The sequence below is a fragment of the Grus americana genome, chromosome 27 (genome assembly GCF_028858705.1).
Source record: "Grus americana isolate bGruAme1 chromosome 27, bGruAme1.mat, whole genome shotgun sequence".
Taxonomy (NCBI): domain Eukaryota; kingdom Metazoa; phylum Chordata; class Aves; order Gruiformes; family Gruidae; genus Grus; species Grus americana.
In genome coordinates this window covers 1,026,043-1,091,540 of record NC_072878.1, presented here as the reverse complement: position 1 = coordinate 1,091,540, position 65,498 = coordinate 1,026,043, and the positions used below count along the sequence as shown (strand labels likewise).

At 54.9% G+C, this 65,498-nt stretch overlaps 5 protein-coding genes across 5 annotated transcripts; 4 read left to right on the top strand and 1 right to left on the bottom strand.

Annotated features, from left to right (window-relative positions):
• The first annotated feature begins 632 nt into the window (after positions 1–632).
• Positions 633–1,585, top strand: LOC129196863 (olfactory receptor 6P1-like). Its single transcript, XM_054804831.1, is given in 3 exon segments — positions 633–718; positions 720–783; positions 785–1,585. Coding segments are annotated over 3 exon segments (951 nt in total).
• Positions 1,586–7,658: 6,073 nt separating this feature from the next.
• LOC129196862 (olfactory receptor 14A16-like) lies at positions 7,659–8,255 on the top strand (the record flags this gene model as incomplete). Its single annotated transcript, XM_054804830.1, has 2 exons — positions 7,659–8,120; positions 8,235–8,255. Coding segments are annotated over 2 exons (483 nt in total), but the record flags the coding sequence as incomplete, so codon positions are not given.
• Positions 8,256–17,056: 8,801 nt separating this feature from the next.
• On the top strand, positions 17,057–23,629 carry LOC129196861 (scavenger receptor cysteine-rich domain-containing protein SCART1-like). The gene is made up of 10 exons (XM_054804829.1): positions 17,057–17,423; positions 17,651–17,965; positions 18,853–19,179; positions 19,265–19,579; positions 19,938–20,252; positions 20,864–21,178; positions 21,923–22,060; positions 22,781–22,876; positions 23,312–23,384; positions 23,605–23,629. Exons 1-10 carry the CDS (start codon positions 17,057–17,059, stop codon positions 23,627–23,629), a joined length of 2,286 nt encoding a protein of 761 aa, XP_054660804.1.
• A 10,023-nt stretch (positions 23,630–33,652) lies between these two features.
• LOC129196859 (olfactory receptor 14J1-like) lies at positions 33,653–34,147 on the bottom strand (the record flags this gene model as incomplete). Its single annotated transcript, XM_054804828.1, has 1 exon — positions 33,653–34,147. A coding segment is annotated over exon 1 (495 nt), but the record flags the coding sequence as incomplete, so codon positions are not given.
• A 12,273-nt stretch (positions 34,148–46,420) lies between these two features.
• Positions 46,421–50,295, top strand: LOC129196858 (olfactory receptor 14J1-like; the record flags this gene model as incomplete). The annotated part of the gene is made up of 2 exons (XM_054804827.1): positions 46,421–46,882; positions 50,098–50,295. Coding segments are annotated over 2 exons (660 nt in total), but the record flags the coding sequence as incomplete, so codon positions are not given.
• Positions 50,296–65,498: the final 15,203 nt, after the last annotated feature.

The window sequence follows — 65,498 nt, the reverse complement described above, 5'->3', positions numbered from 1 at the left end:
AACGCCTGATGTGCCCTTTCTCAATTGGAAGAAATTGGCCTGTTGGGTGGATGGGAAGGAGTGGGGCGGGAATCCCTTCCTCCTCATGTGAGTGCTTCAAAGAGCTGTGGCACTCACCCTGCGATGTGCCCATCCCTTGCTTTGGAGGAAGGGTGGTGTCTGGCGTGACGTTTCACACAGTGGGCTTTTTTGGAGAGAGGGGTTCCTTTTCTCTGGCACACTTTCTCTTTCCTGAGAGCAGAAGGATGTCGATCCTCAACAACTATAACATGTTTTCCAGGGCACACCCAGCGGCATATGAACGTTGTTTGTTTCTCTGTGAGCAAATGCACTTCATGGATTTATTCTGTAGTGAGAAAGAAGAACTTCCATTGTGCAGCTCACCTCCAGAGTCTGCAGTGGCTCTGTGGGATGAGTGTTCTTTACCCATCAGGAAGAACATTATTTTATGCTTTCACTAGGCATGACATACATAAAGCTAGTGTGAACAGAAAAATGTCTACACAAAAAAATGTGGAAGGTAAACGCTGAAATGTGTTTCTTTCTCGTAGCCCCTCTTTGTGACAACTGAGAAAATAAAAGACAAACAACATTGCATGGCCGAAGGGGAAAGGGACAATGGGACAGCATCCATGGATTTTGTGCTGCTGGGAATACGTGATGTCCCCACGCTCCAGTACCTGCTCTTTCTCCTCTTGCTTATGATCTATCAGTCACCATGATGGGAACATCCTCATTGTTGTGCTGGTGGTGGCAGACCGGCATCTGCACACCCCCATGTACCTTCTTCCTGGGCAATCTGTCCTCCTTGGAGACCTGCTACAGCTCCACCATCCTGCCACGGTTGCTGGCCAGCTTCTTGTCTGGGGAGAGCAGCATCTCTGCTCACGGCTGCATGGCTCAGTTCTACTTCTTTGCTTCCCTTGCAACTACTGAGTGTTACCTTCTGGCGGCCATGTCCTACGATCGGTACTTGGCCATATGCCAGCCTCTGCTCTATGCCAGCCTCATGACCTGGAAGGTCTCTTTACACCTGGCAGCTGCATCTTGGCTAGGGGGTTCACTGCTGCTGGTGGTAGTCACAGTGTTCTTATCCCAGTTGCAGTTCTGTGGCCCCAAGGCGATTGACCACTTCTTCTGTGATTTTACCCCATTGCTGGAGCTTGCCTGCAGTAACACCAAAGCAGTCACAATTGTTTCTTTCATATTTGGTATCTTGGATGTAGTTTTTCCCTTCCTTTTTACACTGGCCTCCTACATGTGCATCATAGCTGCCATCCTGAGGATCCCGTCCAGCACGGGCAGACAGAAGGCCTTCTCTACCTGCTCCTCTCACCTCACTCTTGTTATCATTTTCTATGGCACCCTCTTTGTTGTCTACATGCTGCCTAGAAGAGCCCCACTGAGGCAGCTCAACAAAGTGTTCTCCTTTTTCTACACCATCCTGACGCCCCTGGTCAATCCCCTCATCTACAGCCTGCGGAACAGGGAGGTCAAGGAGGCCATCAGGAAAGTGCTCAGGAAAGCCCTGGCCTGCACCCAGAGCTCATGCTCCCTTGGTGACGCAGGCAAAAGATGCTTCTAGCTCCTTTGGAAGCTCTGGATACCAGCTGGCTCTTCCAAAGCACATGCCACTGAGTCCTCTTGTGAAGTGGCAAAGGGAAGAAAGCAAAAGGTCCTTGGAGAGAAATATCATTGTTTAAAAAAAAATGTTGAAAATGTCATGGGTTTGCTTTTTCCTTGAAAATAAACACCTTGGTGGTCTTATGTGGGGAACTGTTGAAATATCAGGATTGAATAAGAAGCCTTTGCTTATCCTGCTGCAAGGGGAGGTGGAGAGGCTGGAGCGAGGGGAGCAGTTCCTCTGTCTGAGGGCTGAAACAAGGTCATAGCCTGGATCTCCACACACACACACACACCTTTCCCTCCCCTGTTCCTGGCAGAAGTGAGCAAGTCCCTGCTCCAGCTTTTCCCTTCTGGCTCCAGCTCAAGCTTCTCTTCTGTCTTCACCCTACATCTTGGACAGAGACCGTGACAGCCGTTCCCTTGCCCCAGTCTCTTCATCCTTGGAGGATCAGGCTTCCCACCTCAGCCCTCCTTCCCCACTAGAAAGCTGTGACCCATTGTACTGGGCTGGGGGGGAGCTCATTCTCTTCATGGCAGCCTGTAAGGTGCTGTGCTTTGGACTGGGGACCAAAACCGTGTTGATAACACACCAGATGTGTAGCTATTGCTGAGCAGTGTCTGCACAGCATCGAGACCGTCTCTGTTTCTCACATTGCCCTTAGAGTGAGCAGGTTGAGAGTGCACAAGAAATTGGGAGGGGACACAGCAAGGACAGCTGATCCAAACTTACCAGATCTTCCACGTCATATAGCATCATGCTCAGCAACAAAAATGGAGGGGAGGGCTTTTTTCAGTGGATAGCCATTGCTTGGGGACTGGCTGGGCACCAGTGTACTTGTGGAAGCTGGGGAGTGATTGCTTTGGCATCACTTATTACTTTGGGGTTGGGGTTTTTGGGTGGGTTTTTCCTTCTTCCTTCTTCCTCTTTCCTATGTGAAATTCTGGGTGCTATAATTTAAGAAGGATGTGAAGGTCCTTGGATGTTTCCAAAGTAAGACAACACAGCTGGTGACAGGGCTGGATGCCATGTCCTCTGAGGAGCAGCTAAGGTCTCTGGGATTGTCTAGTTTGGAGAAAAGAAGGCTGAGGGGTGACCTGATTGCTCTCTACAGCTTCCTGAGGAGGGGACATGGAGAGGGAGGTGCCGATCCCTGTGATCCGGTGCCAGGATGCCTGGAATGGTTCGAAGCTGCATCAGAGGAGGTTTAGACTAGACATTAGGAAGCATTTCTTTAGAGAGAGGGTGGTCAAACACTGGAACAGGCTTCCTTGAAAGGTGGTCAATGCCCCAAGCCTGTCAGTGTTGAAGAGGCATTTGGACAATACCCTTCCTAATAGGCTTTCATTTTTGGTCAGCCCTGAAGTGGTCAGGCAGTTGGACTAGATGATCATTGTAGGTGCTTCCAAACTGAACTATCCTATCCTATCCTATCCTATCCTATCCTATCCTATCCCATCCCATCCCATCCTATCCTATCCTATCCTATCCTATCCTATCCCATCCTATCCCATCCTATCCTATCCTATCCTATCCTATCCCATCCCATCCTATCCATTTATGATGCCACCCTTACTGGCCTCTCCTTCAACCCTCATGCACAAGGGCTGACCCAGCTTGTCCCCTTCCCCACTGAGGAGCTCCATACATCCAAGTAGCCTCTTTACTTTGAAGAAACTTCACTCTGGATCCTCCCAGCCCATGTCTCCTGAAAGCCTCTATCCATCTGTGGTGGTTGGACTGTGGCTACCCACCAGGTGCCCACCAAGCTGCTCTACCACTCCCCCTCCTCAACAGGGCAGAGGGAGAAAACACACCAAAAAGCTTGTGGGTCAGGATGAGGACAGGGAGATCACTCACCAATTACCGTCATGGGCAAAACAGACTTAACTCAGGGAGATTAATTTAACTTTTTGCCAATCAAATCAGAATGGGGTAATGAGAAATAAAATCAAATCTTTAGACACCTTCTCCAGAAACCTCCCTTATTCCTGGGCTCAAATTCACTCCCAATTTTCTCTGCCTTTTCCTCCGCAGCAGCACAGGGGTTAGGGAAATGGAGGTCACGGTCAGTTCATCACATGTTGCCTCTGTCACTCCTTCCTCCTCACACTCCTCTTCCCACAGGAGATAGTCCTTCATGAACTTCTCCAACATGGGTCCTTCCCACGGTGCGGGGTGCTCCAGGGGCTGCAGGGCGGATATCTGCTCCACTGTGGTCCTCCATGGGTGGCAGCGGGACAACCTGCATCATCATGGTCTTCACCATGGGCTGCAAGGGAATCACTGCTCCGGCACCTCGAGCACCTCCTCCCCCTCCTTCTTCACTGACCTTGGTGTCTGCAGAGGTTTTTCTCTCATATAGTCTCACCCCTCTCTTCCAGCTGCTGTTGTGCAGCAGTTGTTTCCCCATCTTAACTATGTTACTGCAGAGGTGCTATCACCATCACTGTGGTGGGTCCATCTTAGAGCTGGCTGGAACTGGCTCTGCCTCACATGATGGGGCAGCTTCTGGCATCTTCTCACAGAAGCCACCCCTGCACACCACCCTCCCCACTACCCATACCTTGCCACATTAACCCAATACAAATCCCTCAACATCCTTTATATGATGTACCCTCGACCAATCTAGGATGTCTTAGATCTCAGTGTATGACTGCTGCTTGACGTGTTCAGTGTGGTTTGAACGTTGGAAAATAGATATTGTTGGCCTGGCTTGCACTTCTGACCCTTTAATTTCTTTTTAAATCCTGGAGCTTCTGTGTGTGATCTAGCCTTTGAGGGAGGAAACACAGAAACATAGGCAGGAAGGACTGAAGTGGAGGATTCTGAGAGGAGACCAAAAAGCAAGGAGCAGGACGTCAGGACAGCGGGACAGAAGGTTTTGACCTGCTGGGTGCCCCGCTTGGAAGAATCCCCTGGGATATGGCCCTGAAGAGAAAAAGGGTGCAGGGAGCTGTCTGATGGTTAACAATCTCCTCTTCAATCTCCAGAACGGTCCACCCGGACATGCAGGAATTCAAGAAAGGGTGGCAGGAGGCTGGCATGGATGAGAACAGAGCTCCTGCCAGAAACCAAGCATGAAGAGGAAGCAGAGAGAAGGTGGAAGGTGGCTGCCTTCCAGCCTCAATGGTTCTGTGATTCTGTGCTGGAGAGAGCCATTTGCACATGTGTCTGTTTGTCTGTGCATGGGGGAGCTGGGGGGGACGAGGAGATCCTGGAGCCAACGCCCAGATAGCTGGAGGACCTGAGACTAGCTTCTGGAGACATCCTTATTGTTTGAGTGTCTATATACGTATATATTTTCCCATAACATAGCCTACCATACAAACACCCAACCCTCATTTACCCTTTCTCCACTGTGGAGGGTTGACCCTGGCTGGACGCCAGGTGCCCACCAAAGCCACTCTGTCACTCCCCCTCCTCACCTGGACAGGGGAGAGAAAATATAACAAAAGGCTCATGGGTTGAGATACGAACAGGGAGAGATCATTAAACAATTATCTTCACAGTCAAAGCAGGCTCAACTTGGGAAAATTAATTTAATTTATTACCAATAAAATCAGAGACAAGTAAATGCTGGGTTTGTAATCTTGTGTGCTGTTTTGGAGATTGTGTTCATGATAATTCCTTCCTGGGTCTATAGAGCCCTGAAACTCCTCATGCTCTTATCTTGGGAAAGATTTGACCATCACGGTCAGCTATCTGCAATAGGCATTAATTACCAGATGACCAAATGGAGATTCAGTCAAGGGAACCCTGAGAAACACACCCAGGATTACTCAGCATCAGAGCCACCTTGCCATTGCCTTTGCCTACCTGTCATCACTGCCTCCACTTGCCTGCTCTAACCAGCCCCAGAGTTGCTTTGTCAGGGATGGCCCTCAGGGGGACCCATTAATGCTCCAAGAAACTGTGGAGTTTGCATCGGACTGTGACTTCTGGAGAGGTTTCATCAGCTTCCTCTCAGGGCCTGAGCTTCATGGACTCATCCCCAAACCCACCAGAGGGGTCATTAACATGCCGCCTTGGGCTGGTCCTCTGCTGCTGCTCTCCTGGGACAAAGGGAGCTCATGGCAAGTGGGCTGTGCTGCAGAGAGACATCTCTGGCCAGGAGCAGCTCCTCTGCAGAGCACAGCATGGCTGAGGGCAATGCCGGGGTATCTCAGGGAGATGAGCAAGGCAGATGAAGAGCTTAAAGACGGTCATGACTGGGAGGCTGACTGAGAGCTGAAAAGAAGAGAAAGCTTTGCAGCCCTTGACACGGTAAGTCTCTGGGTTCAGGGCAATGCAGCTGTAGTTCCTGGAGGCATCTCCTCAAGCTGGCACAGCTCACAGCTCCTGGGATCTGTAAGGAGGGGGCTTTTTTAGGCAATTTTGAATAGCTGTGTAGCCACAGTTTTCAGCTGGAGGTGCCCAGGGTTGTACTTCAGAGGATGGTCTCTGCACACCAGGGGAATCTTCTGCCTTCCAGTGTCAACTCTCAGCCTGCCCGGGGAGCTCCCCAGGGCACTGCAGGGAGAAGCTGTGGGTGGAAGGAGCGACCCCCCTGGAAGGGCAGGGCAGGGTCCTTCTGCTCTTGAGAGGGTGCTGTGTGGTCAGGGCTGTTCACAGCTCCAGATCACCCCTGGGACATTTCCCAGGGCATTTTTCAAGGAGCATGGAGATCCCCTTGGGCAGTGCCCTGGTGCCAGGAGGGGTCTGCAGGGCAGAGCTGAGCACACAGAGGGTGGGATGGGCTCTGTGAGCAGGGACAGGGAGGAGAGGTGTGGGCAGAGCACCAGCTCCTGGCAGGGACAGCTCCAGGCAGCAGAGACATGGGCAGGGAGTGGGAGGAAACTGCAGCCAAGCCCTGGGCTAGGCTGCCTTCAGGCTGCTCTCTTGTGGTCCCTCACTCTAGATGTCTGCTGGGCGTTGTCTGCTGAGCCATGAGCTGACTCTGCCTTTAGGACATCCCATCTTCAGGACATCGGACTGTCTGCTTTGCCTGTGCTGCCGGGCTTGGGAGCTGCCCCAGAAGAGCACGGCTGTGCTGTAGGATCCCAGGGAGTGCTGAGCTTTCCCTTGGAGGTCAGTTCTCTCCTCTCAAAGGCCTTTGCTTCCCTCTGAGAGGGGCTGTGTCCTTCTCTCTCAATCACAACTCCACCTTTATGCTGGGAAAAAAGAACCGTTTGCAGATCTGCTCTTTGAACCAGGACTCCCCATCTCTCATCACAGTCTAGTTTTGGGGTTTTTTTAAAGTGTCATTTGTGTGTGAGGTCATCTTCAAGGCATCACAAGGAAAAGTGCAGGGCAGCTGGGTAACAGTCTAAAGGACACTGCATCTCTCCTGACTCTGCACTAAGCTACAAAGAGCTGAGCCTTTTTGCCTGTCCTGTCACATTCCCCTTGCTGTGGGAGTGGATTACATCTAACTTCGGTTGTGAATATTGGAGGTGTCACAAACCAGCTCCACGTACCCACTGCAGCTGAGCACAGCTGACTCCTCAGCTCCTCACAACACACTCAGCCAGCACAAACCAGAGAAGGGAAATGCATTTCAATTGGGGGGTGTTTATATGAGAAATGGAGTGGCTTTGCTCAGAGGAAGATGTCCTAATTGTTCCCTGTCCTTTCATTTTGTTCAACCAGCCCCCATGCCAAGGAACCACAAATGTCCAATGGCAGCTCCATCACTGAGTTCCTCCTCCTGGCATTCGCAGACACACGGGAGCTGCAGCTCTTGCACTTCTGGCTCTTCCTGGGCATCTACCTGGCTGCTCTCCTGGCCAATGGCCTCATCATCACTGCCATAGCCTGCGACCACCACCTCCACACCCCCATGTACTTCTTCCTCCTCAACCTCTCCCTCCTCGACCTGGGCACCATCTCCACCACAGTGCCCAAAGCCATGGCCAATTCCCTATTGGACATCAGGACCATCTCCTATGCAGGCTGTGCTGCTCAGGTCTTTCTGATTGTCTTCCTGCTTGGAGCTGAGTACGCCCTTCTCACTGTCATGGCCTATGACCGCTACGTTGCCATCTGCCAACCCCTGCACTACGGGACCCTCCTGGGCAGCAGAGCTTGTGTCCACATGGCAGCAGCTGCCTGGGGCAGTGGGTTTCTCGATGCTGTGCTGCACACGGCCAATACATTTTCTATACCACTCTGCCAGGGTAATGCTGTAGACCAATTCTTCTGTGAAATCCCCCAGATCCTCAAGCTCTCCTGCTCGGACACCTACCTCAGGGAAGCTGGGATTCTTATTTTAAGCTGTTTTTTCGGTTTTGGCTGTTTTGTTTTCATTGTGGTGTCCTATGTGCAGATCTTCAGGGCTGTGCTGAGGATCCCCTCTGAGCAGGGAAGGCACAAAGCCTTTTCCATGTGCCTCCCTCACCTGGCTGTCGTCTCCCTGTTTGTCACCACTGGCCTATTTGCTCACCTGAAACCCCCCTCCATCTCCTCCCCATCCCTGGACCTGGTGGTGGCAGTTCTGTACTCAGTGGTGCCTCCAGCAGTGAACCCCCTCATCTACAGCATGAGGAACCAGGAGCTCAAGGATACCCTCAGGAAACTAATTCAATGGACCTTACACCACCAACTGTAATTTGTCTCCCCTTCTCTGCAGAGTGCCTATGGTATATTTTAAGCCAGTACTCTGGGGGTTTTTTTCTCTGATAATCATCATTAGAGGTAATTGCCTGGGTTCATAGCACTTCTCTTGAGGCTCTGTCCTATTGTGTCTGATCCTTGAAGAGCCATGTGTCACCTTTTGCCTTCCTAATAGCCTCTCTGCAATAAAAGGGGATCTCCTGAGGGAGGTGCCTGCAGCCTGGGCTCTCCTTGATAGAGTTGTGGCTAAGAACAAGTGTGTTAGCTTTGCATGGCAAGGTTTTGGTAGCGGGGGGCTACAGGGGTGGCTTCTGTGAGAAGCTGCTAGAAGCTCCCCCTGTGTCTGATAGAGCCAATGCCAGCTGGCTCCAAGACAGGCCCACCGCTGGCCAAGGCCAAGCCAATCAGCGCCTCTGGGATAACATATTTAAGAAGAAGAAAAACACTTAGAGAGAGAGCTTTTGCAGCTGGAGAGAGGAGTGAGAAGATGTAAGGAACTCTGCAGACACCAAGGTCAGTGCAGATGGAGGGGGAGGAGGTGCTCCAGGCGCCAGAGCAGAGATCCCCCTGCAGCCCATGATGAAGACCATGGTGAAGCAGGCTGTCCCCCTGCAGCCCATGGAGGAAGGATGAGGGCGTGTAGAGATTCCACCTGCAGCCCATGGAGGACCCCACGCCGGAGCAGGTGGAGGCACCCGAAGGAGGCTGTGGCCCATGGGAAGCCCATGCTGGAGCAAGTTCCTGGCAGGACCGGTGGACCCGTGAAGAGGGGAGCCCACGCCAGGGCAGGTTTGCTGGCAGGACTTGTGACCTCGTGGGGGACCCCATGCTGGAGCAGTTTGCTCCGGAAGGTCTGCACCCCGTGAGAGGGACTCCATGCTGGAGCAGGGGAAGGATGAGAGGAGTCCTCCCCCTGAGGATGAAGAAGCGGCAGAAAGATCGTGAGATGAACTGACCGTAACCCGCATTCCCTGTCCCCCTGTGCCGCTGAGGGGGGCAGAGATTGAAGCCGGGAGTGAAGTTGAGCCCAGGAAGATGGGAGGGGTGGGGGGAAGTGTTTTAAGAGTTGATTTTATTTTCTCATTCCTCTACTCTGTTTTGCCTTGTAATAAATTAGATGAATTCCCTCTCTAAGTTCGGTCTGTTTTGCTCGTGACAACAATTAGTGAGTGATCTCTCCCTGTCCTTATCTCGAACCACAAGCATTTTGTTATACCTTTTCTCCCCTGTTTGGTGAATGAGGGGAGTGAGAGAGTGGCCCTGGTGGGCACCTGGCCTCCAGCCAGGGTCAACCCACCACAACAAGCCAGAGGAACTGGACTTCCGAAGTCTCTTCCGCCTGGTTTTCTCCTTCTGTTTGGGGAAATAATCTCATGGTATCACTGTTAGACACCAAGCACTTAGTTGAAGGCTCTCGTCTTGGTGTCCAGGGGCATTGGAAATGGTGCACGAGCTCCCAGTCCCCTTCCTCAGGCTGTCACAGGTATGACGGGGCTGATGGCACAGGTCCGACCCTGTGGAAAGGAATCTGGCATGGTCAGGAGAGGATGGGGACACTGCAGGTACTCTGGGGTGGGAAGTGAATGGAGACTCAGAAGGTGAAAGACCCTGAGATGAAGTGCCCCCAGGGCAGAGCACTCCCTCCAGGTACCCGCAAAGAAAGACTCTGCAGTGCTGTGGGAGTCCGTGAAGATGCAGCAGGCACAGGGCAGGAGAGTGAAGAGATGCAGGAGGTGCCTGAGGAGCCACAGGGCCAGGACTCTGCTGGTGTCCTGGGGAGCAGGGCTGGCGGGGAGGCAGAGTGGGGCAAAGGCGGTCAGGGCTGGGGATCCCCTGCAGCGTCAATGCAGGAGAGGCCGAGAGGGAGTGGCCTGCGCTGGCACTTGGGGCCAGCTGCAGGCCTGGGGCCGATGGGGAGGATGAGCCCCCCCTCTGCCTCCCAGCAGCTGCTGTGCCCTTCCGAGGGGCTGGGGCTGTGGGCTGAGTGCCCAGAGCTCTGCAGCAGCCCAGACTGCCAGCCCAGACTGGGCTGCTCTGCTGGGCTGCGCTGGGGAGAGGGCAGGGAAGGTGGGGGAGAGCCGGGGAGGGGATGGGCTGGACTGGAAAGTGCCCAGGACAGGAACAGCCTGATGTTATCGGAGCTGTGTGACCCTCCAGGGGGAGGACCCGCTCCAGTGGGCCTGTGGAGCAGAGCCTGATCTCCTCGAGAAGGAAGCAAGTCATCACAGGTGCAGGAGAGAGGAGCTGCTCTGTGCCATGTTCCCTGGACACGCTGGGGAAGCTGCCCCAGGGCAAGTGGGAGAAACCGCCCCACGCATCGTCCATTTCCCTCGCTGACCATACACCCAGCCCTGGGGAGGGACCTTGGTTGTGGGGCCAGCTCCGTCCTCCTGCTGGGCTCAGTGCCTGTCCTGGGGCACGGCCAGCCCGGTGCCGTCTCTCTTCTGTCCCACACCCTGCAGATCCCACCGCACGGCTGACTGCTGACACCTGCACGGGACACGACCGAGGTTGTGCAGGGGCAGGTATTGGTGGGGGGCTGCCAAATGGAGGGCTGCTGCGGGTGGAGGCATGGAGGGCTGCCACGGGGACTGTGCTGCTGGAGACGTTTCCCCACCCCAGGAACGCACCCTGCTCTATCTAGTGCCTGCACTGCAGGGCCGGGGGGCCATGTTGGGCAGCAGGGCTTGGCCAGCCCAGCTGAGGAGGTCTCCTCTTCTTGCCCCACGCTCTTCAGCCCACTGTCAGCCTATAGGCATTGCCACAGTGCCTCTGCGCTGGCTGCTGGGTGTCTCCATGTGCCCTGCTCTGAGCCCATGCAGGGACCTGCCGTGGGTGTCTCTGCTGGTCAGCATGGCCTGCCTGCACAGTCCCAGGAGATCCTGGACAGGCTGCCCTTGGCGATGGGCTGTGATGGTCCTCAGCCCACAGCAGGTTCTGAGCAGCAGCCCAGGAATGCTTCCCTGGGGATGAGTGCCTCACGCTGTGCTGGCTGCATGTGTGAGCCTCGGGGGATGTCCTCACACTATGGTTCTTCTGGGTACAAAAGGGGAACCATCATCTCCCAAAGTGATTTCAGCTGGGTGGGAGCTGCCAGTGTTGCAGAAAGGCTGGCACACAGAAAGACTATTTGAATAAGGACAATCATTTCATTGGGCTCTAGTCCAAACCCCTCCTCAGACAGCTCCTGATAGATCAGGTGCTCAGGGCCTTGTCTCAACAAATTTGGAATATCTCCACTGGCTGAGATCCCACCATCTCCCCCGGGCCCTGGCTCCAGTGTTTGGCTCTGAGGGCTTTCTCAAAACAGGGCAGCTCTCTCAGCCTCTCCTTGGACATAACGTGTTCCAGGCCCCGACCACCCTTCTGGCCACTGCTGGAAAATCTCCACTCGGTCAGGGTCGGTCTGGCTGCTGCTGTGGACCAGAGGCTGGATCATGAGCTGTCCTGGTGTCAGCTGAGACACAGTTAATTGTCTTCCCAGTAGCCAGTCTGGGGCTGTGTTTGGGATTTGTGCTGGAAACAGTGTTGATAACATAGAGATGTTTTTGTTACACAGAGATGTTTTTGTTCTTGCTGAGCAGGGCTTACACAGAGTCAAGGTCTTTTCTGGACCTTCCACTGAAAGCTGCCCCCAGAGCTCCACCAGGGCCGGTGTTTCCTGTCAGCTGAAGGAGCCGTCTGTCCTGTGAGACAGTCCCGCACGGGCTCTGGAGATGGGAGGGAACTGGAGGCTCTCACAGCTCTGGCGGCCCAGCTCTGGCTGGGCTGTTTGTCCCTCCCCGGGTGCCTTCCTGGTGCGCCTGGGGATCCCTGCCCTGGAACACGCCAGGAGCACAGGCACCACTGCTACAGGAGACATGCCGCCACAGCTGCCCCGCCCACCAGCTGCCGGGGGAAGTCCCGCCCCCTCCCAGCAGCCACAGGGGCCACTTGCCCCGCAAGTCCCTCTCCTCTCCTGGGCATGTGCTCTGCTGGGATTGGCTGGTAGCACCGGCCACCCCTGCCGGCTTACATCAGACCCGAAAGGCCCTTCCCATACACACACCGCGGCCGCCATTTTGCTCTGGCCACCCTTCCAGGACAGTGGGTGCCGCCATTACGTGGCCGTGAGCCGCCATCTTGGTGAACAGCATACTGCTCTGTGATTGGCTAGCGGCCATTTCTTGACATCGTCACCCTCGTGTGCTCTCAAGCAGCCCCTATGATTGGCTGGCAGGACCAGCTGCCCCGTCCTGCTGTCCTCAGGGGCACATCACAAAGGAAGCGCCCTGTCATTACATAGAGGGAGGAGGCCGCTTCTGCCTGCCTCCTTTCATCCTGCCTGGTGACTGGCTGGCAGCCATTGTTGACAGCATCATAGCCAGGTGTTCTCAGGCAGCCTTGCAATTGGCTGCCTGTCTCCTTTGGTCCAGGAAGTGCTCAAATAGGAAAAGAGATACCATATATATGATATATAGAAAGAGATTTATAACAGGGGGTGTATAATTATATTAAGAAATTTATTTATTTATTTATAAATAGATACAATAATATATCATTAATTATAATAATAATATAATATATTTTATAACATATTAATTATATTAATTATTATATAATGATATATGCGGTTTTTACATATACATTTCTAAAGCTACAGAAAGAGCTTGTTAGGTCACAGCTGCTGGAGTAGTTGATAGGCCAAGAGTAGCCTCATGGCTTGTGTAGATGCTTGTGAGGTCCCTGGAGACTAAATACCTCAACAACGAGTACATGGCATATAGGAGGATATGTGCTTGTGAGGTCACTCTCAGCTGAGGAGCTGATAGGCCCGGAGCAGGCCCATGGACTGTGTAGGTTGTTGTGAGGTCACTGCTTCCCGAATAGCTGACAGGGCAGGAGCAGGCAGATGGTCTGTGTGGGCGGTTGTGAGGTCACTGGTTCCCAGGTAGCTGGAAGGCCAGGCGAAGGCCAAAAGCTTGTGTAGGGGTTGGTGAGATCATTAGTGCCTGAGCACTTGATAGGCCAGGAGAAGGCCCGTGGGCTGTGCAGGTTCTCATGAGGTCTCTCTTGCCTGAGGAGCTGATAGGCCAGGAGCAGGCTTATGGATAGTGTAGGTGCTTGTGAGGCTCCTGGTGCCTGAGGAGGTGATAGGCCAGGAGCTGGCGGATGTCTGGTGAATGTCCTTGTGATGTCAGTGGTGCCTGAGTACCTGATAAGCCAGGAAGAGGCACATGGCAGTGGTAGATGCTATGACATCACCTGTGGCTGAGTAGTGGATAGGCCAGGAGTATGCCCATGACTTGTGCATGAGCTCGTCATTTCCCTGGTGCTGGAGTAGCTTTTAGGCCAAGAGCAGGGATATGGCTTGTGTGGGTGCTTCTGATGTCATCAAAATAATCATTTAGACCCCACCCAAATAGGGCTTTTTGGAAGAACCAACGTCAGCAGAAGCCTGTACACAGCGCGCGCACACACACACACACACACACACGTGTGACAGTGTGACCCATGAGCACACAGCAGCAGGAGTAGGAGGGTGTGAGGTCACGGTCACTGTAACTCCCAAGCAGAGAGCGCTGGCAGTGGGAGGGCTGTGAGGTCACCATCAGTCTAAGTGCTGCTCAGAGAGCGGTGGCACTAGGAGGGTGTGAGGTGACGTCAGCAACGGCAGCCCGTGGCCGTGGGGCTCGGTGCCGAGCAGGTGTGTGCATCAGAGGGGCATGCCGGGGGCCGGGAGCTGCCCAGCCCCGTGCCTGCGAGGCCGAAGGAGCAGCCCCTGCAGCCCTGGCTGGAGCAGTCGGGGTGGGGGTGGCTCCGGGGCCCCGCAGGGATGTGCCTGGGCACGGTGCCAGGAGGAAACCACAGACTGCCTGCTGGGGCGCTGCGGGGGGAGCGCGGCGAGCGCTGCCAGGCCACGTGGGCTGTGGTTTGTGCACCTGCAGGCTCCGGCTCCCGATCTGCCTGCGGGGAATAACGGCCCCTGGGTGACATGCGGAGAGTCAGGGACACATCTGAGCCTCGGGGCTGCGTGTCTGCTGCCAGGGCAGGGACATGTCCCAGCTCGGGCTCCTGCGAGGGACCCGCCGTGGGGCTCTGCGGGGAGGGATGGGCAAGCCAGCACTCCTGGCATGGAGCTCTTCCCCTGGCCGAGGACTTTTCCCGGCTGCTGTTCCCAGCACAGCGGGGGCTGTAGCAGGGGCAGGGGCTGTTTCCTTTCCAAGCTGACACAGACCCCGGAGCAGTCCCAGCTGCGTGGTTCCCATGGCTTGGCGGTGCCTGGACACTCACGCCTTGGCTTCTTGGGTGAACCCAGCAGAGGAGATGCTCATTGCTCCCCGTGCCCACAGCAGGGGCCAAGGGGTGACAAACCCATTTCCCCATCACACCCAGCTTGTCCCGTGACAATCCCCCACTGCAGTGATGATGACACCCGCAGCGAAACATCTATGTCCCTCATATATGGTCATGAACGGTGCTGGAGAAGTTCATTGGAGGGCTTGGCTGTGTCGGAGGGGAGATCACTCCCGATAACGTCTAAGAAGGTGCTGCTGCTTTGATTGGCTCCTCCTGCAGCTGGGTCGGCATCGACAGAGATATATTACCCTCCCATCGTCGTTGTCCCTGTGAGTCCCCAGGAGGCGTGAGAGGGAGTGGGGTTCCGCAGGGCTGTGCCAGCAGGGCAGAAGGCTGAGGATGGGGATGGAGGGACTCCTGTCCCCTCAGGTGCTGTGGCTGCTCCTCTGGCTGCAGCTGTGCAGGGGTAAGTGCTAACATCCTTGTCCCGGAGTTGGGGCCAGCGGGCTCCAGTGGGGTCATCGGGACACCTCTGGGAATGGGGTTGCTTTGAAGGTGCCGCTGAGGTGAGGGGCAGATGTTGCTCCAGTTGATGGAACTTCTGCCTTTGCCTGTGCCTCTCTGGGTGGGAGAGGGAGCTGTGGGCCTGGGGGCACGGGGCTGTACAGGGGTTTCTGGGCTGGTGAGGAGACGGTGCCCTGTGCAGGGCCGGGCACGGTGTGCAGACGGGCATGGGCAGGGGGTCATTGAGGTGGGAGGAGGTGCTTCAGGCTGTGGGGTGGTGAATGGCCCAGCAGGGCCAGAGCTGGGCACCTCCAGCCCTTTGCAGCCCGTGTGGAGAGAAAAGGAAGGGTGAGGGCTCCCATGCTGGTGCCTGTGACTCAGCCTGGTCAGGAAGGACCTCCAGACCTGTGGTCTGTGGCTCAGTGCTCTCCTGACTGTTCCCATGTTGGTGTTTGAAGGGGCTGCGGAGGTGAGGCTGGAAAATGGTGGTGGACGCTGTGCTGGAAGAGTGGAGGTGAAACAACGAGGCCGGTGGGGGACCGTGTGTCATTATGACTGGGACATGTCTGATGCTGCAGTGGTTTGTAAGCAACTGGGCTGTGGGTCTGCTGTTAAAGCTCATGGTGATCCAGACTTTGGAAAAGGATCTGGCCCCGTTTGGATGTCTGGTGTTCAGTGTCTTGGAACCGAGCCTGCCCTGTCTGACTGCAAAAACACAGGAAGGAATAGACAATACTGTTTTCACTTTCGGGATGCTGGAGTGACATGTTCAGGTAAGGGGCCAGCCCGTTCCCACCTTTGTGGCCAGGGTCAGGAAAGGGACCTGGCTGTGCCCTCAGGGAAACATGGGGGTACTGGAGAAGTACCCAGTGTGGCCAGTCACCCTGCTGAGCTGGGACTGTCATTGCTGGTTTCCCTGGTCCCTGAGGAAAGCCCAGGGGGAACCTGCCACTGCCTGACCCCTGGTGTGGCTCAGCCCACCCTCCATGGGTGCCTGGGGCGGGAAATGAATGCCCACCCTGCCCCGCAGTCTCTGTTGGTTCCCAACTTTCTCCTCCTGTACACACAGGAGCTGTCTGGCAGCACCGAGGACCTGGTTCCCCCATGCCAGAGGCACTGGGAGCAGCTCACGTGGCCACCCACAGCCCCACGGAAGGGCCCAGGGTCGTCAGGGACTTTTGGGTTGTGTTCCCTCGCAGACACGACTCCCCCAAAGCAGAGGGTCTGCTGAGAGGGGAACAGCACTGGGCTTGGGCAGAAGAGCAGGGTGGCCCATGGCCACCTCATGCCTCTTCCAGGGTCACCCCATGAGAGCCAGCCCAGAGGGAAACACCCCTGTGCAGGCAGTGCTGACCTGCTGCCCAGCCTCTCCTGCCTACCCCAGCCCCTGGCTGCCCTGTGTCACAGGGCCTTGGCCAGCACTTGCTGGCTCTCCTTGGTGCCTGTCCTTGCACTGGGAGCTCGTGTCAGCCCAGGGCTGCTCCTCTGCCCGCTCTCCTGCCTTCTGACCAGCCCTTGGCCAGGGCTGTGCACGCCTGGCACTGCACTCTGGCCCTGGCTGAGGACCCTCCCCGGGCAGGTGCTGGAGCTGGGGGCTGGTGCAGACAGTGACTGTAGGTACACCCGCACTGCATCTGTGCCCTGTGACATGTCCCATCTCCCAGCAGTGCCCCAACAGTCCGAGAACCATGTGGGACTGCGGTGCATTTCTGGTGGCTCCAAGGGGTTCCTGCGCCTGGCCCTGAGCTGGGTGGGGCAGAGCAGGCTGCAACAGCCAACAGCACCTGGGCCCATCTCCTTGGGGCCAAGAGCTCTGGGTGCTGCAGGGCCTGGGGCCAGTTCCTGGCAGCCCAGGGTCTTCAGAATAGCAGTAGTTGACTTAAGTGGTGCCTGTGGCTGTGGGTTTGGGAGAAAAGCCAGCCCCTGAGTGCTGTGCTGATTTCTGAAGAGTGGTTGGGGGGTGTGTGGTGTGTTTGTGCCATCAGCACCCACTGGCAGATGCTGGTGTGTTCGTGGGACTCTTTCCCTGTGGCTAACTTGGAGATGGGGTGAGGCATGGTCAGGCAACTGCCAGAGGGCTCTGGGACCTCACGGGGGTCTTTGGTTGCTCCAGGATTTGTCCAGCTGGTTGGAGGGGACAGCCCCTGCTCAGGACGAGTGGAGATCCGTGACGGGAACCAGTGGAAAGCTGTCTGTGACTCAGACTTTGGTCCCAAAGCCGCTGACGTGGTCTGTGGGGAGCTGCAGTGCGGCGTAGCCCTGTCCATGCCTGGGGCAGCTCATTTTGGAAAAAGTGGTGGTTCCATCTGGGACAGAGAGCTGCAGTGTTTGGGGAATGAATCCGTTCTTGCCTTCTGCCCAAGAGGGTCCCCCAGGGACCAGCCCTGCACCCAAGCCAACACTGCCGGTCTCACCTGCACAAGTAAGGACTCAGGGTGGGGTGTTGAATGCTGAGTGTGAGCTGGGGACAGGGAGCAGGATGGGGCCTGTGCTGTGCTGGGTGTGAAGGCAAGAGGGGTGATGTGGTTTTCTGCAGCCCTAAGAGACTGCAGAAGGAGCAGAAAGGAAGGCTGTCCCTCTGGACTGTCCCCCAGCTACCGACGCTGTAAGAGCACCAACGCAGCCTCTCTCATCTTCCTCTGTCCCCAGAGTACACAGGGTTCAAGCTGGTGAATGGCAGCACAGCTTGTGATGGAAGAGTGGAGGTCCAGGTGCTGGGGACCTGGGGCACCCTCTGTGCTTCCCATTGGGACCTCTTGGATGCCCACGTTCTCTGTCGCCACCTCAACTGTGGGTTTGCTGAGTCCATTCCTGGAGGAGGGCATTTTGGGAGAGGCACGGGCCCCACCTGGAGAGAGTCATTCCACTGTGATGGGACTGAAGGCCACCTGGGACAGTGCCCAGTGACTGCCCTGGGAGCCTCACCATGCTCCCACGAGAATGTCGCTGCTGTCATTTGCTCAGGTGAGTGGTGGGAAAACACTGTGTTGACTCCATTTTCCCCTTGGGTGTGACATGGCCACCCAAATCAAGGGACGCCATGGCGGCAGCAGCAGGGTGAATTTCTCCCTGGAGAAACCCCAGCTTCACCAGGAGTGATGTGGAGATCTTGATGTGCTCAGACTGAACGCTCTGATGTGGGAGAGCTGAGGACTGAGCCAGGCCTGGGGTCCCCTGCTCTCATGATGCGGGGGCTGTGGGGCTCAGCTCCATCCCTCCGGCTGCAGACAGCCCTGTCCCAGACCCACAGAGCCCAATCCCACACCCAGAGGGGCTGCCCGCCTGTCCCCAGCAGCAGCAGCAGCAGCAGCAGAGCAGGGGTGTGAGCTGCAGAGCAGGACTGGGCTTTGCCCTGGCTTCTGCTCAGCACAAGACCCAAGCTGGGCCTGTTTGGTCAGAAAGGGCCCCCTCGCTCTGCTCCCTGCCAGGGACACTGGCTCCCAGTCCCCGTTCCCCAGGGGCGCAGAGAGGGACAGAGATGTGTGTGCTGCCCCGTGTCTCAGCAGTGCCAGTGCCAGCGCTGAGGTTGGGCAAGGCTTGTCCTGGTGCTGCCCATCCCCAGGCCATTGCACCACCTGCTGCTCCCTCCTGCGGGAGCTGCCCCATCTGCCTCAGCAGGGACGTGCTGGGTGGTTCTGCCCCAGCAAGAGCCAAGAGAGTGTCTTGCCCAGGAAGGCTCAGGGACTGGGAAACCAGCAGTGTGGAAACCTGCTCCTGAAGCTCACTGCGGAGGGCTGGGGGCAGGCAGGTGAGCTTCAGGGCACCATGAGGTTTCCAGAGCCTGGAGAGGCACCTCAGGTTCCTGGGCTCTCTGGTGCTGCTGAGGGCTGGGATGTGGCTGCTCTCCCCAGGCTCAGCCAGCTCCGCATCCCTGCGGCTGGTGGGTGGAGGGAGCCGGTGTGACGGGCGAGTGGAGATCTTCCAGCGCGGGACGTGGGGCAGAGTCCTGGATGACCAGTGGGACATGCAGGAGGCCAGCGTGGTGTGTCGGCAGCTGCGGTGTGGAGAGGCAGAGACAGCCTACAACCCCCCGAAGCCTGAGAGAGGGACGGGTCCCATGGGGCTGCGAGGGGTGCGGTGCGCAGGGCACGAAGCCAACCTGACCCTCTGCAACACCTCCCTGGCCGAGAGTGTGCTGGCAGCAAGTATTGCAGAGGATGTGGGGGTCGTTTGCTGGGGTGAGTGGCACTGCAGGGGCTCCCCAGGCTCTGGGCTGGGTGGGCACCAGCCCCTGACAGCAACTGGGGTTTCTTCCCACTGCAGGGAGCCGGCAGGTCCAGCTGGTGAACGGGTCCGGGCGCTGTGCTGGGAGAGTGGAGATCTACTACCAGGGCAGCTGGGGGACCATCTGTGATGATGGCTGGGACCTGCCCGATGCCACTGTCGTTTGCCACCAGCTGGGCTGCGGAGGGGCGGTGGAGGCAGTTGGCTCTGCTCGGTTTGGGGAAGGCTCCGGGCAGATCTGGCTGGAGAGCGTGAACTGCTCCGGGGCCGAAGCTGCTCTCTGGGACTGCCCGGCAGGGTCCTGGGGGAAGCATGACTGCGGGCACAAAGAGGACGCAGGAGTCGTCTGCTCAGGTCTGTGCTGGGAGCTGGGAGCTGTGGTGGGAGCCCAGTGCCTGGGGAGGCTGGGCCAAGGGGAGAGCTGGCAATGCTCGAGGCTGTCGCTGGCTGCCTCTGAGCCTCTGCCCAAGCCCATCCTGGGGACACCCATGCACAGGTCCCCTCAGTCCCATCAACGGTCTCTGAGGAACTCAGTTGTGCCCAAGGGTTAGCAGGGAGGGCAGGGGTGTCGTCCATCAGGGACTTTGTCCATTGGTGCAAGGGGGACTTGCTGGCCATGCCTTTGCCTGGCTGAGGACATGGGGGCTGCAGGGGTACCCCTGCTCCCACAGCTCCAGACCAGCCTGTTCCCCCTCGGTGCCTTTCATCCCAGATTTCATGGCCCTGAGGTTGGAGAACAGCACCACCTGCTCCGGGCGCCTGCAGGTTTTCTATAATGGGACATGGGGGAGCGTTTGCTCCAACTCAATGACTCCCAAAACGGTGTCGCTGGCCTGCAAGGAGCTGGGCTGTGGGGATGCAAAATCCTTGGAACGATACCCGACCTCTGGCAGGCTGACTGGCCCCGCCTGGCTGGATCGCGTGGAATGTGGGGAGAGAAACAGCTCCTTCTGGCAGTGTCCCTCCTCTCCCTGGGACCCACAGTCCTGCGATGACCTGCGAGATGAGACCCACATCACCTGCAACGGTAACTCTGAGCCACCTGGGCACCAGCATCCCCAGCTCCTGCTCCCTGCTGGGCATTGTCAAACGCAGAGACAGAGCCCACAGGGGCTTTTCCTTCCCATGCCAGACCCTCCTGCTGCTGCTGCTGCTGGTGGTGGCACAAAGGGGACTTCAGCTCTGAGCCCCACACATTCACCAGCAGTTGCCAGCCGGGCTCCCAGCAGTGCCTGGGGGAGGCAGAGGTGTCTCCAGGCAAGGTCTCGGAAGGGACCTGTCAGGGCTCCAAGGAGCGTCCCCTCCTCCTGCTCCTTTTGGGGCTGAGCAGTCAGGGTCCCCCACCGTGTGCCGTGTGTGTCCCCTGAGTGACCAGGGTTCAGCTGCATCCATGAACGAGGTGGCACAGGGATGTGCGAGCAGAACTCAGCCCCGCTGTCTGCCACACGACCCCCCTGCAGCAGCCCCTTCACTGCTGCATTTCCTTCTCCAGGGAGACAGCCAGAAACGCCCCCGGCCCTGGGGGCCACGTGCCCAAACTCCACGAGCTGCACAGGTAGCTGCTCCTCTGCGTGCCTGTCTCAGCTGGCAGGGCTCTGCCTGCTGTGCCGTGCCCTGAGAGGTCTATGCCTTCTCCAGACAGGGAGAAGATTCGTGCCGTGGGAGGCGAGAAGGGGTGCTCGGGCAGAGTGGAGGTGTGGCACCGTGGCTCCTGGGGGACGGTGTGCGACGACTCGTGGGACATGCAGGATGCCGAGGTGGCATGCAGGCAGCTGGGCTGTGGCCCCGCAGTGTCTGCCCTGGGCGAGGCTGCCTTTGGGGAGGGGACGGGCCCCATCTGGCTGGAGAAGGTGGAGTGCCGGGGGACAGAGCCGTCTCTGCAGGACTGCTGGGCCCAGCCTGGGGACAGCGGTGCCTGCCAGCATAAGGAGGACGCTGCCGTGAACTGCTCGGGTGAGGGGCAGGGCTGGGGCCCCTCATGGGGGTATTGGCAAGGAGCTGGGACAGGCGTTTTCCCTGCTGGGTCCCAGCATGGCTGTAGAGCTCCTGAGAGCAAGGCTGTCTGTGCAGAGCCTGGGAGCCTGGTGCCAAGTGGGCAGCAGCTTCTGTGGGGCTGGATGTCCTCCAGCCTCTGCCTGCAGGGCCCTGCAGCCCCCGGGGGCATCTCCTGGGCTGCCTGCACTGTCCTGCCCATGGCCCTGGGCTCCTTCCTGGCCACCCTGACCAGCCCCACAGGAGGGACACTTTGGGTGGGATGTGTCAGGGATGTCCGCACACGTGCACACACACACACGGCGTGCCAGAGAGGAGGCTCCCTGGTACCTGCACACCCAGCCTCTCAGCCCTGCTCTCCTTCTCCTCCTCTGCAGCTGCACGCAGGACAGCAGCACCAACCCCTCGAGCAGGTAAGCTGTCCTCCCCGTCAGCGCTGGGTCTTCCCAGGGCCAGGCTGTGACCCACAGCCGGAGGGAAGGGGCTCCTTGCTGGGGTGTGAAACTCCCAAGAGGTGTCCCCGGGTTAGCGGTGGGGGAGGGGTTTGGGAGGGCTGTCATTACCCGGTAGGGTGGGAGCTTCCCCATCACTCCCCCCCTGGGGTCCCTTACCCCCCCGGTGTAAGGGGGGGGTCAGGACTGGGCTGTCCCAGCCCCCACCTCTCCCAGGCCTGCTGCTGCTATTTCTGTGTTCCTGCCCATGCAGATCCCACCCAGGGCCATCCAACGGGCAGCGGGAGAGTCTCATTGCCCGTCATCATCTGCATCATCCTGGGAGCCCTTCTCTGCCTGCTCCTGGCCCTCCTGGCCAGGCAAGTGTGGAGTGCTAGGGCTGGACGCCGAGGTGGGTCCTTCCCCCATGGTCCCTGGGGAAGATGCCTCCTGGCTGTGGGGTGTCAGTGAGGGGTACAGGCAGAGCTGGGGGGACAAGAGTGTGTGCTGCCTGCATCCCCATGTGCCACACCAGCAGCAAGGGGCAGAGAGAGTCCAGACTCGGGGGGAGTTAGGGATGGGGCAAGGAGAGCAATGGCCGAGCTGGGCTGGGGGAGATGGGAGCAGAGGGGAGGCAGGTGAGGATGTGCCACTGGCAGTGCTCTGGGCAGCTCTGGAGGGGGCTGTGGGGCAGGGGAGATGCTGGGAGAAGCATGGGACAGCAGGGTCCATCCCTGTGGCATCAGGCCCCCAGGCTGTTCCTCCCTCCAACCCTTACCTACCCCCCAGCAGGGCAGGGGCCGTGCTATGGATCCATGGGGCAGGGAGGGGGCAGCTCCAGGGACAGAGGAAAGGCAGGAGCTGCTCCAAGGTCAGCACCAGGGACCTGGCCCAGGGCCCAGAGGGGCACGAGGGCTATCTCTGAGGGGATGGTGTGAGGGTGTCGCTGCCCCTGACCATCTCCATGGGGACATTGCCTTTACTGAGGAAGTGTCAGCGGTGACAGGACAGCACAGTGGGGCTGTGCTGTGGGGCAGCCCTGGGCTGTCCCAGGGGCAGAGGGCTGGTGGAGCAGAGCAGGATGCCGTCCCCTCTCTGCCCATCCCTGAGCCAGCCCTGCCTCTGTCCGCAGGCTCCGAGAGAGCTTGGGAGCCCTTCCCTGAGGCCCTGTATGAGGAGATCGGTTACAGCCCGGCATGGGAGAAGCAGGCGAGGTTCAGCGGCTCAGGTGGGTGTGGGTCCCTGATGGGGGGCACATCTGCAGGGCTCTTTGCCCTGGCCCCCAGCCAAGGCTGCCCCCCTGCAGCCCCCTGGCCCATGGTCCCTGCAGCTGTGGGGCTGTGGGGTGTGTGGGGACAGCAACCAGGTGGTGGGCGTGGGAGAGGAGCTTCCTCCCCACCAGCTCTGCCCATCCCAGCTGGGGACAGCCCCTCTCTGCCTGTCCCTGCGTCCCACCTGGCACCTGAGGGGTGAGGGAAGGGGCTGTCCCAGGGCAGCTCTGGGAGCCCCTGTGAGATGGGGTTTGTCCCAGGGGAGCAGGCTGAGTCCTGAGCCCTCCTCCCCACGCAGCCCTGGCTCGGTGGGTCCCCTGTCCCCAGCAGCACTGAGCCCAAGCTGGGTCAGCAGAGCGCACTCCCATAACACCTGCATCGCCTCTCTCCAGGCTCCTATTCAGAGGGATCCCTGACCAAGGTGCAGCCCCAGCCCGGGGACAGTGAGGAGGAGGATGGTCTGGGGTCAGCCCCAGGTAACGGGGGGCAGGAAGGGGTGGATCTCTCCTCCCTGCAGACTTGGGATGGACAGTGGTGTCATTGTTAGAGTTGGGGAGGACACAGGCAGGGGTCTCCTGTGGTGCTGCCAAAACCAGTGTCTGAGCCCCATGTCCCCGCACATCCTCCCATCCTCTGCTCTGCAGGACGTGTCTTCTCACTGTCACCAACTCTCCTCTCCTTTCAGACGTCCCTGTCGGGCCCAGAGGTGACCCAGCAGATGGCTATGATGATGCCAGGGAGGTTTCTGACCCTGGGGAGGATCCTGCCTCTGGTCAGGGAGACTGGGAAATGCCCAGGGCCCCAGAGGAGGGAGCAGGGCCCAGGGATGCACCTGGAGGTGAGAGGGAAAGATAGCGCTGCCGGTTCCTGGGGTGCCATCCCTGCTGCTGGATGAATCACTGCCATACTGAGACCCCAAAATCCTGGGATGGGGGAACCTGCCCTGGGAGTTTTCCTTGGGGAGACCAGGGGTGGGAGAGGGATCTGACCATCTCAGGAGTGGTGAGGAGAAGGGGGAAGGTGATGTAGAGACCAGGAGGGCACCTCATGGGATGAACATGCAATGGGCTGCCTTGCTGCCTGCAGGGGCAAAGCTGCGCTCCCAGAGAAGTGCTGGGGCCCCTGGAGCTGAGGGAGATGCCTGGTCCCTGTCCCCGGAGAGCACAGGCTATGACGATGCTGACGAGGTGTCTCTGGCACATCCCCCTGAGGACACAAAGGCTGTGACACCAGAGCTCAGTGCCCAACAGTCCCTGGGCCCCGGGCCAGGACAGCCCGTCCCTGCCGTGCAGCTGGGTGCAGCCAGGAGGGAGGAGAGGTCTGTGCAGCTGGGAGAGCCGTGAGCACCAGGGAACCGTCTGCCTTTTCCCATGGGCAGCAGAAACAGCCGGGCATTGCCTCTGGTTTTATTCTCCTGTGTTTACCCCCTGCCTCCACATTTGTTCTTATTAAAAGCCTTTGGGGGTATGACCCAGAGCTGGTGCTTGCCTGCCCAGGTGTCGGGGTGTCTTCCTGAGGCTGATCGGGGGGAGCAGAGCACAAGGAGATGGCAGTGAGGAAGGGCCACGTCTTGGGGACAGTGGGTTCAGGGTCAGGCTGTGGAGCTGCGAGAGCCCATGTTCCCTGGGGAATATTCCTGCTGACAGAGACATTTCCATCCTGCCAGCCACAGTTTCCAGCAAAAATGGCTCCCTGCAAGGTCCCGTGATGCACCCCAGAGGGAGCGCCCATCTCCTCACCCTGGGGTTCCCCAGCTGCTCTTTCCCCCAGGCCCTGCCTGGGCCACACTGGTCCCATGGCACAGAGGCCATGACAGAGCTGCTGTGTTGGGGTGAACCCTGGGCTGTGGCCCCACAGAAACGAGCCCTAAGGTGGCTGCAGTGCCCTGAACACCCCATCCAGCCCCAGGGGGTCTCACGTCCCATGGATCACCTCCCACAGTGGTTAGGAGGCAGCTCCGCTGCCCACTGTCCTGGCACAGGGTACAGAGGCACTTGCTGGGGCACACGGGGCTGGGATTGCCCCTTCCCTGGCTTTGCCAGGTCCCCAGTCTCCATGAGCTGTTCCTGCTCCCTTGGGCCCTCACAGACCTTGGAGCAGTGCTGGTAGATCCCCAGAGCTGCCTCCTTCCTGGGCAGGGACTGTAAGGCCCCACGGCAGCCCTGGGACCCCCTCGTCCTGCTGCGCTCCAGCCCCCAGCCCTGCCCTCCTGCTGCCTCCCAGGGGTGTCAGTGAGGGTTTGTGTCGGGGCAGTACCTGTGTGCAGGTGCAGGGGGGATGAGAGCAGGAGCAATGGGGGGACCTTTCCCTCAGTGCTGTGGGAGGCAGAGGAGGGACAGTCCAGGGGAGGGAGAAAGGATCCCCAGGAGACATGGGCTGCTGCCCAAAGCCATCATCCAGCCCCTGCTCTGGAGAAGGTCCTGTCTGGGAGGCTGCTAATTTGGGCACATTTCCATGGCAGAGGGTATTTTGTGTCCCTCCCCTAAAGCCGGCACTGCTGGGAGCTGAGCCAGGGTCCCTCTCCTTGGGCTGGGGCTTTCACCTGCCCCAGCTCCCATGGGCAGAGAAATGACTCACGCAGGAGCTGGGTAGGGTGAAGGGTTTGACACTTGGGCGGGAACCTGAAACCCAAACTGCCCTCCCAGGTCCCACCGGTGGGTCTTCAGACCCCTCAAGCTCTTCCCTGATGGGCTTCTCTGCTGCAGACCAGAAGGTGTGTTGGGTGTCCATTGCAGGGGAGCAGCCCCAGGTGGGTAGCACTGCAAACAGCAGGATCTGGCCCTAGAGCAGAAGAGGGGAGGAGGCAGCTGTCACCAAGAGCATCTCCCACAGCAGCATTGCCCCATTCCTTGCTGAGAGCTCCTCCACCCCTGGGGTAACCTTGAGGGATATGGGGGAAGCCCAGGGTCACAGACCCCTCTGCCCTGATCCTTAGAGCTTTCCTGCTGGCAGTCCCTGGCCTTGTGAGATGCAGGGCTGGAGCCTGCCCAGTGGGACTTTCCCAAGGGACGGAGGCTGTGTTTGCTGTGCCCATGAGTGTCACCCATGATGATGACCTTGAGGGTCTCTCCCTGATAACTCTACTCTCCTGAGGGATTTCCACAGCTGTGATCTGCCCAGCGTGAGGCAGCAGTGCAGAGGGTTGGGGTCTCACCATCAGGCCCCTTGTGTAGGTCCTGGGGAGCTGCTGCAGGAGCAAGCACAGATCTGGGGTACACTGATGATCCCGCATTGCTGCAGAGAACAGACCCAGCCCTCAGGCCCAGACTGTTCAGGCCCCAAAACACCCTGAAATGGGCTCTTTCTGCTCAGGTGTGCTGCCCCCTCACACACACCCCTGGGCTCTGTGGCTCATCTCCCTGAGGAGGAGGAGGAGGAGGCAAAGCTCTGCCAGGTGCCAGCATAAGGGAGAAATATTACCCCTTGGGGAGGGCAGAGCTGGCAGGGTAGTGGCATGGGGCAGACACTGGGCTCTTCTCCCTGGTCCCCACCTGGGGCGGCTTGAGTCCGCAGCTCAGTGTCCATACTGGCACCAAACATCCTGTGTTCAGAAGATATCCCCACCCCACTGCCCTTCTTCTGTACTTCACCTTTATACCTTATTTCTCTGAATTTGGGCCCACCGTTCCTGGGGGGCACTGAGCACCCTGCAGTAAAAGGGTCTCATGTCCCATTTGGGTTGCAGGTGGTTTTGGTGGGGAATCAGCTGAGGCACCATCTCCTGGCCCTTGCTGCCTGTGCATGGCTTTGGACAGGCCTGTGTCTCCCTGATCCCACCAGCATGGGCTGGATGAAGACACCAAACCCCCAGGAACAAGAGGTGGGTAGCAGCCCCAGCAGTCCCACCTCTGCAGGGCTGTGCCTGACCTCAGCACCTCTGGGTTCCTCTGCTCAAGGCAGTGGTGATGGCAGAGGGAAAAAGACCTGGAGACAGGGACAGGGTAAGAAATGCCATTCCACCAGCTGGGAGTCCCACAGGCCTGTCCAGGCTGGTCCAGCTCAGACACCCCTAGCTGCTGGCACAGGGGGGTGTTTCCCAGCTGGGATGGGATCTGCACCTGAGCTCAGGTCCAGCACCTCTGGTGCTCAGCAGAGGCAGCACACACAGCCCTCCTCACCCCACAGACAGGCCCTGGGTGGGCAGGGCAGGCCCACAGTGCCTGGAGAGGACCAGTGCTCCAGCTCCAGCCTGTGCCCGCCTGAGGCTGGGCACTGGGGGAAAAAGCACCCTTGGAGATGCCGGGGATCGAACCCAGGACCTCCCACATGCGAAGCGGGCGCTCTGCCGCTGAGCTACATCCCCTTCACGCCTGCCAGCAGGACAGACACTCTGCTGCCGTGACATGTCTATGACAAGCACAGCCCTGTTGTCCCCTGGGTGCCCAGGGACCCTCTGCAGAAAACAGCATTTGAAGCCTCCTGAGATGGGGGAAGCCAGGACAGCCTCTCCACAGGGGCCTGATCCTGGCACAGGGGTGCACTGCAGAGCATTGCCCCTTCCACGTCTCGGCAGGGCAATGGGGCAGAAGGAGGCTCTTGCTGCAGGCGCTGCTCCCACGCTCTGACCCACTCTGGGCTTGATGGAGAGGAGAAAACCCCCGAGCCTCCTCTGCCACCCAGGGCAACAGGCGTCTGCCTCCCATCTGTCCCCAGCTCCACAGGAGGAGCAGAGCAACAGGGTGAGGGAAACACCCTCCCTGGGGTGAGGTGTCCCCAGGCTCTGATGGCACCCCAGGGTGTGCAGTGGGGGGCCATGGGGACAGAAACCTCTCACCCCCTCATCTAGGTAGCGGGCCTCCCCCTGCACCCCCCTCCCCGCCAGCATCCCTGGAGGTGGGGTGAAGGGCAGGCTTCCATCTCCCTGGGGCTGATGCCCAGAGAGGAGCACAGAGGTGTTTCATCAGTCATTGCAGCAGGCGGGTCAAGGAGGGCAAGAAACTCTGCTCAGGACAGCGTGTGACTACACACGACGCCCATGCACTGCAGTGGGTGATCCTCAGCACGGCTTGGTCAGCTGTCCTGGGCACATCAGAGGTCTCGCTGCGACAGACCTCCAGAGGAAGGGTGCTGCCATTCAGGCCTCAGCTCCAGGGAGTGCCTCTGCCTGGGAGTGGGGGGGGACAGTGGCCTCTGGTCTGGGAACTGAGAACCAGGTGAAGGGGGGTGTGAGGAGAGGAGCAGTCTGTGCACCATGGAGAATGACAAAGAGGAGAGAGACAGAGTCTTTGCAGAGACTGTGCAGCAGAGAGACCTCGATCCCTGTGGAGCAGGGAAGGAGGGAGAGCTGGAGACCACCCCAGAGGAGCACTGAATGGAGAGTCCTGCCCAGGGGGAGGCTGGGGACTCGTGGTGCTGGAGGAAGGCTCCTTCTGAGCTGCAGGGCTGCAGCTACAGAGCAGGGACAGTGCTCTGGCAAGAGGTGAAGGAGCAAGCAGGGCTGGGGCAGGCTGGAGGAAGGCAGACAGGTCTGCAAAAATCTGAGGGAGAAAATGATTGCTGAAGCCCAGGGTTGAACCAGGGACCTTTAGATCTTCAGTCTAACGCTCTCCCAGCTGAGCTACTTCAGCCCTGCCCCAGCAGCCCTGGTCCCCATGCCACCCATGCCAGGCCACAGGCTGGCACCCAGGAGGAGTGCTCCTCAGGGAGGTTCCCAGGGGAAAGCTGTGCCCAGCCCTGAGCAGAGGGGACCTGGCTCCTCCCTGACCCCAAGGCCAGGTGGGCTCCAGCTTTGGTGGAGGCCAGCTTACACTGGGCGTGCCAAGATGTCTGTGGGCCTTGTACAAATGGGACAGTGGTGAAGGTAAATGGGCAGACCAGGCATGTGCAACTGCAAAGGCTGAGGGTTGAAGAAGCGTGGGGCTGGTGGAAGACCTTACCTCCTTCCCCAGGGAAGGCCTCCTCCCACCCTTTTGTCCCTGGCTCCACTTCACTCACTCCTTCATGCCCAACTCCTCTATCTCCTCCCTGCTGAGCAGCGCAGGGGGATGGGGAATGGGGGTTGTGGTCAGTCCATAACAGTTGCTCTCTGCTGCTCCTTCCCTCTAAGACTTTTCCCATGGGGTCCCTCCTATGGGCTACAGTCCTTCAAGACAAACCCACTCCAGCATGGGCTGTCCTCCATCCAGCATTCTTTCAAGAATTGTCCAACATCTTCAGTGTTGGGTCCTCGACGGACTGCAGGGCTTACTTTCCCCACCATGGTCTTCTCCATGGGCCGCAGGGAAATACCGGCTCTACTCTGATATTCTTCATGGGCTGCAGGAAACTATCTGCTCTTGTGGCTGGAGCACCTCTTCCCCCTCCCTCTTCACCAACCTTGGTGCTTGCAGGGCTGTTTCTCACATTTTGTCTCCCTTACTCCTCTCCCATTCTGGCAGTTGTGTCCTTTCTTAAATATGCTTTTGTAAAGGTCCTACCAGCTTCACTGATGGGCTCGTTTTTGTGCAGTGGTGGTCTGCTTGGAGCCTGCTGGAACCACCTCTGTCTGGCATGGGGAGGCAGCCCCTGGTGTCTTCTCACAGAGAACACCCCCACATCCCCCCTGCTGCCAAACCCTGGACACCACCACCAATACACAGTGTAAATCTTCGTCTTGCTGAATGACATCCCCTTCCTCTTCCCTCATCCACAAATACAATTTACTCGCTGGGGAGGAAGAGAGAGAACAGAGAAGGCCTTGATGCTGTGCAAACATGGTTCAGCAATAGCTACACCATCGGTGTGTTGGCAACTCTGTTTTGGTGACAAATCCCAAACACAGCACCACAGGGGCTGCCGTGAAGAAAATTAACTCCATCCCAGCCCAAACCAGTACAGTGTGCCTGGAAGAATGTTTCCAGGATTAGCTGCTCTATCTCCTTCCCAGGGAGAGAGGTGAGGCTGACTGGCTGGTAGTTCCCTGGGTCCTTCTTCTTGCCCTTCTCGAAGACAGGAGGGACAGGACATGTGGTTTCTTCCACTCTTTGGAGGACTGTATTGTGTGCACACACGTGAACTGAGGCAAGAGTCCTCCCACCACCTGTGGGTTTGTGGCAGGTATGGGAGGAAGCTGAGTCCCTGTTATGGATCCACTCGACTCCCTGACCACACCGGCAGTAGTTTGGTTCAGGGTCCAAAGGAGGTAAAGGCCCAGGTGTAACCTGGCCAACAACTTCTCTAGTTCCAGTCTGGTCTCTGAAAACAGGAGCAGAGGGACATGGTGAGCATTGATGTATATAGGCTTGGAAACTGGAATACCCATCACATGATTAAGACATGAGTAACAGGTGGTTCCTCCAAGACTCATTTATCAAGGAACAAAGAAAGTTGTGGGTACAAGGAGTCTCATGCATACCTTTCCCATCACATGGAATTTGAGTATGAGCCAACCACTCTATTCCATAAATGTGGCAGCCTAAGGGTATCTTCTTTGAGCTCTCCCTGCTAAGCAGCTGGCTGCCCAGTGGTGATCTCTCCTTGAGCTGGGACACCTCTCAAGGTTACTCCTCAAGGCTGAGACCTCTTACCCACTGCAGATCTTTGCTAAGTGACTGATATCGTGCTTAATCTTGTGTAAGAGTGCACTAAGATTTTGTATTGGTGACTTTGATTCTGTTTTGGTAGCTGTGAATCATTGTTATATCCTCTGTGCAGTAAGGAATAGAGTGATCCTTGCCATCCGACTTTGATAAGGTGCAGTAAAACTGCTTTTGCTGATACTTCTGGCGGTGGTTCTTTAATTGGTCTAAATCGCCCGTCTGTGACAAGCTAGTGTAGTCAGCAGGAGTCTGGATCAGGATTTGCGACAGGAGACCTTATTGCAGGCATACAGTGTATAGGGCAGGCTTACGGGAAGAGGGAGACTTTTTACCAGGGCCTGTAGTGATAGGACAAGAGGCTTTTAAACTGGAAGAGGGTAGGTTTAGATTGAACTTAAGGATGAAATTTTAACTGGTGAGGGTGGTGAGACATGGGCACGGGTTGCCCAGAGAAGTTGTGGATGCCCCATCCGTGGAAGTGTTCAGTGCCAGGCTGGATGGGGCTTTGAGCAACCTGGTCTAGTGGAAGGTGGGTCCCCCATGGGGTCAGAAGTCCTTGAGGAGCCTGCTCCAGCATGGGCTTCCCACAGGGTCACAGCCTCCTTTGGGGGCAACCACCTGCTCTGGAATGGGGTCCTCCAAGGGCTGCAGGTGAGTATCTGCTCCAACATTAACCTCCATGGGCTGGTGGGGGTCAGCCTGCCTCACCATGGTCTTCTCCATGATTTGCAAGGGAATCTCTGCTCTGGTGTCTGCAGCACCTCCTCCCTCTCCTTCTTCACTGACCTTGCTGTCTGCAGGATTTTTTCCTCACTGTTTTTTTTTCCTACCTTACTCCTGTCTCACTCTGGCATTTGTGCCCTTTCTGAAATATGCTTTCACAGAGGCACCACCAGCTTTGCTGATGAGCTCAGCTTGTGCCAGCAGTAGGGCTATTGCAGTGCAGGCTGGACTTGGCTGTGTAGGGCATGGGGCAACACACTGTCTCTTCTGACAGGGGCTCCTGTCGCCCTTCCACTACTAAAAAATGTGGATGTAGAAACCCATACAGAGCAAAATGCTTGGCCCTGCTCTTCCACTGTCAAGAACTCCAAAGTACTCATTGGAACAGAGAAGGCCTTGACACTGTGCACACACTGCTCAGCAATAGCTAAAATATGGGTGTGTTATCACCACTGTTTGGGCCACCAATGCAAAGCACCATATGAGCTGCTATGAGGAAAATTAACCCCATCCCACCTAGTCCCAGTACAATCCGCACCCTTATTCCACAGCATTTCCGTCATGCTCAGGTCCCACATTGACTGATACACCTGAGTGTACACATTCAGGATGTACACAATCGCCCGATTCCTGTGTTGTTGCATTTCTACACCCTACTCGAGCCTTTCCATTCTCTCTCTTTCTCGTTCCCACAATCCCCTCTTACCAACACTTACAACTTGTACTACGTACTTAAACCAACTTTACTTCCAACAGTCAGGTTTACACATCCTCATTAACCACTACACCCTGTTCCTTGACACACGCTGATATTATTCACTCATTCCAGGCCCACTCCCTCCACCCCCACACGTGTCAATGACTTGGGTCCCATCTGCCAAGGTGATCACTCAGGACAGGTGAAGTACTCGCCCCATTCCTCGTGAGGATTGCCCGCTGTTGGTTCAAGTGGTTCCTGCTGCCTTGCTTCCTGGCACATGCAACTCACATCATGGAGTATTTTCCCCCAAGGTTAGATCTCCTTGAGGTACACACCAGATCTCCCATCCTTCCACATTACCCGCCGAGTACAGCCAGGTCCTTGAGCCAAGACAATCTCACAGATGGGCTTGCTTGTTCCCAGGGGAGGAGCAGCCCACACTGCCTTCCCCAGCCAGCTCCCTGTGTGCGCTATGGGGACCTTACCTCCTCCCACAGTATGCGCAGGCTTTGTTTGGGCAGGACCAGGAAGGTTAGCAGATCCTCTGGTGTGTACCAGCTGAATGGCTTCTGCTAAACTGATCACCTGTCCAATATGACATGAGGCAGTGTCCCCATGACTTTGGCCTGCTCCCTCAGCGTCCTTGGGTGAAGTCCCTCCCATCTCATGGACTGGCAAGGGTTGAGTTTGATCAAGTGACCCTAGATTTCATCCCCACCCACTGATGGTTGTTCTCCATGGGTTCTGCTTCAAGGTGCAAGGGCCTGGGAGACCTTGCTGATGAAGACTGAGCCAAAGGCAACATAGAGCATCTCAGACCTATTTACACCTGCTCTTGCTAAGTTCTGCAGCAGCCCTGCACTGTCTTTGTTTCTTCTTTAACTTCAGTAGTAACATCTCATCTTGGTGCCATTGAGCTCCTTTGAGAGAGTCAACTGAATATCCTTATGGGCTGTTGCAGGAGGCCGTCCTTAGAGACCAGTGGTACTGAGCTCTGCTCAGCGCTCAGTACTTGTGCTCTGCCCTTCAGTGCTCCTGCCCATAAAATCCTGCAGTTGTTACTACCCTGTTGTCCATCCCGTAGTGAGGTCGATACTTCCCAGCTGCTCCAGCAAACAGATGACAAGTTTCTCCTGATGATGTGGTTTAGGCCCAGCCGGCAGCTAAGCACCACGCGCTGCTCGTTCACCCCTCCTCTGGCAGGATGAGGAGGAGAACAGAAAAACAAGGGCAAAGCCTGGAGGATTGGGATAAGGGCAGTTTACTGGGACAGCAAGGGAGAGGGAAAACAATCAACAACAGCACTGATAACAGATATTCACAATGGGTGATAACAGAGAACAATTTACCGATCCAACCACCGACCGACTAGACGCTCAGCCCATTCCAGAACCGTGCCGAAAACCGCGCCGCCCCCCCACTGCCCGACTAGCCCCCCTTTTATGGTGAGCATGATGTCACATGGTATGGAATAGCCCCCGGCCAGCTTCGGTCACCTGTCCTGGCTCCCTGTGAAATTAACTCTGTCCTTGCCAGAACCAGGACATTCGTAAAGGATCAGACACAACAGGACAGAGCCTCAAGGGAAGTGCTATGAACCCAAGCAATTACCTCTAACTATGATTATCAGAGAAATAAAAACCCAGAGTACTGGCCTAAAATATACTCTTGGCACTTTGCAGAGAAGGGGAGACAAATTACTATTGGTGGTGCAAGGTCCATTAGATTAGTGTCCTCAAGGCATCCTTGAGCTCCTGGTTCCTCATGCTGTAGATGAGGGGGTTCGCTGCTGGAGGCACCACCGAGTACAGAACTGCCACCACCAGGTCCAGGGATAGGGAGGAGATGGAGGGGGGCTTCAGGTGAGCAAATATGGCAGTGCTGATAAACAGGGAGACGACGGCCAGGTGAGGGAGGCACGTGGAAAAGGCTTTGTGCCGTCCCTGCTCAGAGGGGATCCTCAGCACGGCCCTGAAGATCTGCACATAGGACAGCACAATGAAAACAAAACAGCCAAAAACTAAAAAACAGCTTAATATAAGAAGCCCAACTTCCCTGAGGTAGGCATCTGAGCAGGAGAGCTTGAGGATCTGGGGGAGTTCACAGAAGAACTGGTCCAGGGCATTGCCCTGGCAGAGAGGTATAGAAAATGTATTGGCCGTGTGCAGCACAGCATAGAGAAACCCACTGCCCCAGGCAGCTGCTGCCATGTGGACACAAGCTCTGCTGCCCAGGAGGGTCCCGTAGCGCAGGGGTTGGCAAATGGCAATGTAGCGATCGTAAGCCATGACAGTGAGAAGGAAATATTCTGCTGAAATCAGAAAGTAAAAGAGAAAGACCTGTACAGCACATCCCCCATAGGAGATGGCCCTGGTGTCCCACAGCAAGTTGGCCATGGCTTTGGGCACAGTGGTGGAGATGGAGCCCAGGTCGAGGAGGGAGAGGTTGAGGAGGAAGAAGTACATGGGGGTGCGGAGGTGGTGGTCGCAGGCTATGGCAGTGATGATGAGGCCATTGGCCAGGAGAGCAGCCAGGTAGATGCCCAGGAAGAGCCAGAAGTGCAAGAGCTGCAGCTCCCGTGTGTCTGCGAATGCCAGGAGGAGGAACTCAGTGATGGAGCTGCTGTTGGACATCTGCTGTTTCTTGGCATGGGGGCCAGTTCTAATAATGAAAGGACAGCGAAAAGTTAGGACAGAATCCACTGAGAAAAAACACTCTCTTTTTCATAGAAACACCCCCCAATTGAAATGCATTTCCTTTCTCTGGTTTGTGCTGGCTGAGTGTGTTGTGAGGAGCTGAGGAGTCAGCTGTGCTCAGCTGCAGTGGGTACGTGGAGCTGGTTTGTGACACCTCCAATGAAGACAAGCGATGTCAGCTGTAATCCACCTTCAATGGAAAAATTAAATCTCTGCACTCATGATTTGGAAAAGTGAGGGATACACAAGAGATTCTTAGCATGTCCTTATAGGAATGTTATCTGTGGTTTTTATTTTTGACCATCACATCCGGGATTTTTCCTCTGAGGGTTAGAAATACACATTTTATCATGGAAAATGGGAAGAGTCTTGAGACAGTTCAGGCAAAAGGACTCAGGTCTTTGTAGCTTAGTGCAGAGTCAGGAGAGCTGCACTGTCCATTAGACTGCTAATGAAATTGATTCTGTTGCCTTGACGATGACGACAAACATAAATTACTCTCTAAAAAATAGCCCAAAACAAGACTCTAAGGAGAGCAGAGGAGTCCTGTTTCAAAGGGCAGATCTTCAAACTGTTCACTTTCCCAGCTCAGAGGTGGAGTTGTGATTGAGAGGGAAGGACACAGCCCCTCTCTGAGGGAAGCAAAGGCCTCTGAGAGGAGAGAACTGACCTCCAAGGGAAAGCTCAGCACTCCCTGGGATCCTACAGCACAGCCGTGCTCTTCTGGGGCAGCTCCCAAGCCCAGCAGCACAGGCAAAGCAGACAGTCCGATGTCCTGAAGATGGGATGTCCTAAAGGCAGAGTCAGCTCATTGCTCAGGAGACAACGCCCAGCAGACATCTAGAGTGAGGGACCACAAGAGAGCAGCCTGAAGGCAGCCTAGCCCAGGGCTTGGCTGCAGTTTCCTCCCACTCCCTGCCCATGTCTCTGCTGCCTGGAGCTGTCCCTGCCAGGAGCTGGTGCTCTGCCCACACCTCTCCTCCCTGTCCCTGCTCTGAAGGACACAATTGGGCACCCCTGCCTGCACACCTGCTTCCACAGCCACTCAAACTTGCCTCTGCACAGGGAGTCCACCTGGCACATCCCAGGAGCTGTGGGCTCTGCCAGCTTGAGGAGATGCCTCCAGGAACCGCATCGGCATTGCCCTGCACCCAGAGACTTACCGTGTCAAGGGCTCTGAAGATTTCTCCTTCCCTGAGCTCTCAGCAAGCCTCCCATTTCCAACTGCCTTTAAGCTCTCTCTGCCTCGCTGTTCTCCCCTCGGTGCCTGCAGGCAGAGCCCTCAGCCCTGCTGTGCTCTGCAGAGGAGCTGCTCCTGGCCAGAGATGTCTCTCTGCAGCACAGCCCACTTGCCATGAGCTCCCTCCATCCCAGGAGAGCAGCAGCAGAGGCCCAGCCCAAGGCGGCATGTTAATGACCCCTCTGGTGGGTTTGGGGATGAGTCCATGAAGCTCAGGCCCTGAGAGGAAGCTGATGAAACCTCTCCAGACGTCACAGTGCGATGCAAACTCCACAGTTTCTTGGAGCATTAATGGGTCCCCCTGAGGGCCATCCCTGACAAAGGAACTCTGGGGCTGGTTAGAGCAGGCAAGTGGAGGCAGTGATGACAGGTAGGCAAAGGCAATGGCAAGGTGGCTCTGATGCTGAGTAAACCTGGGTGTGTTTCATCAAGCCAAAGGGCCAAGCCCTGTCCCCCAGCCCCTGGGAGGGGAGACCCTGTCCCTCACACGTGTCTCAGGGCTCTTCCTGGGCCAGTGTGATGTGGGGATGTGCAATGCCTAGAGCAGGACTACCACACACTCTTTCTCAGGCTCACAGGTTGTGACAAGGGGGCGATGAAGTCCTGGTGCTCTAATGAGAAGATGTCTCCTCACAGGCATCACCTGCAGAGAGAACAGCCACAGCCCAGCAGACCAAGACCTTGGCTGTCTTGGGGGCTTTCAGCCTTGCCACTGCCCCCAGATGTCTCCACCACAGCATGTCCTACGGTGTCCCACACCTGCACCTCTTTCCCTGCAGGCTCTTGACACCCAGCCTGCTCACCAACTTGGGTCTCACCTGAGCGTCTTCCTACCCTTACTGATATCTCTCCATCCTCACAGACTCTTCATTGCAATGCAAAGCTCTGGCTAATCCAGACTCTTGCTGGGTGGCCTCTTGTACCACAGAACTGCACTTGCAGGGACATTTCTTTCTCCTTGTGTCCCATCTCAACCTCCCAAGATGCACTTGGTGGCATCTTCTCTTTCTCATCATGATGTTTCCCAGTTTTGAGAAAAGCTCCACCATCTCTGAAACCACCTTTCAAGCAGTCTCAGGCTACTCCTAGACTGCCCCGAGCCTCTCCACCACTGGGCAAAGGGGCCAAAGAAGCCCAGGTCTCTCAGCCCCTCCACACAGCCCATCTGCTTAAGGCCCCAAACTCCACCTGGCCACATCTCCTCTGGCCACTCTCCAGCTCCTCCCAGCTCCAGCAAAAGAGGGAGCCGAGAACTGGGACAAAGCCATGTGTGGGGGTCCCTACCAGTGCGGTGTCAAGGGCCAGAAGAACTGCCCTGCTCTGGGTGACCATGCTCATCCTAATGCAGCCCCGTATGCAAGTGGCCTTCTTCACAGTGAGCAGAAACCCCTGGCTCGGATGGTGTCCCTCGCAGTTGCCAGGCCCTTCTCCTCCTCAGAGTCCCTCCTCAGCACAGCAGGTCCCAGCTGGCCCTGATGTACAGACTGGCCAATTCTCCTTGTCAACGTCACGAGGTTTCTTTTGGCCAAATCCCCGAGTTTCTCCAGGTCCCTCTGGACTGAAGCTCCTTTTGGTCAGCGGTTACTGTTTGTGTGCGGGTGGCTCACCCTGATGGTGGTGGAGTCTCACAAGAGAACAGCATGAGGAGTTGCAGATCTCTACAGACCCAGGTAGGAACTGCCATGAAGAGAGTCTGCAAAACACCAAAGGAGGGTACAAAGCAAGCCAAACCAGGGTCAGCGGAGAAAGGAGAAAGGAGGGTGGGGCTGTTTGACGCATGGTGATATTAGAGGAAAATGTATAGCTGTGTAGACATACAGACAGCATGGATCCCTCCAGGAGCTGGTCTTAGACCTTCCATCTATCCAGGCGCTGGCCCCAGGATCACCTCAGCTCCCCAGTTCCCCCACGCACAGACAGACACTCACGTACAAATGACTCTCTCCAGCCCAGCAGCACAGCACCATTGAGGCTGGAAGGCAGCCACCTTCCATCTTCTCTGTGCTTCCTCTTCATGCTTGGTTTTTCGTCAGCAGCTCCTTTCTCATCCATGCCTTCCTCCAGCCATTTTTTTTTTGTCTTTCTGCATTTGGGTTGGACCGTTCTGGAATTTGAAGAGGAGATCCTTAGCCATCAAATAGCTCTTTGCACCCCTCTTCTCTGCTGGGCCATATCCCATGGGATTCTTCCAAGCATCGTGGCCAGGAGGTCAGCTTCTGCTCTCCTCAAGTCCTGCTCTTGGCCTTCTTCCCTTCTCTCAGGATCCTACACTCTGCTTTCTCGCCCCTGACTGTTACATCTCTGACCAGCTCTTCCTTCTTTGTAAGCATGAAGTCCTGCAGGGCATCTCATCTCTTCTTTTCTCCACTCTGCTCCCACCAGCGAGTAGCTTTGGGGACAGCAAGGGAACTTGCTAAAACTTCAGTATGAACAGGAGTCAAATGGACAGTGACCTGTGGATAAGTTCACACTGGGGGTACATCGGCTGAGGTGATGGTTGCCTTTGGAAAAGCCCCTGCCAGAACATGTACACACCAGTGACCGCACACCCAATAATCCAAAGCCCCTTTGATCTTTAATGCCTTGAGTGATATCAGCCCTGTTCTGCAGTTGGAGTAGATGGTCCCTTCCAGCTTGAACTATTCTATTCTATTCTATTCTATTCTATTCTATTCTATTCTATTCTATTCTATTCTATTTGGATGTTTCCTCCCTGTTTCAAATCTTTCACTTTTTCATGATCTGAGATTCTTTCTGTTCTATGCACCCTGTATGCACCCTCTCACTAGACAGAACATGAATGAAAATAAAAATTCTCCACCAGTTCTACCTGCCAAGGAACTGACTGTGATTATAACACTGAATTTACCCCACTCTGTTCTATCACTGGAATACCAAATCTTACCTGGGACAGATGGGATCACTTCCCTCCACATCACTTAAAGCTCTGCTCATCTGTTGTTTAAGTCTAAACTGGTGTTGGGGGGGGGGGGGGGTTGTTTCTTTTTCCTTCATAAAAGGAGATTTTGACCAGCTTTCTGAATGTCTCCTTCTGTTAGAATCATCATAGAATCATCATAGAATGGCTTGGGTTAGAAGGGACACCAAAGGTCATCTAGTTCCAGCCCCTCTGCCATGACCAGGGATACCCTCCACTAGACCAGGCTTCCCAGAGCTCCATCCAACCTGGCCTTCGAACCATCCAGGGAGGGGGCATCCACAGCTTCTCTGGGCAACCTGTTCCAGTGCCTCACCACCCTCACAATGAAGAATTTCTTCCAAACATCTAGTGTGAATCTACCCTCTTTTAGCTTAAACCCAATTCCCCTTTGTCCTATCACGACACTCCCGGATAACCAGTCCCTCTCCAGCTTTCCTGTAGGCCCCATTCAGGTACTGGAAGACCTAGAAAGAATTAGGTCTCCCCAGAACCTTCTCTTCTCCATGCTAAACAACCCCAACTGTCTCACTGTGTCTTCACAGGAGACATGCTCCAGCCCTCTGATCATCTTCCTGGCTTCCTCTGGACTCACTCCAACAGCTCCATGTCTTTCTTGTACTGGGGACCCCAGAGCTGGACGCAGTACTGCAGGTGGGGTCTCATGAGAGCAGAGAAGAGTGACAGAGCCCCCTCCCTTGACCTGCTGGTCACGCTGCTTTTGATGCAGCCTAGGACATGGTTGGCTTTCTGGGCTGCAGGCGCTCATTGCCGGCTCATGTTGAGATTTTCATCAATCAACACCCCCAAATCCTTCTCCTCAGGGCTGCTCTCAATCCATTCTGCACCCAGCCTGTCGTCGTGCTTGGGATTGCCCCGACCCATGTGCAGGACCTTGCACTTGGCCTTGTTGAGCTTCATGAGGTTCGCACGGGCCCACCTCTCCAGCCTGTCAAGGTCCCTCTGGATGGCATCCATTCCCTCCACTGTGTCGACCACACCACACAGCTTGGTGTCATCGGCAAACTTGCTGAGGGCGCACTCGATCCAGCTGTCCATGTCGTCGACAAAGATGTTAAACAATTCCGGTCCAAATACCAACCCCTGAGGAACACCACTCGTCACTGGTCTCCACTCGGACATTGAGCTGTTGACCACAAGTCTTTGAGTGCGACCATCCAGCCAATTCCTTATCCACCGAGTGGTCCCTCCATCGAATCCATATCTCTCCAATTTAGAGACAAGGATGTCATGTGGGACAGTGTCAAATGCCTTGCATGAGTCCAGGTAGGTGACGTCAGTCACTCGTCCCTTATCCACCAATGCTGTAACCCCATCGTAGAAGGCCACCAACTTTGTCAGGCAGGATTTGCCCTTAGTGAAGCCATGGTGGCTGTCACCAATCACCTCCTGGTTTTCCATGTGCCTGAGCACAGTTCCCAGGAGGATCCGCTCCATGATCTTGCCAGGCACAGAGGTGAGAAGTCCTCCCAGTGACACTCCAGTGCTGCCAGTGAGGATCAGAGTGCTGCCCTGGTTCTCCCAGTGCTGCCCCAGTACTCCCAGAGCAGCTCCCTGGCTCCCTGCAGTGCTCCCGGTTCCACACCAGTGCTCCCAGTGCCGATTACTGGCTCCCCCCAGTGATCCCAGTATCTCCCCAGTACTCTCAGTACAGCTCCCAGTGCCACCCCAGAGCTCCCAGTGCAGCCACAGTGCTCCCAGTGTTTCCTCAGTGCTCCCAGTGTGGCTCCCCGGTCCTACCAGTTCTCCTAGATCTGCCCCAGTGCTCCCAGCGTGGTTTCCTGGCTCATTCCAGTGCTCCCAGTTCTGCCCCAGTGCTGCCAGTGTGGATCACAGTGCCACCCCAGTGCTCCCAGTGCCACCCCAGTGCTGTCGGTGCTGCTCCCTAGCTCACCGCAGGGCTCCCACTGCCACTCCAGTGCTCCCAGTGTGGATTCCTGGCTCCTCACAGTGAACCTGGTGTGGCTCTTTGCCCCCCTCCCCCCCGACCTCCAGTTCTCCCAGAGCCACCCCAGTGCTCCCAGTCCAATTCCCAGGCTCCCTGCAGTGCTCCTAGTTGCGCTCCAGTTGTCCCCATGCCATTCTCTGGCTTCCCCCAGTGCTCCCAGTACCGCCCCAGTACTTCCAGAGCAATTCCCTCGGTCCCCCTAGTCCCCCCAGTTCTGCCCCAGTGCTCCCAGTTCAGTTCCCTGGCTCAGCCCAGTGCTCCCAGTGCAACTCCAGTGCAGGCAGTGCCACTCCTTGGTTCTCCCAGTGCTTCTTCAGTTCTCCCAGTGGGGCTCCTTGCCTCCCCTCCCAGTTCTGCCACTGCCACCTCAGTGCACCCAGGGTGGCTAACTGTCTCCCCCACTGGTCCCAATGCCACCCCAGTTCTCCCACTATGGCTCCCTGGCTCCTCCCAGTGCCCCCAGAGCCGCTCCCAGGCTCCCCGCAGTGCTTCTAGTCTCCATTTCTACTCCATTTCTAGTCTACATTTCTAGGCTCCACTTCTACTAGAGCTGCTCACAGGCTCCCTCCAGTGCTCCCAGTGCCACACCAGTGCTCCCAGTTGTGGTGGGTTGACCGTGGCTGGACGTCAGGTGCCCACCAAAGCCGCTCTATCACTGCCCTCTTCAGCTGGACAGGGGTGAGAAAATATAACGAAAGGCTCGTGGGTCGAGATAAGGACAAAGCGAGATCATTCACTAATTACTGTCACTGGCATCTTCTCACAGAAGACATCCCTGTAGCCTCCCCTCCTCCTGCTACCAAAACCTTGCCACACAAACCAAACACATCTGCTGGCCCTCGTTTTGCTGGTTTTGTAATCTCATTTGGTGTTTTTGGAGGTGGTGTTCATGGCAATTCCTACCTGGGTCTGTAGAGCCCTGCAACTCCTCATGCTGTTCTCTTGTGAGACTACACCACCATCAGGGTGAGCCACCCGCACACAAACATTAACCACTGACCAAATGGGGCTGCAGTCCAGAGGGACCTGAGGTACTTTGAGATGCTAGTCAACACAAACCTCTTGAGGGTTACAAGGAGAAGTGGCCAGTCCTGCATTAGAAGGAAGAGTAACCTCGGTCATCAGGGCAGGCTTGCACCCAACCGGCTGAGCAGTGACCCTGAGGAGAAGGGTCTGGGCGCTACGTGGGACACCATACAAGCCATTGGTGCATGTTCACTATGAAAAAGGCCACCTGCATACAGGTCTGCATTAGGATGACCATGGCCACCCAGACCATCTTGAGACTGGTTGAAGTGTGATTTCAGAGATGGTGGAGTTTTTCTCGACATTGGAAAACAACACAAGAAAGAAATAATGGCACAAAGGGAAGCTTTGGAAGTTGAGACTGGGCATGAGGATGTCATGTCACGTTGAGTTACACGAAACATCACTCCAAGTGCAGTGCTGTGGTACAAGAGGCCACCCAGCAAGAGTCTGGATTAGCCAAAGCTTTGTATTTCAATGAACAGCCCGTGAGGATGGAGAGATATCAGTAAGGGTAGGAAGATGCTCAAGTGAGAGCAAGGTTGGTGTGGTGGGTTGACCCTGGCTAGAGGCCAGGTGCCCACCAGAGCTGCTCTCTCACTCCCCTCATTCACCAAACAGGGAAGAAAAGGTGTAACGAAGGGCTTGTGGGTCGAGATAAGGACAGGGAGAGATCACTCACTAATTACCGTCACGAGCAAAACAGACTGAACTTAGAGAGGGAATTCATCTAATTTATTACTAGGCAAAACAGAGTAGAGGAATGAGAAATAAAATCAACTCTTAAAACACCTCCCCCCACCCCTCCCATCTTCCCGGGCTCAACTTCACTCCTGGCTTCAATCTCTGCCCCCCCTCAGCGGCACAGGGGGACGGGGAATGGGGGTTACGGTCAGTTCATCTCACGGTGTTTCTGCCGCTTCTTCCTCCTCAGGGGGAGGACTCCTCTCATCGTTCCCCTGCTCCAGCATGGAGTCCCTCTCACGGGGTGCAGACCTTCAGGAGCAAACTGCTCCAGTGTGGGGTCCCCCACGAGGTCACAAGTCCTGCCAGCAAACCTGCTCTGGCATGGGCTCCTCTCTCTCCACGAGTCCGCAGGTCCTGCCAGGAGCTTGCTCCAGCATGGGCTTCCCACGGGCCACAGCCTCCTTCGGGTGCCTCCACCTGCTCCGGCGTGGGGTCCTCCACGGGCTGCAGGTGGAATCTCTACACCCCCTCATCCTTCCTCCATTGGCTGCAGGGGAACAGCCTGCTTCACCATGGTCTTCACCAGGGGCTGCAGGGGGATCTCTGCTGCAGCACCTGGAACACCTCCTCCCCCTCCATCTGCACTGACCTTGGTGTCTGCAGAGTTTCTTACATCTTCTCACTCCTCTCTCTGGCTGCAAAAGCTCTCTCTAACTTGTTTTCTTTTCTTCTTAAATATGTTATCACAGAGGCGCTGATTGGCTTGGCCTTGGCCAGCGGTGGGTCCGTCTTGGAGCTGGCTGGCATTGGCTCTATCAGACACAGGGGAAGCTTCTAGCAGCTTCTCACAGAAGCCACCCCTGTAGCCCCCCCGCTACCAAAACCTTGCCATGCAAACCCAACACAGTTGGCAAGCACAGTGGATGTCCACTGCCTTCCAGGAAACAGGTGCAGGCATAGGACACCATAGGACAAGCTGTGGTGGAGATGGTCAAGGGAGATGACAAAGTTGAAAGCCCCCAACAGAGCTGAGGTCTTGCTCCCATTGGCTGTGGCTGTTGGCTGTGTCAGCAAGGCCTACCAGGAGACACCTAATCCTTACAGCACGAGGGCCTCATGGCCTCCTTGTCTCCACCCAAGAGCCTGGGAGGTGGCGTACCATCCTCCTGCACTTGGCATTGCACGTCCCCACAACACACTGGCCCAGGAAGAGCCCTGAGACACGTGTGAGGGACAGGACCTCCCTTCCCAGGGGCTGGGTGTCACAGCTTGGCCCTTTGGCTTGATCAAACACACCCAGGATTACTCAGCATCAGAGCCACCTTGCCATTGCCTTTGCCTACCTGTCATCACTGCCTCCACTTGCCTGCTCTAACCAGCCCCAGAGTTGCTTTGTCAGGGATGGCCCTCAGGGGGACCCATTAATGCTCCAAGAAACTGTGGAGTTTGCATCGCACTGTGACGTCTGGAGAGGTTTCATCAGCTTCCTCTCAGGGCCTGAGCTTCATGGACTCATCCCCAAACCCACCAGAGGGGTCATTAACATGCCGCCTTGGGCTGGGCCTCTGCTGCTGCTCTCCTGGGATGGAGGGAGCTCATGGCAAGTGGGCTGTGCTGCAGAGAGACATCTCTGGCCAGGAGCAGCTCCTCTGCCAAGCGCAGCAGGGTGAAGGGCACTGCCAGGGTATCTCAGGGAGATGAGCAAGGCAGATGAAGAGTTTAAAGGTGGTCAGGACTGGGAGGCTGACCAAGAGCTGAAAAGAAGAGAAATCTTCAGAGCCCTTGACACGGTAAGTCTCTGGGTGCAGGGCAATGCTGATGCGGTTCCTGGAGGCATCTCCTCAAGCTGGCACAGCCCACAGCTGATGGGATCTGTAAGAGGGGCTTTTTTTAGACAATTTTAAATAACTTGTGAAGACATAGTCTGCATCTGGAGATGCACAGGGCTGTATTTCAGATCAGAGTCCCTTCAACGCAGGGTTTTGTGTGCTGGGACAGGGACTTTTCTGCATTCCAGGATCAATGCTCAGCCTGCCTGGGGATCTCCCCATGGAACTGCAGGGAGAAGCTGTGGGTAGAAGGACGAATGTCTGGTAGGGCAGGGCAGTGTGGTTCTGCTGTTGAGAGAGTGCTGCATGTTTCCAGGCTGCTCACAGCTCCAGATCACCCCTGGGACACTTCACAGGGAACTTTTTAAGAAGGAAATCAAGGCAGGGGCTACCTGGAAGTAAAGGTGCGTCCCAGGGTTGGTGCTTTCAATTCCCTGCTGTGATGGTAGGTGAAAATGGTAATGAAGCTGTCAGGATTGCACAAGAATGAAACACCTCTAGAATTACAGTGAGTGATGAACAGGTTTCTCAAGGCACCTGATAAAGTCACTTCACCCTTTCCTCTGCCTACAGAAAGCATTCACATCACCTTTGTGGTCTCTTCAGGGTTGATCTGCTCTTCTCCTTAAGACCTGCCAACACAGAGGTGCCCCTGGGCAGGGCCCTGCTGCCAGGAGGGGTCTGCAGGGCAGAGCTGAGCACACAGAGGGTGGGATGGGCTCTGTGAGCAGGGACAGGGAGGAGAGGTGTGGGCAGAGCACCAGCTCCTGGCAGGGACAGCTCCAGGCAGCAGAGACATGGGCAGGGAGTGGGAGGAAACTGCAGCCAAGCCCTGGGCTAGGCTGCCTTCAGGCTGCTCTCTTGTGGTCCCTCACTCTAGATGTCTGCTGGGCGTTGTCTCCTGAGCAATGAGCTGATTCTGCCTTTAGGACATGCCATCTTCAGGACATCTGACTGTCTGCTTTGCCTGTGCTGCTGGGCTTGGGAGCTGCCCCAGAAGAGCACGGCTGTGCTGTAGGATCCCAGGGAGTGCTGAGCTTTCCCTTGGAGGTCAGTTCTCTCCTCTCAGAGGCCTTTGCTTCCCTCAGAGAGGGGCTGTGTCCTTCCCTCTCAATCACAACTCCACCTCTGGGCTGGGAAAGAGAAGAGTTTGAAGATCTGCCCTTTCAACCAGGACTCCCCATCTCTCATCACAGTCTAGTTTTGGGGGTTTTTTTAAAGTATAATTTGTGTGTGATGTCATCTTCAAGGCATCACAAATAAAAGTGCAGGGCAGCTGGGTGACAGTCTAATGAACACTGCATCTCTCCTGACTCTGCACTAAGCTACAAAGAGCTGAACCCTTTTGCCTGTCCTGTCTCAAGACTCTTCCCTTTTTCCATGATAAAATAAGTATTTTCCCACTCAGAAAGAAAACTCTCCAGATGTGATGGTGGAAAATAATAAACCCAGAAAAATTCTTCTAAGGAAATGCCTAGCCTCTCTTCTGAAGCCCAGAGTCTTCTGAGTCATGAGAGCAGAGAGTGAACTTTTCCATTAAAGGTGGATTACATCTGACATCGGTTGTCAACATTGGAGGTGTCACAAGCCAGCTCCATGTACCCACTGCAGCTGAGCACAGCTGACTCCTCAGCTCCTCACAACACACTCAGCCAGCACAAACCAGAGAAAGGAAATGCATTTCAGTTGGGGGGTGTTTCTATGAAAAGTGGAGTGGCTTTGCTCAGAGGAAGATGTCCTAATTTTCCCTGTCCTTTCATTTTTTTCAACCAGACCCCTTGCCAAGAACCAGCAAATGTCCAACAGGAGCTCCATCACTGAGTTCCTCCTCCTGGCATTCGCAGACACACGGGAGCTGCAGCTCTTGCACTTCTGGCTCTTCCTGGGCATCTACCTGGCTGCTCTCCTGGCCAATGGCCTCATCATCACTGCCATAGCCTGCGACCACCACCTCCACACCCCCATGTACTTCTTCCTCCTCAACCTCTCCCTCCTCGACCTGGGCTCCATCTCCACCACTGTCCCTAAAGCCATGGTCAATTCCCTATTGGATGTCAGGACCATCTCCTACACAGGATGTGCTGCTCAAGTCTTTCTGATTGTCTTCCTGCTTGGAGCTGAGTACGCCCTTCTCACTGTCATGGCCTACGACCGCTAAATTGCCATCTGCCAACCCCTGCACTACGGGACCCTCCTGGGCAGCAGAGCTTGTGTCCACATGGCAGCAGCTGCCTGGGGCACTGGGTTTCTCAATGCTGTGCTGCACACGGCCAATACATTTTCTATACCACTCTGCCAGGGCAATGCCCTGGACCAGTTCTTCTGTGAAATCCCCCAGATCCTCAAGCTCTCCTGCTCAGATGCCTACCTCAGGGAGGCTGGACTGCTTGTGGTTAGTGTCTGTGTAGCATTTGGGTGTTTTGTTTTCATTGTGCTGTCCTATGTGCAGATCTTCAGGGCCGTGCTGAGGATCCCCTCTGAGCAGGGACGGCACAAAGCATTTTCCATGTGCCTCCGTCACCTGGCCGTGGTCTCCCTGTTTATCAGCACTGCCATGTTTGCCTACCTGAAGCCCCCTTCCATCTCTTCCCCATCCCTGGACCTGGTGGTGGCAGTTCTGTACTCGGTGGTGCCTCCAGCAGTGAACCCCCTCATCTACAGCATGAGGAACCAGGAAATCATAGATGCCCTGTGGAAAATATTTGAATTTGATTTACTTGTGATTAATAAGGCACCAATGATCCCACTAGGGTTCCCACTGTATCTCAAGAAAAGCCAGGACTTACTTGTCTTTTTATTTGTCTCTATTTGAGTTTTGTAGGGGTTCGTTTGTTGTTTTGTTTTGGTTTTTTAATTTTTGTTTGTTTGTTTTATACGTGCGATATTATTATTCTTAGCCTGCTACTTGTTTTTTTTCTTAACCAATATACCTCATGTACATATGAGTCCAGGCTCCCGGTTATAGATAAACTCCATGGAGAAAGCAGTGGGAAGTTAATTCTCTCAGTTCCCATCTGTGCACATCTCCTCTGGAGCTGCGGGAGCAGCCCCAGCATGCAGGAGGGTGCAGGAGCCAAATGCCCAGCTGCCCCATGGAGCAGCAGCGTGGGTTGCCCTTGGGGCTGCCCCTCGCTGCCTCAGTGGGCACTCCCTCTCTGCTGCCTTCACGTCGGGGCTGCTGCTGCCCTGGAGCCATGGCCAAGGCCAGCAGCAGGACACGGCCTGGATAGGGCTGCTCTCTCCTCCCTTCCACACTGTCCTGCTGTGTCCTGGCATTGCTGTTACCCCCAAGGTCTCGTGTAACTTGTGACAGTCCTGCTGTCTCTACAGTGGCATCCCTGTGCCTGAAGGCAGGAGCAGGCCATGTGGAGCAGCGTGCCTCTCTGCTAGCACCACCATAACCAGAAGGGCTCCTCAGGGCAGGGCCAGAAGGCTGGACACCCCTTCCAAAGCTGCTGTCAGGAATACACCCAAGAAGCTGCTCCCTCCAAAGGACTTTTGCTCTTTGGGGTTCTTGATGGATTCAGGGGGACAAGCTCAGAGTCCCAGGGGGATCTGTTAGGGAGCAAGGGCTGGATGAAGACTTTCCTTCTTGGTTGCACATGTCCATTCAGACAGCAACTGGTCTTTGGCTTATCTGCCTGGTGCTGTCCCACTTGTGGTGGGGCTGATGGCAGATGTCAGTCTGGAGAAGAATGCAGAGCTGCCAGGAGAAGTGAGGGGATCTCCAGGAATAGTGTGTGAGTCTGAAGTGGCAGTGAGTGGCACCTCATAAAATGAGTGACAATCCAAGGAGGAGTGTCCCAGAGGAGAAGGCAAACCTGAGGAGACCATGGGTTGTCGAGGGCTCTGCAATGCCAGGAGAGGCTGTGAGGAGCCAGAAGGCAAAGGGACATAAGTCTAGACAGTGGTTCATCACACCCTCATGGAAACCCTGTGGGCTGGACCTAGTGCAGCCCTCCCCTGCCCTTTGTGCCACTGGAGACACACCATGGTCCTGCCAAGCACTGTCCTTGTGCTTAGAGGGCTCAAGGAGGAGGAAAGCAGGTATTGAGAGGAACCTCATGAAACCCCCCAAGGACAAGTGCCAGGTTCTGCCCCTGCAGGGGACTCACGCTGGCAATGGCACAGGCTGGGGGCTGCCTGGCTGGGGAGCAGCTCTGTGGGAAGGGTCTTGGTGGGCAGGGAGCTGGACAGGAGGCAGCCGTGTGCCCTGGCAGCAGGGGAGGACAGCAGTGCCCTGGGCTGTAGGACCAGCAACATGGCCAGGAGATGGAAGGTAGGGACTTCCCCTCTCTATGTGGAACTTTCTAGCCCACATCCAGAACACTGTGTCCACTTTTGGGAACCCCAAGAATGGAAAGGTGTTGACCATCTGGAGTGGGTTTAGTGAAGGGCCTTGAGATGGTCAGGGGGCTGGATCAGTGTCTCTGTGAGGAAAGGCTGATGAAGCTGGGCTCCTTCAGCCTGGAGAAGGGATGGCTGAGGGACACCTCACAGCAAGGGGAGGCTCACCTTTTTCACCACGAGGCTAGCCAAGCATTGGAACAAGCATTGATCACCATGAGAGATTGTGAAGTCCTTCATCCTTGCAGGTTTTCCAAGACCCAGGTGGACCAAGGCCTGAGAAACCAGGTCTGACCATATACCTGACCCTGCTTTGGTTAGAGGGTTTTCCCATAGACCTCTCAATGTCTACTCTGAAGCTCAATGATCTTATCATCCTCAAATCTCTTGTCCAATATCTTATCAGCAGATGAGAGAACAGAAGTTTTTAGGGTACTGCGGAGTAATTACCGGAGGTGGCAGTGCTGAGGAGACTTCCAGGGTGAATATGCAAAGAATCCGTTCCATAAGCAACATGGCCTGCAACCTTAGATTCTGGCAAGCACCAGGGGAGCTTGGTGTGCTGCCGAGTCTGAGAAAACAGCACGGAGGGTGGAGGGGAGTGGAGACACCATGGCCAGGCTCTGTGATAACACCGCAGGGATGGGAACTGATAAACTGCATAGTTGTTACCCTGAACCAGCCCTGAACCAGCAGTATTCCACTTCCTGTCGAAATTATGTCCTTTGGTTGAACCTCGTTCATTATAATCTCATTAGAATACCAAAACACACCTGCTCCCCAAAGGCTACCCGCCTCCAAGGTGCAACCACCCCTCCCTGAACATGCGCTCTGAATTTCTTTAAGTCTATAACTTTAAAAGCAAAGCGAGAAGGTTTTACACCAATCATAACAAAGGTAGGTATGACTAGAGTCACTCAAGCTCCACCTGAAAGTACGAAACTAGTATAAAAATGGCTTAAGAGAAGGGGATGTTAGGGAAGATACCATCACAGACAAGTTGGGAGAACATCGCTGACTTCTGGGATCAGTCGACGGGCTGAACCTCTCTTCCCCCACAGAAGGATGTCTATTGGGTGAGATTCGAACACTCAGCTACACCGAGTGCTTCCCTGGGAAACTTAGAAAGCCTCTATAGAGTTGTTTCATAATTTAATATACTTGCAGTTCATAATTTAATATACTTAATATTCTTGGTACTTGCACGTGCTTTGCAGATGGTGTATTTATCACTGGCAATCCAAAAGAACTTGTACTTCTATCGCTTCAATAAACTGCACCATTCATTAATCTAGCCATGAGAGTTCTCATTGGACACGACCAAACTCCTTACGTATGGCCGTGCTAGTCCATTGAACGTGACTAGCCAGAGGGTGCCTTGCACTATTGATGTATCCGTCATCGTGATAGTTCAATGTATTGAACGTGACCGGACCTATAGTGTAAAACTGGGTATCACCCAGAATCTAAGCCCAGCCGCCCCTCACCCCTCTGATATCTTGCCAGTTGCAAGGCTGCCTGAGAACACCTGGCTACGATGCTGTCAACAATGGCTGCCAGCCAATCACCAGGCAGGATGAAAGGAGGCAGGCAGAAGTGGCCTCCTCCCTCTATGTAATGACAGGGCGCTTCCTTTGTGACGTGCCCCTGAGGACAGCAGAACGGGGCGGCCGGTCCTGCCAGCCAATCACAGGGGCTGCTTGAGAACACACGGGGGTGACGGTGTCAAGAAATGGCTGCTAGCCAATCACAGAGCAGTATGCTGTTCACCAAGACAGCGGCTCACGGCAAGGGAAAGGCAGGACCCCCTGTCCTGGAAGGGCGGCCAGAGCAAAATGGCGGCCGCGGTGTGTGTAGGGGAAGGGCCTTCCAGGTCTGATGTGACCCGGCAGGGGTGGCCGGTGCTGCCAGCCAATCCCAGCAGAGCACATGCCCAGGAGAGGAGAGGGACTTGCGGGGCAAGTGGCCCCTGTGGCTGCTGGAACGGGGCGGGACTTCCCCTGGCAGCTGGTGGGCAGGGCAGCTGTGGCGGCGTGTCTCCCGTAGCAGTGGTGCCTGTGCTCCTGGCGTGTTCCAGGGCAGGGATCCCCAGGCGCACCAGGAAGGCACCCGGGGAGGGACAAACAGCCCAGCCAGAGCTGGGCCGCCAGAGCTCTGAGAGCCTCCGGTTCCCTCCCATCTCCAGAGCCTGTGCGGGACTGTCTCACAGAACAGATGGCTCCTTCAGCTGACAGGAAACACTGGCCCTGGTGGAGCTCTGGGGGCAGCTTGTCTGAGCTTCTCCTCCTGGGGAACCTGCAGCTGCCCCAGCACCGCCTGGAGTCACCGTCTGACACCGTCACAAAAGGACCCCTCGCTCTGGGGGTGTGGGACTGCCGGCACCTGCACCAGCAGCATCCATAGTTTACTGTCGCTCACGGCATCCAGCCAAAGCCTCTCTTCCTCTCATCTGTCTGTGGGGCTGTGCCAGGAGCGTGTCTGATCCCTTAGGAGTATCTGGTCAAGGACCTGTTTCAGTGCAACCAGGGATCCTAAAACAGTGAGCAAAGGAGGAAGCCATAGACAAGACCCTACAGGGAGCCAAACCTGAGCAGCAAATGAGAAGGGAGGCAGTGATGGGAACCAAAGCTGGTCAGTCACGCTAAGGGATGAAGGCATGTGAGAGGGTGAGAGGGTTTATTCCAGCAAGGTTGTCTGATTGGGGACCTTCTCATTTGGGAAACCAAGAGAAAAAGGGGCAAGCAGGAGCAACATCTGCTGAGACACAGACTTGACAAAGTAAGCAGAGTCAATGACAGGAAAGGAACTTTGCCAGGCACACTAATGGATGGGCCATCAGAAAACTACAGATGCCACTTCCAGGAAGATCAGCTGGACTTTTCAACTGACATGGCTGTGAATCAGAGGGACCCTGGACTGGGAGGGATGCTGGAATCAACAGAGCTATGCACACCCATGAGGGACATGCAGAGAAAGAAAGAGGGGAGTAGACAGAAAATGGTATAACAGAGGCCAGTTGCATGTAAAACTAGGTTTGGCAGGGAAAGGGGATGGAGTTTTGAACAACAGAGAAGGGCCAAGGGCACTTCCTGGTCTTAGGAACCACCTGGGAAACAACTGAGAAACGTTCATAGGGATGAGGGTGTGTTCCTCTAAAAAAGTTGTCCTGCTCGATAGCCCAGCTGACGTGCCTCTAGACCAATGGATGCAGCCTGGGTAACAAAGGGGAGGAGCCCAGCACCGTTGTGCAGCTAGAAACCTCATGGCTGGTGGTTGCTACAGGCCACCTGACCAAGAGGAGCCTTTTGATGAAGTCGTCTGTCTTCAGCTACGGGAAGCATCACGCTCAGAGGCTCAGATCCTACTGGGGAACTTCAGTCCTGCTGACATCTGCTGGAAAAGCAGCACAGCAAGCTGTAAGCAGCCCAGGAGAGTCGTGGAGTGCGTCGAGCACAATTTCTTAATCCAGGTGATAGACAGCGCAGCCAGAGGAGAAGCGTTACTAGACCTGTTGCTTCCAAGCATGGAAGAACTAATCAGAGAGGTCAAGACTGATGGCAGCCTGGGCTGGGTCTACAACCCTGTAATATTACCATGCTTTTCAACAGATTCTTCCACTGGAGCGTTCCAAGACTGTGAAGGGCTGTTTTGTCCTTCACCTCTATGTCAGCGCATGCATTTTTGCAACTAGTCTCAAGCTGCCCTAGCTAATGGAGAGCTAAGTATCTGCCTTTACACAGATTTAGTTTTTCCTCTTGCTTTGCAGTTATCTTCTAATTGCTCTTCCTTTTGGTTTTCCCCTCAGTCTGAAGGTTTTAAGAGGAATGTTTAGGAAGAATTCCTGTTACTTCTTTCTCGGACTTGATCCAGCATAGGTGAGATTCCACGCTTTACCTTAACGTACCCTGACTCAACGCTTGGCCTGGTGCAGAGTCACATTGCTGTTCTGGAGCTTCCCTGGGTGTTACAGAAGTGCAATACTGCCCCAGGACTACACAGATGAGATTTCAGCTGTTTTAAATAAAGTTCAGACTGTGGCAATTCCACTTAAATGCTTTCCTTTGTTTGTGGAACAAGTCCTCTGTTAAAGCAACTGAAAGGAAAGTTACTCATACCTAAAGACTCAGTGAGGGAGGCTCTTTGATATCAGACTTCCTGCAAACTTTGCTGTTTTCTATTTGCTTTCTTAGCCAGTTGCTGTACGTGTGGCTTGGAGGTCCAGATGGAAGGGGTGAGGGATGCCTGATCAATCTCCTTCAAGAGGAGCAGCCCTGGATTGAAACTGTGTACAGTTAGTAACTTTGAGCAAGAAATTCCGTTTCAGGAATTAACGACTCCTTTGGGTTTACTTGTATAGTAAAGAAACAGTTAATGGGAAGTCACCTACACTTCTGCTGTCGCAATGGATGTCCCCATAGAAACTAAGAGAGAAAGTTATAGAATACTTACTTTTTGCCTTACTGAGTAAAAAGCAAAGGGAAAACAAAAAAGTATCTTGAAATTTTTAATCTTGACTTAATTAAGTTAACACTTAACTGTTAATCAGTTCTGTGGTACAAGAGGCCACCCAGCAAGAGTCTGGATTAGCCAGAGCTTTGCATTTCAATGAGCAGTCTGTGAGGATGGAGAGATATCAGTAAGGGTAGGAAGATGCTCAGGTGACACCCAAGTTGGTAAGCAGGCTGGGTGTCAAGAGCCTGCAGGGAAAGAGGTGCAGGTGTGGGACACCGTAGGACATGCTGTGGTGGAGACATCTGGGGGCAGTGGCAAGGCTGAAAGCCCCCAAGACAGCCAAGGTCTTGGTCTGCTGGGCTGTGGCTGTTCTCTCTGCAGGTGATGCCTGTGAGGAGACATCTTATCATTAGAGCACCAGGACTTCATCGCCCCCTTGTCACAACCTGTGAGCCTGAGAAAGAGTGTGTGGTAGTCCTGCTCTAGGCATTGCACATCCCCACATCACACTGGCCCAGGAAGAGCCCTGAGCCATGTGTGAGGGACAGGGTCTCCCCTCCCAGGGGCTGGGGGTCACAGCTTGGCCCTTTGGCTCAATAAAACACACCCAGGATTACTCAGCATCAGAGCCACCTTGCCATTGCCTTTGCCTACCTGTCATCACTGCCTCCACTTGCCTGCTCTAACCAGCCCCAGAGTTGCTTTGTCAGGGATGGCCCTCAGGGGGACCCATTAATGCTCCAAGAAACTGTGGAGTTTGCATTGGACTTTGATTTCTTGAGAGGTTTCATCAGCTTCCTCTCAGGGTCTGAGCTTCATGGACTCATCCCCAAACCCACCAGAGGGGTCATTACCATGCCGCCTTGGGCTGGTCCTCTGCTGCTGCTCTCCTGGGGCAAAGGGAGCTCATGGCAAGTGGGCTGTGCTGCAGAGAGACATCTCTGGCCAGGAGCAGCTCCTCTGCAGAGCCCAGCAGGGCTGAGGGCTCTGCCTGCAGGCACCGAGGGGAGAACAGCGAGGCAGAGAGAGCTTAAAGGCAGTTGGAAATGGGAGGCTTGCTGAGAGCTCAGGGAAGGAGAAATCTTCAGAGCCCTTGACACGGTAAGTCTCTGGGTGCAGGGCAATGCCAATGCGGTTCCTGGAGGCATCTCCTTAAGCTGGCAGAGCCCACAGCTCCTGGGATGTGCCAGGTGGACTCCCTGTGCAGAGGCAAGTTTGAGTGGCTGGGAATGCAGGTGTGCAGGCAGGGGTGCCCAGTTGTGTCCTTCAGAGCAGGGTCCCTGCAGCCCAGGGGCTGTGTGCCGGGGCCGGGACTCTGCCACCTGCCAGGGTCACGTTTTTCAGGGCACCTGATAAAGTCACTTCACTCTTTCCTCTGCCTACACAAAGCATCAACATCACCTTTGTGGTCTCTTCAGGGCTGATCTGCTCTTCTCCTTCAGACCTGCCAACACAGAGGTGCCCCTGGGCAGTGCGCTGCTGCCAGGAGGGGTCTGCAGGGCAGAGCTGAGCACACAGAGGGTGGGATGGGCTCTGTGAGCAGGGACAGGGAGGAGAGGTGTGGACAGAGCAACAGCTCCTGGCAGGGACAGCTCCAGGCAGCAGAGACATGGGCAGGGAGTGGGAGGAAACTGCAGCCAAGCCCTGGGCTAGGCTGCCTTCAGGCTGCTCTCTTGTGGTCCCTCACTCTAGATGGCTGCTGGGCGCTGTCTGCTGAGCAATGAGCTGACTCTGCCTTTAGGACATCCCATCTTCAGGACATCGGACTGTCTGCTTTGCCTGTGCTGCTGGGCTTGGGAGCTGCCCCAGAAGAGCACGGCTGTGCTGTAGGATCCCAGGAAGTGCTGAGCCATCCCTCATGGGTTGCCAATCTCCTGTCAGATTCCTTTGCTTATTTCTGAGAGAGGCCATGTCCAGTTCTAAGATCCAGTTCTAAGATCTGTCCTTTGAAATAGGACTCTCCTGCTTTCATCAAACTCTAGTTGCGCTTCCTTTTTTTTTTTTTTTTTTTTTTAAACACTAATCATTATATGCTGTCATCCTCTTCTACCTCAAGGTAGCAGAAGCAAAAGCACGGAGCAAGACCTTTTGCGTCTCTTTTTCTAACAATCCACCCTTTCAGTCGTAAAAAAGAGGATCTTTGGCCCTAAAGCTAATACTCACCAGATGTGATGATGGAAACAAAAGAACTACAGAGCAACAGACATGCTCAGCCTCTCTTCTGCCACCCACTGTCTTTGGAGTGATGAGTGCAGATATTGAACATTTCCATCAAGGGTGAATTGCATCTGACAGCCCTGGTGACCATCGGGGGTGTCAACAACCAGCTCCCATGTACTCACTGCAGCAGGGCAGAGCTGACTCCTTGGCAGCACAGGGGCAGAGGTCCTGCTCCTCAAAGCACATTCAGCCAGCACAAAGCAAAGAAAGGAAATGCCTTGGAATTGGGGGAGGGGGCGGGATTTCTATGAAAAATAGAGTGGTTTTGCTCAGAGAACTCTGTCATAGCTTTTCCCTGTCCTTTCCTTTTTAGGACAATGGCCCCATATTAAGAACCAGCAGATGTCCAACAGCAGCTCCATCACTGAGTTCCTCCTCCTGGCATTCACAGACACACAGGAGCTGCAGCTCTCGCACTTCTGGCTCTTCTTGGGCATCTACCTGGCTGCTCTCCTGGCCAATGGCCTCATCATCACTGCCATAGCCTGCGACCACCACCTCCACACCCCCATGTACTTCTTCCTCCTCAACCTCTCCCTCCTCGACCTGGGCTCCATCTCCACCACTGTGCCTAAAGCCATGGCCAATTCCCTCTGGGACACCAGGGTCATCTCCTATCGTGGGTGTGCTTCTCAGGTCTTTTTTTATTTCTTTCTGATGTCAGCAGAGTATTCTCTCCTCACAGTGATGTCCTATGACCGCTACATTGCCATCTGCCAACCCCTGCACTACGGGACCCTGCTGGGCAGCAGAGCTTGTGTCCACATGGCAGCAGCTGCCTGGGGCAGTGGGTTTCTCAATGCTGTGCTGCACACGGCCAATACATTTTCTATACCACTCCGCCACGGCAATGCCCTGGACCAATTCTTCTGTGAAGTTCCCCAGATCCTCAAACTTTCCTGCTCACACTCAGACTATCTCAGGGAAGCTGGGCTTATTGTGGTTAGTTCCTCTTTATTCTTTGTTTGTTTTGTTTTCATTGTGCTGTCCTATGTGGAGATCTTCAGGGCTGTGCTGAGGATCCCCTCTGAGCAGGAATGGCACAAAGCATTTTCCACATGTCTCCCTCACCTTGCTGTTGTCTCCCTGTTTATCAGCACTGGTATGTTTGTGTGCCTGAAACCCCCCTCCATCTCCTCCCCATCCCTGGACCTGGTGGTCGCCATTCTGTATTCCGTGGTACCTCCAACTGTGAACCCTATCATCTACAGCATGAGGAACCAGGAGCTCAAGGATTCGCTATGGAAACATGTTTAATGTTTTTTGTTTCACCAACAATAACCTGTCTCTCTTTCTCTGCACATGTCCCAGAGTTCATCTTAGACCAGGAGTCAGCACTTTTCCCTTGTGAAAAATCCTACTTATATTTACTTTTCTGGTTTATATTACTTGTCTGGAGGTTTGATTGTGTTGTGTCGGACCCTTGTGCAGCACTGTGTCAGATGTGAGATGCTCAATCGCAGCTCTTCAAGATCAAGAGGATCTCTTGGTGCAGTACCTGAAGCCTGGGCTCTTCCCCTAGAGTACTGCCAGTGAAATATCCAAAGAATTGATCTTTTAAAGAGTCTGTTCTCCTTGTGTTCTCCCTGTGTTTGGGGTTAAGCTCACAGTACCATGGGGTTCCATTGGCCCAAAAGTTCTGGTTTTAAAGGTGTCCATTTGCTGTTGAGATGGTCCATCAGCTCTCCATTACATCCTCAGGCTTCTTCACATATGACAGGCCCGATGGCATATAGCAGTGTATCTGGATATGAGTTTGGAGGAGTCAGGAGAGGATGGGGACTCACCTTGTGCCCTGGGGTGGGAATGAATGGAGACACACAAAGTGGAACACCCTTAAAGGAGAATTGCCCCCAAAGTAAAGCACTAAGTTGATGTATCCACAAACAAGGACTCTGCAGTGCCATGGGAGTCAGTGGGGCACCAGCGGGCACGGGGAGGGGAGAGTGGAGAGATCCATGAGCTGCCTGAGGACCCCCAGGGCCAGGACTCTTGTGTTGTGCTGGGGAGTGGGGCTGGTGGGGGCAGAGAAGGGGCAAAGGCTGTTGGGGTTAGGGATCCCCTAGAATATGAATGCAGGAGAGCCAGAGATTGAGTGGCCTCCGTTTGCTCGTGCGCTCAGGGCCAGCACCAGCCCTGGGCTGATGGGGAGGCTGAACTGCCTCTCTGCCCCCCAGGAGCTGCTGTGTCCTTCAGAGGGGCCGGGGCTCTGGTGTGAGTGCCCAGAGCTCTGCAGCAGCACCCTGCGGTGGGAACTGCCACGGGGCCAGGGGAGGTGGCTGATGGCCTTTGCCACGATGGTGCACTGCTGGCTCCTGCTCAGCTTGTCATCCTCTGGGACCCCAAGGCCCTTCTCTGCAGCGCTGCTCTCTAGCTAGTCAGCCCCCGCATGATGTCCACAGTGTGGCTGGACTGTCCTCCCCTAGGGACTTTCTCAGCAGCAGCTTGTCCTTCTTGGAGATTGGCTTCACCTCTGCCACAGGCCCCATGCTGCTGCAGGGTCACCGGGGACAGCAACCCTCTCTCCTGCCAGGGCTGCACAGCCCAGGCCCGTTTCTCTCTGGCCTTGGGGGCTGCAGCCATTGCTCTCTTGGTGGGAACCTCATTCATCCTTAAGTTGCCACCTGCCACCCACCCCAGTATTTCTCTGCTGTGAAGCAAAGCCATTCCACACAAGGGGTCCAGTCTCTTGGTACCAGGTTTCCACATGACAAGTCTGGAAAGGTCCCAGTGGACTGGAAGCTGGCAAATGTTGTCCCAATTTCCAAGAAGGGTGAAAAGGTCTGCCTTTGCCTGACGCAGGGATAACCCAGACTGTCTTCACTAGTGTATTTTTTATGTGCACTACGGGAACTTTATCCCCTTCTGCAGGGCGTGGGAGTTTTGACTGGGCAGGGCCAGCTCGATTGGCAGATCCCCAAGTGTTGACTAAGCAGGTGGCCTTTGCTAGATGTGTATCCCAATGTTTGAGGGTCCCACCACCCATTGCTCTCAGGGTAGTCTTTAAGAGCCCATTGAATTGTTCAGTTTTCCCAGAGGCTGGTGCATGGTAGGGGATGTGATACACCCACTCAGTACCATGCTCTTTGGCCCAGGGGTCTATGAGGTTGTTTCAGAAATGAGTCCCGTTGTCTGACTCAATTCTCTCTGGGGTGCCATGTCACCACAGGACTTGCTTTTCAAGGCCCAGGATAGTGTTCTGGGCATTGGCATGGGGCACAGGATATGTTTCCAGACATCCAGTGGTTGCTCCCACCATTGTAAGTACATAGCGCTTGCCTTGGTGGGCTTGTACGAGTGTGATGTAATCAATCTGCCAGGCCTCCTCATATTTATATTTCAGCCATTGTCCTCCATACCAAACAGGCTTTTGCTGTTTGGCTTCCTTGATTGCAGCGCATGTTTCACATTCATGGATGACCTCTGCAATAGCATCCATGGTTAAGTCCACCCCTCAATCATGAACCCAACTATATGTTGCATCTCTTCCTTGATGGCCTGAGGTGTCATGGGCCCACCAAGATATAAATAATTCACCCTTATGCTGCCAGCGCAGATCCACCTGAGCCACTTCAATCTTAGCAACCTGATCCACTTGCTGGTTGTTCTGATGTTCCTCAGTGGCCCAACTCTTGGGTACGTGGGCATCTAAGTGATGTGCTTTTCCAATGAGGTTCTCTAGCCGGGCAGCAATATCTTGCCACAATGGGGCAGCCCAGATGGGTTTGCCTCTGCGTTGCCAGTTGTTCCTTTTCCACTGCTGTAACCACCCCCACAGGGCATTGGCCACCATCCATGAGTCAGTATAGAGGCAGAGCATTGGCCACATGCTGAACGAGAAGTTCAGCAATGTCTAAAGCCAGCTGGATGGCTTTCACCTCTGCAAACTGGCTTGATTCACCTTCTCCTTCAGAGGCTTCTGCGACTCATCGTGTAGGACTCCATACAGCAACCTTTCACCTCTGATGCTTTCCCACAGTGTGACAGGACACATCAGTGAACGGGGCAGATGGCCTCTCATTTTCTGGTAGTTGATTATATGGTGAGACCTCTTCAGCACACATCACCTCCTCTGGTGAAATTTCGAAATCTTGATCTACTGTCCAGTCCGTGATCGCTTCCAGAATTCCTGGGTGACTGGAGATTCCTCTTCGAGCCCACTGTGTGATCAGTGCGACCCACTTACTCCACGTAGCAGCAGTTGCATGATGTGTAGAGGGGACCCTCTCTTTGAACATCCAGCCCAGCACCAGCAGTCAGGGTGCCAGGAGGAGATGTGCTTCAGGACCAACCACCTTCAAAGTGTGAGGTGCTGACAACATCTCTTTTTCAGTTGGAGTCAGATCTTCTGTATCCCCGACTCCAAAACCCCAGGGGTCGACCTCAAGTCTCCCCTGGTGCTTTCTGCCAGAGACTCCAGGTAGGGCCGTTCTCCCCAGCTGCACTGTAGAGCATGTTTTTGACATCTGGTCCTGCCTGGACTGGCCCAAGGGCTACTGCATAAACTGTTTCTTGTTTAATTTGTTCAAAGGCTTGTCATTGTTCAGGGCCCCACTTGAAATCCTTCTTCTTCTGGGTCACTTGATAGAGAGGGCTTAGACCAGACTGTAATTTCAGATATGCATTCTCCAGAAACCCACAACATCTAAGAAAGCTTGAGTCTCCTTTTTGCTGGTCAGTGGAGACATGGCTGCTATTCTTTAGATCACATCCATTGGGATCTGATGGTGTCCATCTTGCCATTTTATTCCTAAAAATTGGATCTCCTGTGCAGGTCCTTTGACCTTACTTTGTTTAATGGTGAAACCAGATATCAGAAGGATTTAGACTATTTTCTTCCCTTTCTCAAAGACTTCTTCTGCTGTGTTGTCCCATACGATGATGTCATGAACATATTGCAGGTGTTCTGAAGCCTCACCCTGTTCCAGTGCAGTCTGGATCAGTCCGTGGCCAGTGGTAGGACTCTGTTTCCACCTCTGGGGTGCACTGGCTGCCCCTCCAGGTGAAAACAAACTGTGGCCTGCGCTCCATTGCCAAAGGAATTGAGAACAATGCATTGGTGAGATCAGTTGTGGTGTACCACTTGTCTGCCTTTGACTCCAGTTCATATTAGAGCTCTGACACATCTTGATAAACTACACCAAGGCGTTACTCAGCATCAGATCCACCTGCACAGCGCCTTTGCCTACCTGTAATCACAGCCTCCAATTTTCTGCTCTAACAAATCCATGGGGAGGCTTTGTCAGCAATGGCCCTCACTGGGGCCAATTAACACTCCAAGATACTTGGGTGTTTGCTTCTGATTTTAACTCCTTGAGTGATTGGTTCAATCTCCTCACAGTATCTGAAGTTCAAGGGCTCAGCACCAAATACACCATGGGGCTAATTAAAATACAAAAAGCCCTAACGAGCTATGTGCCTTCCATTAATTTTCTTCAGGGTTTCCAGACTTGTACAGCTAATTGGAGAGGTTTCAGGTGTCTACTTAAAGTGGAAGATTTCAATGAGCACTTAATTAAAAAAAGGAGTTTTGATATTTTAGGGCTTTTTAGTTTTTCAGTTTACAGAAGTGACAGCAGCTTTCTCCAATTGATGCTGAACCAGAGGATCTTCTAAGGAGGTGTGGAAAGGGCACTCCAGCTGTCTCCCTGAGTTCCCACACTGCCTGGACAACCTTCCTCCACACCTCCCCAGCCCCACCATTTCTCTCAGGGGCCGCTCGGGACTGACATTCTTTTCCTACATCAGGCTTCTGCACTGAGTCTGCAGCTGAATGTTACAGCTCCTTCGCAGCAATTCCCACCCAATTTACCCTGAGGACTGGCTCTAAATAGAAACAGGAACCTTCCTAAATTTGAAAAATTGAATAAAAAATAAAACACATTCCTCAAGTGTATCTGAGTAAAAAGTTGTAAGGGGAGGAGTAAATCCTGAGAGCAAAGGAAAGTCTGCTGAAAAGGTGTCTTTAGATACAGTCCATTTCATTAGGACGGGTGGAAAGACCTGAAAGATGAATGAGTTTCAGTGCACGGTGTAACAGAGTACTGGCACTGCAAGTACTCAGGAGGAGCCTTATTTCTTCTAGTAACAGTAATACACATCCCCAAAATTCTCATTATCATAGAATCATTATGGCATGACTTGGGGAAAAAAAACCAAACAGTTGCTTTGTTGGAAATATTCAATCATTTCAGCCAGTGAAAAAGTACTCATGTCTTTTTAAATGTGAAGAAATCCCTCAGGTGTTTTTGGCAGAGGTTCAGCATCCACTTTACCTTATTCTTGGCCAAATTTCCTGCCCAGAGCCTTGTCACCAACTCATGTCTCTAGTGACCTCCCTGCCCATCTTCCTGTGGTCACATCTACCTGGCTGGCTGTGTCTCCTGATGCCATGCCCATCTCTAGCAAATGGGGCTGGCGTGTTGTGTGGGAACATTTTACAGTCAAATGAAAAATCATTTGTCAATCTTGAAAGTATTAGGGAGTTATGACTGAGAAGGAAATGGACTTGTGTTATATGATGTGCTTGTTGACATTAGCAAAACTCTTCCTAGAAGACAGTCTCTCCTAAAAGTCCCCCTGCAACTGTGCAGAAATTGAGAGGCAAGAATAAACTCATTATAGTGGCTGCACACTAACAAGCTCCCAGGGGAAAGGCACTGAGTGTGGAGCGCCATGGCAGGAATAAAGATTCCTGGAGGTTTAGCAGAGGCTGCCGAGGGCTGTGGGTGATGAAACTGCTTCAGGAAATTGAAGCATGGCTCCCTGGGGGCTGATTAGAGCAGAAAACCAGAGGCAGCGATTTCAGGATGACAAAGAAAGGAGACAGAGACCTCCTGTCCCGTGTAGCCCCTTGGATGTGCGTTGTCATGTGCCCAGCGCTAATCCCCAGCCCATTGCAATGGGGATGCTTTTGGTCATCACCAGCTGAGGTTTCCCTCTGGTCACCATGAGGGTGGAAGCACGCAGAGTGCCTACACACCCTGGCCCCTCTGACCTGGCATTGCCCAGCTCACCCTCAACCTTTGCTGTACCCTCACCCTAATGCCTAACCTGGAGCTCTCATCCTTCGCCCTACTCTGAGCACCAATGCCAAAGCTGAAACCCTCACCAGATGCCTGAAGCTTAATCCTAACCCCAGTCCTTAATCCTGTCCCATGCCCCTGCCCCCCCCATCTTGAACCCCACTCCTAAGCCTAACTCATGTTTCCCAGGAGCTAGAAGGAGGGCAGGGATTGTGTGGGAAGGCCAGGGAGATCAAGTGAGAGCGGAGCTGAGGTGAGAGGTTAGGGGCAAGAGGAAGACGAAGGCAAAGGTGACATTGCTGGAGAGCAGCTTGTGATGTCCTTTCTGCTGGAGGAAGCTGGTTGGTGAAGGAGCAGCATTGTGAGGTGCTCGAGATGCCTGAGAGTTTCATCAGAGAGAGAAGGGAGCATGGGGAGGTCAAAGGAGATGCATGTGAAAGGGATAGCACTTGATTGTTGTCTGTGATGTCCCTACTCTGGAAATGCTAGCCTTAACCCTGGCCCTCACCTCTAGCCCTAACCCAACCCCCTATCCCACAAAGCTGACCAGTCCTGAAATCAATTACGGGAAGCTCTAAGCAGAATCACAAACCTTCACCCTGAGCCTCACCATGATCCCGAACCCTAAAGGGGGACCTCTTACCCTTAGCCCTACCCTGAGCACAAAGTAGAAACTCTCACCAGAGTTTTGGGTTCGCCTGAACCCAAACTGCCAACACAAACCTGCAACCCCTGAGCTCTAGCACCCTTGAAGACCCCAACTTTCCACCTGTCCTCTAACCCTCACTCTAAGCTGTTTTTCCCCCAGGAGGCAGAGTGAATGCAGAGACTGTGAGGTCATTGACCAGCTGGAAGATGAACATGAGGTGACATGTGTGTGATGAGGTTGTAGGCCACAAGGCGAGGGATGGGTGGGGAAGTTACTATTAGTTCATCTGTGCCTCAGAATCTCATGGGTGAGTAAGAGGCAGGTGGCTGTGAAGGTGACTGTGAAGTCATTTCCGTGTGAGTACCCGACAGGCCAGAAGCAGGGAAAAGACTTGGGTGTGGATTGTGAGGTCACATCTGTCTCTGCAGGTGATAGGCCAGAGAAGGCTCACAGCTGAGTCTCGTGAGGTCACTTCTGCCTGAGGACATTGAAAGGCCAGCAGGCACTTGGCTTGGATGTTCATGATGACATCACTTCTGCCTCAATACCAGATAGGCCAGCAGCAGGGTCATCACTTGGATGTTGATTATGATGTCCTTTTGTCTCTGCAGGTGAGAGCCTGCTTGCAGCAGGCTCATGGCTGGGGTTGATGCACGTGAAGGCACTTCTGCGGGACTACCCAAGAGGACAGCAGTAGGCACATGACAGGGACACATTCTTGTGACGTCACTTCTACCTGACTACCTAATGTCTGATTGGATGCATCACTCTCGCAGGCTCTTATCATGCTGGGGGACTTCAACCACCCTGTAAAAGTAGCATGGCGCGCTGTAGGCAATCCAGGAGTATCCTGGAGTGCATCAAGGATAACTTCTTAGGACAGGTAATAGACAGCCCTACCAGAGGGGACGTGTTACTGGACCTGTTGGTCATCAACGCAAGTGAGCTAATGGGAGACATCAAGATTGGAGGCAGCCTGGGCTGCAGCGATCATGCATTGGTGGAGTTTGCCTCCTGAGGGATATGGGACAGGCGAAGGGTAAAGTCAAGACCCTGAATTTTAGGAAAGCAAACTTCCAGCTGTTCAAGGAGTTAGTCAATAGGACCCCTGGGGAAAGGTCCCTCAGGGACAAGGGAGCAGAACAGAGCTGGCAGATCTTTACAGACACTTTCCATAGAGAGCAAGAGCTCTCGATCCCCAGGTGTAAGAAATCAGGAAAGGAAGGCAAGAGACCAGCATGGATGAGCCAAGACTTGCTGGTTAAACTAAAGGGCAAGAAGGAAGGGCACAGGCAGTGGAAGCAGGGACAGGTATCCTGGGACAAGTATAGGGACGCTGCTTGGTTGTGTAGGGATGGGGTCAGGAAGGCCAAGGCGCAGCTAGAGCTGAACTTGGCAAGGGACACAAAGAATAATAAGAAGGGCTTCCATAGGTATGTCAGCCAGAAAACAAAGGTCAAAGAAAGTGCACCCTGCTGATGAACACAACTGGCAAACTGGCAACAACAGATGCGGAGAAGGCTGAGGTACTCAACAACATTTTTTGCCTCAGCCTTTGCTGGCAACCTCTCTTGCCACACCTTTCAAGAGGATGGACCTCAAGGCAGGGACTGGAGGAGCAATGTCCCTCCCACTGGAAGGGAAGATCTGGTTTGAGACCACCCAAGGAACCTGGACATACATAAGTCTATGGGACTCAACAAGATGCATCCCAGAGTCCCGAGGGAATTGGCTGATGTAGTTGCCAAGCCAGTCTCCATGAGATTGGAAAAGTCATGGCAGTCAGGGGAAGTCCCCAGTGACTGGAAAAAGGGAAACATTGCACCAATTATTAAAAAGAGTCAAAAGGAGGGCCCTGGGAACTAGTGACCTGTCAGCCTCCCCTCTGTGCCTGGCAAGATCTTGGGACAGATCCTCCTGGAAGCTATGCTAAGGCACACGGAGGACGTGGAGGTGATTCAAGACAGCCAGCATGGCTTCACCAAGGGCAAGTCTTGCCAAGCTGAGTGGTGTGGCTGACATGCCTGAGGGACAGGATGCCATTCAGAGGGACCTGGACAAGCTGGAGAAGTGGGCCCATGTGATCCTCATGAAATTCAGCAAGGCAATCTGCAAGGTCCTGCACCTGGGTTGGGGCACTCCCTGATATTAATACAGGCTGGGTGATGAAATCTCTTTTTGAGAGCAGCTCTGCGCAGAAGGGCTTGTGGGTACCGGTGGATGAAAAACTGGACATGAGCTGGCAATGAGTGCTTGCAGCCGAGAAAGCCACCCGTATCCTGGGCTGCATCGAAAGGAGCATGGCTAGATTGTTGAGGGAGGTAATTCTGCCCCTCTATTCTGCCCTGGGAACACCCCACCTGGAGTATTGTGTTCAGCTCTGGAGTCCTCAGCACAGGAAAGACATGGAGCTGTTAGAGTGGGTCCAGAGGAGGGCCACAAAAATGATCAGAGGGCTGGAGCACCTCTCCTATGAAGGCAGGCTGAGAAAGTTGGGGTTGTTCAGCCTGGAGAAGACAAGGCTCCATGGAGGCCTTTCTGCAGCCTTTCAACACTTCAAG

Coding starts and splice junctions, on each gene's coding strand:
- LOC129196861 (XM_054804829.1), top strand. CDS start 17,057: ATGGTCAGGCAACTGCCAGAGGGCTCTGGGACCTCACGGGGGTCTTTG. Junction 21,179..21,922: donor CGCTGCCGTGAACTGCTCGG/GTGAGGGGCAGG, acceptor CTGCCCATGCAG/ATCCCACCCAGGGCCATCCA. Junction 23,385..23,604: donor GAGGAGGAGGATGGTCTGGG/GTCAGCCCCAGG, acceptor CTCTCCTTTCAG/ACGTCCCTGTCGGGCCCAGA.